Raw genomic sequence first — 59,720 nt, 5'->3', positions numbered from 1 at the left:
CTCCTTTCAGGACTAAATTTCATTTATTCATTTATTTATTAAATATTTATTAAATTTATTTAATTTAATAAATTAAATTTATTTAATATTTAATAATTAATAATTAAATTAAATTTATTTAATATTTATTAAATATTTATTCATGAGCTATTGGTTGTACAGATCTTCCTTGACTTATGATGGGGTTACATCCTGATATACCCAATGAATACTGAAAATATCATAAGTTAAAATGCATTTAATACACCTAACCTACCAAACATCATAGCTTAGCCTGGCTTACCTTAAACGTGCTCAGAACACTGACATCAACCTACAGTTGGGCAAAATCATCTAACACAAAGCCTATTTAATAATAAAGGGTTGAATAGCTCATGTAATTTATTGAATACTGTACTGAAAGTGAAAAAACAGAATGGTTATCTGGGTACAGAATGGCTGTAAGTGTCGGTTGTCTACCCTCACAGTCGTGTAGCTGACTGGGAGCTTCAGCTCACTGCCACTGCCCAGCAACACGGAAGAGTATCCTACTTCATATCACTAGCCTGGGAAAAGATCAAAATTCAAGATTTGAAGTATGATTTCTACAGAATGTGTATCACTTTTGCACCATTGTAAAGTAGAAAAATTGTAAGTCGAACCATTGTAAATCAGGGACCGTCTGTATTGTACAGTATTAAACATAAAGCATTGAGACAAGGAAGTAGGACAAAATAAACATAAAGCTTATAGTCTAGCTAGGAGTTTAGGCATTAAGCCAATAATCCCACCAGTAAATACGTAATTACACATTGTGATAGGTGTTGTGAAGGAAACTATAATGTTGGTGAATGATTACAACAACGGGACCTAGAAGGACTGATTGTATTGGAAAGTCAAGAAATATTTTTCTGAGGAAATGCTATTAGGCAATGGCCAGGTTAAACAAAAGGGGGGGGGGTAGGGTGGGGAGTAGAGAGCATTCCTGGAACAAGAAACAGCCGGCAGAAAAGAGCTTGGCCTGTTAAAGGAGGACAAAGGTGTCTGGCCAGGCTGGAACATAGTGAACAGTGGGGAGAATGATTCAAGGAGGATGGGTCGAGCCCCCTGCAGACAGGGACTGGACATCCATAGAGCCTTGCCTTGTCAGACTTTGGATTCTATCTCAATGCAATGGAAAATGACTGCAAAGTTTTTCCAAATTTCCGTGATTCTGAAATTTAGCCTTACTCTGTAGTCCTCTCTCTAAGATCTGTATTCTGCAGAGAAGAATCTGAGGAAACTCATTTGCAATGACTAATACATGAGGAGATCAATCTACAAACACTGAATTTTCTTTGGTGTAGGATTTAAGGCAATGTTTTCAGTGTTGGCTGCAGAGTGAAATCACCTGGGAAGTTTTGAAAACTCCTATTGCCTTGTTTCTCCTATGAAGAGATTTGATCTAACTAGCCTGGGGTACAGCAAGAGAGTTTCTAAAAGATTCTCTGTGATTCAAATGTGCAGCCCAAACTGAGAACAATTGAGATGGAAAGCTAGAAAGCTCAAAGTTTTAACGGTTTTTGTTCACCACATATGCAGCTATTTTCAGAAGGATTTTTTAAAAACAGCCCATATGCTTGCCAGGAACTGTTCTCAGTACTTCACAAAAGTAGACTCATGATTCTCACAATAAACCCATAAGAATACTCATAATTTTCCCCATTGGATAAATAAGGAAATTGAAACATAGAGTGTGAATAATTTGCCCAAGACCACATCACTAGTAAACAGCAGAGCTGGTATTTGAGCTGAGGCAGTCTGGCTTCAAAGTACACATTCTTATCTGCTTTGTTGTAAGACCTCTGTGGAGTAAGAGAGGTGACAACCTGCCTGCTTTCTACACTGCCAGTGTCAACTGAAATAAAAACACACAACTTAAAAGGCAGGTGACAACCTGCCTGCTTTCTACACTGCCAGTGTCAACTGAAATAAAAACACACAACTTAAAAGTTGTAGGTTAAGTTTTATTCAGGGCCTCACTGAGGACTATAGACTGGGAAATAGTCTCTCAGTAGTTCTGAGGAATTACTCTAAAGAGGTAGGGGAGTATATATATATATATATATATATACATACATATACATATATATATGTGTGTGTGTATGTATATATATATATATGAATTTTTTTGGCTGGGAAATATATGTGGTTACACATAATAAGATTACTGCTAATCACAAAAAACTCTCAAGTTCTAGATAGAGGAAAAGAAACACATTCAAGAGAGCAAAAAGACCTAATTTTGTAAATTAAAAAGGCTCCCAGAATTCCAGGGCAGGCTGAATTGATAGAAAAGACACATGCACAATCTGGTAAAATTCCTGAACTCTAAAGAACGAATATTATTTGCTACCATTTAGAAAGAACAAGCTGCTGAAAAAAAGAATCACCTTTGCATTGGACTCCTTATCTGTAACACTAGTAGCTTCGAGGCAGTAGATTAGCATCTTTAGAGAGAGAAAAAGCAAGATTCTTTACCTAGCTATGATACAATTAATCTGTCAAGTGAAAGAACGATCTTTGAGAATGTGCAATAACTCAGAAAGTAGATCATTCCCATGCCTCATCTAGAAAAATATTAAAGAAAAGACAACCAATTAATGTGCACAAATGCTTCAAAATAGTGAGAAACAGAAGAAACAGAGTGAGCAATACACATTGCTATGTATATGCACAGTTACATGTAAATAGATAAGGATAGATTGGGCATGTGTAAAGTAAATTTGTAATAGAAATAGAAAAACTTGAAAGGAAACTCTAAGAATCTAGAAGTAAAAATATGAAACCCAAAATCTAAGAGGGTTAGTGGAAGAAGAGAGGAATTAAAAGCTTCTAAGACCTCATGGACAGAGGGAAGAAGGAGGAGAGTGAAATTATTCTTAAGACCTTAACATATTGGTAAAGAGAAGTAGAGGAGAAACAGAGAACCAGTTTAGCTCCACTGCTAAGATGGAACCTCTGAGATCTCTACTGAATGACCCATTTATTCAGTGAGGTGTGTTCACTCTGTCTGATGGGCACTAGAACGATCCCAAGTCTTGTGTGAGCTCTAGGAATTTTCTGGCAACACAGCTGCTCTGTAAATATTCCCTCCTCAGCAGTTGTTCTTTGCCCCACCTCATGGAGTTTTACCTTTCGCACACAAGAGTGGAATTTAGTCTGAGAGAATCAAGGAGGGACATCTGTGAAAAAATTCTGGAGTTCTTTTTCTAGTACCTTTCTCTCCTATTCACTGTCCCACAAATTTTAGCTGTCTTGGCATCCCTGAACTTTAATCTCTATCTTCTCATCTTAATGAGACTTTCCTGCCCTGTGATGAAAATTGTCCTTAGGGAGAAAGCCAGGGCATTCCTAGTGCTCACCTACTTCGTTTCCCTTTGCTGAAACATCACAGTCCTGTGCCGCCTGTTATCCAGTTGTTTCATATTTCCCCCCCTACTTTTTTTATCCCTACTTTTCTAGTTGTTTACAGTTAGGGGAAGGGGAGTCCCAGAGCAGCAGAAAGCTAACCTTGACTTAATAATCAGACTCTTTGTAACAGTCCCTCTGTTCTTAAAACTTAACAGTTAGAACATCTGAAAATGGTTGATGAAATTTCCTTTGCTCCTAAATGTGGAAAAAGCACATGAGGATGGAAGCAGTAAAGACGCTATTCATGCTGTCAAGTCCATAGTTTACGGCAAGGTGTTTTCTAATGAAAACCACTCTGGGGGCTATTATAGGTATATATAGGTACATAAAGAAGACAAATCTTGTTAATTTCTTTTTCTACAGAGCATCCTAAGGGATCCCACTGGGGAAGAGAAGAATAGCTTCACCTCCTTCTTAATCAATCATAATAACTAATGTAGCTCATAAAAATCTGTGCCTTTGAGAGTTTTTTGTTTGCCTGTGTAGAGGTGACAACAAATAACATACTCGTTATCAGTAAATGGTTTTCAATTATTCATTGATTTAACAAAATATTTTAAAATGCCTACAGTATGCCAGGCACTATAGTAGACACTGGGCATACAAAGATAAATAAGAAACCATCTCTGATGTCAGGGGGCTTATGAGATAGTGTGTAGACAAACTCCTGAACATTTAATTATGGTTCATTATATAACCACAAAAATGAGAATGTATACAGGGCATCACAGGGGCACAGAGAAGAGATACCTAATCCAGTGTAGAGGGGAATGGTTAATAAAGTCAAACGCAGCAGAGAAGGCCAGACAGTTAATTGAGAAATGTCTATGGGATTTTGCAATATGGAGATCATTGTCAATTATACCCAAGGAGTGCTATAGAAGCAGCTGGAGTGGTTTGAGTACTGAAAAAGTGGAGACAATACATGAAGACATCTTACTGAAAACGTGGATTTGAAATAGAAAACTCGTTTAAAGAGAGAAAGGCAATATACTGTGAGATTAATATCTGGAGCCATACTGCTTGCATTTGGAAGCAGGCTCTAATTTTCTTTATGTAATCTTGGTCAAGTTACTTAACCTCTCTGTACCTTGGTTTTTCTTCTCTGTACATTGAGTATAATACTAAGAGTAGCCACCTCATAGCATTGTTATTGGGATTAAATTAGTTAATAAGTGTAAATAGAAGTCTGGTACATAGAAAGTACTGAATAATTTTAGCCATTCCCATTATTATTAAGTAGGAGTGTTGGAAGTTGAGGAAGAACATACCCATTGACCTAGTTTTTAGTGACCTAGAAGGCAAAGTCATTTACTGAGAGAACCTGTTGTAGGTTTCATTAGAACCAGTAATGCCAATTAAAAGACAGAGATTGTCAGACTAGATATTTCTTAAAAAGCAAGACTTAACTATTCACTCTATAAGAAACCCATAGACATAGATTAAAAGTAGAAGGATGGAAAAAGATATACCATGCAAACACTAATCAAAAGAATTTTATAAGAGCTATATTAATATCAGACACAGCAGACTTCAAAGCAAGGAATAATATCAAGAATAAAGAGGGATATTACATAATAACAAAGAGGTCAATTCTTCAAGAAGACATAACAGTCCTAAATGTATATGCACCTAACAACAGAGCTTCCAAATGCATGAAACAAAAACTGATAGAACTGAAAGGAGAATTAGACAAATCCACAACTGAAGTTGGAGATTTCAACATAGAAGTAGTAGACAGAAAATCAATAAAGATAGAGAAGATCAAAATAACCCTACCAATTCACTTGACCTAGTTGACATTTATTAAAAACTTGACCCAGCAATAGCAGAATACACATTCCTTTCAAATACACATAGAATGTTCACTGTAGACCAGATTCTTGGTCATGAGACAGACAAACAAATTTAAGGAATAAAATCATACAAAGTATGTTCTCAAACCATAATAGTTAAGTTTATAAATCAATAGCAGAAAGATATATGGCAAATCCTCAAATATTTGGAAATTAAATGACATTTATAAATAACTATCCATTTTCTATTGCTGCTATAACAAATTATCACAATTTTATTGGCTTAAAACGAAACAAATTCATTATCTTACAGTTCTACAGTTCTACCCAACATGGGTCTCACTGGGCTAAAATCAAGGTGCTGAAAGGGCTCTATCCCTTTTAGAGGATCTAGGGAAGAGTATGCTTCTTTGCTTTTTCTGGCTTCCAGAGGCCACCTGCATTCCCTAGTTCATGATTCCCTTCCTACATCTTCAGAGTTGGTAATGGTGGATCACATCACCCTGACCTTGTTTTTGTCATCACATCCTTTCTGTTTCCTGCTTGCACTTTTAAGGATTGTTGTGGTTACATTGGGCCCCCCTGGATAATCCAGGATAATCTCACTATTTTAAGGTCAGATGATTAGCAACCTTAATTCCATCGGCAACCTTGATTCCCCTTTGTCATGTAACCTAACATATTCACAGGTTCCTGGAATTAGGATATAGACATTTTGGGGTTGAAGAGAGGGAGAAGAGGGACATAATTGTGCCTTCCACAATGACCCATGGGTCAAAGAAGAAATCCCAAGGGAAACGAAAAAATACATATAGATATATATTTTTTAACAGAATGAAAATGAAAATATTCAGTGTTAAAATTTATGGATGCAGCTATTATAAACACTTAAATAGAAAAGAATAAATATCTCAAACCAGTAATCTAAGCTTCCACCATAAGAAGCTGGAGAAAAATAGAGCACATTAAACCCAAGCCAGCAAAAGGCAGGAAATAACAAAGATAAGAACTCAGTGAAGTTAAGAACTGAAAAATAATTGAGAAAATCAATGAAATCAAAACTGACTCTTAGAAAAATAAATAAATAAAATTGATAAATTTCTTGCCAGACTGACCAAGAAAAAAACACAGAGAATATATAATAACCAATATCAGGGATAAAAGAGGGGAAATCACTATTTATGCACAGAGACTAAAAGGATAATAAGGAGATACTATGAACAATTTAAATTAAGACCAGAAGTAGACTGAGGAAAGTTTGTAATAGTGATAAAACGGGGTGGGAGGAAGCTGAAGCCAGAAAAGTAACAGAACTGACAGGTAGCCCAAGAATGAAGTTGATGACTATGATTCTGTATTGATGCACATAATCTAGGTGGCTCAGAATAATTTTCCAGAAGTTTACTTGAAGGTTGGTGTTTTGTGATGATGCAGCAGAAATATAAGGATATAAGAGAATCAAGAATGCTGGTTAGAGAGAGTTTAGATGCTCAGTCAGGAGTCCAAACATAGTGATGGAGGAGAGTGTGGATATGAGGGAGCTAGAAGTAGGGGGGATAGAGAGACCAAGAGAAAGCTGATAGATGGACTGGGAAATGGGGGTGAATTTTCTGCATTACAGCTCCTCTGTAAATGTTCCTTCCTCAGCAGTTGTTCTTTGCCCTGCCTCATGGAATTCCACTCTTCACACACAAGACTGGAATTTCATCAAAAAGATTCAAGAGGGCTTCCCTGGTGGCGCAGTGGTTGAGAGTCTGCCTGCCAATGCAGGGGACACGGGTTCGAGCCCTGGTCTGGGAAGATCCCACATGCCGCGGAGCAACTAAGCCCGTGAGCCACAACTACTGAACCTGCATGTCTGGAGCCTGTGCTCCACAATAGGAGAGGCCGCGATAGTGAGAGGCCCGCGCACCGCGATGAAGAGTGGCCCCCGCTTGCCACAACTGGAGAAAGCCCTCGCACAGAGACGAAGACCCAACACAGCCAAAATAAATAAATAAATTAATTAATTAAAAAAAAAAAAAGATTCAAGAGAGAGACATCTATGCAAATGGAGGTTGGGAGTTGGTGACAGATGGAGGTTCAAGGAATTGGAGGTTTGTACAAAGGCAGAAAATCCTTACTGAAAATGAAGGCCTAAGAGAGCTGGTATTAGGGAGGTTTGGTCAATTTTTTTGTATCTCCCATGTTCCAGGCATTATTCTGGACACAGGGTATAATGGAGAGCAAGGCAGACAGATCTTTACTACCATAGAGCTTACAGCTTTAGTACTGATAAATAAATAGGTAATTGTAATATTCAATGATACATGCTATGAAGTATTTAGAAAGTGGTATAGAGGAGTAGTAAGATTTTAAATGAGACCCTACAAGGCAGGAATGAATAGCCAAGAGAAGAAAACACTCAAGCAAATGGTACTGAGTGCTATAATCCTCAGTATTTATGTGTACTACTTACAAATTTCCCATTAGACCATCCACAGCTATCAAAAAGCTCTCCATTCTCAGCATCACAAATCTCCCATTAGAACCCTCAGCCAAATTATTTCACCAGGGCAAAACAATTTTTCTAAGAGGCTTTTCCGTCTTTACACTAATTTATTTCTCAAGAAGATGGAAAAGGACAGTCATTCAGACCTACTTTAAGTGGACAAATCTCTTCAGAATTTCCAGTTCCATTTAACTACTGACATCTAGTTTTAAAAAATGAGACTGACTCAGACTGCTTGCTACCTTTCTGAACGGAACTTTTTAGTAGGGTACTTTGGTACACACTGCTGGTACACAATTCTGTTGCCAAGTATGTCAAACGTACACTTCCATCTGATACAACCTCATGCTCTGGTTATTTCAAAATACACGTACAATTTATAAACAGTAACATAAAATGCACATTACATTTAAACTCTTTGGCTTCTTTGTTTGCCTTCCCTTTTTAACTCTTGAGATTGTATATTTTTATTATAAATTGGTAAGTTCTGAGAATCTGCAAGTTTGGTTTAAATTCCTTCTTTGACAAGAATATGTAAAGTTTCTTGAGACACTTTTTTTTTTTTTTTTTACAGTAAGATACATGTTTAATAAAGATTAGGTACAGGGTATTAAAAGACATCTAACAAGTCTTGGGCTGGGAATAGGAGGGAAAGCTCCAGGTTGGTTTCTTTTCTTTTTTTTTTTAAACATCTTTATTGGAGTATAATTGTTTTACAATGGTGTGTTAGTTTCTGCTTTATAACAAAGTGAATCAGCTATACGTAGACATATATCCCCATATCCCCTCCTCTTGCGTCTCCCTCCCACTCTCCCTATCCCACCCCTCTAGGTGGTCACAAAGCACCAAGCTGATCTCCCTGTGCTATGCAGCTGCTTCCCACTAGCTATCTATTTTACATTTGGTAGTGTATATATGTCCATGCCACTCTCTCACTTCGTCCCAGCTTACCCTTCCCCCTCCTCGTGTCCTCAAGTCCGTTCTCTACATCGTATTTATTCCTGTCTTGAGACACTTTTAGTTAACATTGACGTCTTAAGGATAAATGGCTCCCCTCCCTAGCCTATGTGTCCCTTGGAATATTCTTGTTTTCTACAACTGAGAAGAAAATCTACTTCTAAGTCATAGTCTTTTTTTTTTTTTTTTTAAGTCATAGTCTTGAATGTACTCTGGCCAACCTGGTAAATTTCATCGAGCTGCTTGTGCCCCTTTGTGGCCAGTGCTTACAATTACAGCTCGGTTTTGTTTGCCAGGGAGAAGCATTTGAATTGCTGCTTCACATGCATGAACAGTTGCCTCTAAAAGCTAGAAAGAACCGCAGGAAGATGAGATCAGAACCAACCGGAAGCTAGGGGCACATGGGCTGCACAGGAGAGAGTAGTTGAGCAAGGACCAGATTCTGATTGAAAGGAGAAGGAATTGTGGATGCTGGGATGGCCACCACACCTTATTGTAATTGTTTCTGTGTTGCCTCCCACACTAGAATATGAGCTCCGTGAAGGCAGAAATATCTTGCCTGGCATTCAACAAAGGTTGCTGAACAACTGAGCAAATAAAGGAACGAATGGGTTTAGTTCACAGAAGTTTCACAGTAGATGATAGCTATTTTTCTTTCTATTGTTAATTATTCTTATTAGATGCTTAAGATGGAAAATGCTTTGATGATTTTATTTAACAAAGCCCCCTATGTCCAAGAGCATTTCTCAAACCTCAGTATTTTATAGGCTTAGCTTTATTTATTCACTTGTTTTTAATTAATAAATATGAATTGAGCACTACATTCCAGGATCTGGAGATACAAAAATGTGACAGACACAGTTCTAGCCCCCAGTGGAAAGTACATCAGACTATTATATTGAAAATCCCTGTCTTGCTGCCAAGCACCAAATTTCAGCTCTTTTGCTCTGGCAGCTGCAGGAATAATATCTTTAGTTTTGTTTCCTCTATTTCCTTTATCTCTCTTACTGTATCCCTGTTTTTTCCTCCACTTTATCTCCTAATACTCAATATATTCTTTTTCAAATGATTGCATATTATAGTATATTAACCCCAAACTTTTTTTTAAAGCTTTTTTTAAATAAATTTATTTAATTTATTTATTTTTGGCTGCGTTGGGTCTTCGTTGCTGTTCGCGGGCTTTCTCTAGTTGCGGCGAGCGGGGGTTACTCTTCGTTGCGGTGCACGGGCTTCTCATTGCGGTGGCCTCTCTTGTAGAGCACGGGCTCTAGGTGCACAGGCTTCAGTAGTTGTGGCACGTGGGCTCAGTAGATGTGGCTCACAGGCTCAGTAGATGTGGCTCACGGACTCTAGAGCGCAGGCTCAGTAGTTGTGGCGCACGGGATCAGCTGCTCTGCGGCGTGTGGGATCCTCCCGGACCAGGGCTCGAACCCATGTCTCCTGCACTGGCAGGCATATTCCCAACCACTGCACCACCAGGGAAGCCCAAACCCAAACTTTTTTTTTTTTTTTTTTTTTTTTAATTTTATTTATTTATTTATTTATTTTTGTCTGTGCTGGATCTTCGGTTCGTGCGAGGGCTTTCTCCAGTTGCGGCAAGTGGGGGCCACCGCTCATCGCGGTGCGGGGACCGCTCTTCATCGCGGTGCGCGGGCCTCTCACTATCGCGGCCCCTCCCGTTGCGGGGCACAGGCTCCAGACGCGCAGGCTCAGCAGCTGTGGCTCACGGGCCCAGCCGCTCCGTGGCATGCGGGATCCTCCCAGACCAGGGCTCGAACCCGTGTCTCCCGCATTAGCAGGCAGATTCTCAACCACTGCGCCACCAGGGAAGCCCCCAAACTTTTTGTATTTGTAGAAAAGCTGTACAGAAACAGTGCATCTATACTAGAATTTTCTATTGATATAAGTAGTTATAGCGGTATTTTTGAATTCCTTTTTTGTCCCTAAGGAGAAACCTAATTAGAATAAGAATGTATTCCCTGTAACAGTTGCTAAAGGAAGGAACGTTCATGGAGGATTATAAATGCCTTGGGGATACGAGATGATTCTACATGAAGAAATGGAGCTGAGAAAACACTTAAATGATTGTTTAAAAGATATACATAGATAATAGTGGCAAAGTTGGAAATAGTTTCCTGAGCTCTTGAGTTTCTCATTCTTTTACTACTTGTTCAGCCATGCTTTCTGTTGGCCTCAATAATATAATACACCTAGGGGATTTATAATTATGATGGGCTGCAAAAGTATACACACTTTATTAGGCTAAAGCAGGGTTTCTCAACCTTGGCATTTTGATATTTGGGGCAGGATAATTCTTCGTTGGGGCGGGGAGGGGAGTTGTCCTGTGCATTATTATAGAGTGTTTAGCCTCATTTCTAGCCTCTTCCCACTAAATGCCAGTAGCTAAAATGTCACCAGATGTTGCCAAATGTCCCCTGGAGAGCATAATTACCTCTGGTTGAGAACCACTGAACTAAGTCAACTATTTTCAGTTAGTTCCCAAGCATTACAAGTTTAATTCAACCCCTAGCTATTAAAACTGTTAAACCAAGGTCTCTAATTACTACATTGTAGCTAAACCAGTAGGCACTCACAGGTCCTTATTTAACTTGATTTCTCCAAAGCATTTCATGATTCCTTCTTTTTTAAGACATTCTCTTCTCCTTAACATTGACTTCTCCTAGTTTTCCCTTTACTTCTTTGGGTAGCCCTTGCAGTTCCTCTTTCTTTGCCCATCCCCTAAAAGTCAGTACTTTCAGGGTTCTGACCTAGGCCCTGGGGCTGCTTACTTTTACACACTTTCTCTGTGTGATCTCATCCACTCCTGTGGAGTCGACTTCCCTGTCTATATTGATGACTCTCTCATCCTTGCCTCAAGCCCAGATCTCTCTCCTATGCTGTCAGCCCATATAGCCAGGTATAAATACTAGGTATTTCTATTTGGGAATGTCTCAGGGCTTCAAAATAAAAATGCCCCAAACCAAAAGAACAGAACCAATTTTTTTTTCTTCTACTGTGTTTCTTATTTCAGTGAAAGGCATCACCATTTACCAGTTGCCTAAGCCAGAAATGCAGGGTTCCAATTCCTCTGTCTCTCTCGCTTTACTTAACCATGTCTCCTAAATCAGTGCTTTACAAACTTTAGTGTGAATAAGAATCACAAGGAGGTTTTGTTAAAACTCAGATTCCTGGATCCTGCCCCCATTCCGATTTAAGGGGGAGGGTGAGAGTGGGGACTGAAAACCTGCATTTCTAACAAGCTTCCAGCTGATGCTGGTGGTCTGCAGACCACACTTTGTGTCACACTGTCCTAATGGACTTCTCACTGTTTTTATGATAAAGCCCCAAATTTTTAGCATGACTTTCAAGGTTCTACATGATTTCATTTACTTCCTTACGTTCATTTCTCACCATGCTCATCTCATTCCTGGTGCTTGTTTAATGGCATGCTGTGTCCTGAAATCTGAATGTTTATCTCTTTGCTTGGCTGATTCCTACTCTTCCTCCAATGTTTAGATCATTTATTTATTCCATAGAAGGTACGTGATCTTTGTCCACAAACAAGAAATTTAATTTTTCTAAAACTGAACTTATTTGACTTCTACTAGATAATAGAAACTAAATCTCAATGTGGGTAATCTTAGTCAATTCAGAGTGTCCTTCACATCTTGCCCAGGTCATATCAGTATTTGACCTACTGTTACCAAATCGGTTGACTGTACCCACGCCAGGGTCCTAGCCCGGGCTGAGACCCATTGTCTCGGCTTCTTTTTCTGCTCAGATTTGTACAGCCAATAAAGAAATTGGTGCTGAGACTGGAACAGCACAAGCTTTATTCAATAGCCAGAGAATGGAGAAGCAGGAACTTCGTTCGCAAATCAACTTCTCTACCTGATTTGGGCGGAGACACCATATATATAGGAGGGTTGAGGTAAAAGGGAGGGAATTGGAAAGAGAGGGAGAAATATTCATAACTTATCCAAGAACAGGGGTGTGATTTGGACCCGAAACTGATGCAACATTCCTTTTCAGTCCTTGTATGGGCTTTTCCGGTTGCTGTCATGACAATTGTCAACTGTCATGGTGCTGGTGGGTGTGTCATTTAGCATGCTAATGTATTACAGTGAGCGTATAATGAGGCTCAAGGTCTACTGGAAGTCAAATCTTCTGATATCTTAGGCATACTTGGTTCTAACCAGTTCTTGATGTTCTCTTTGCAACTTCCTCCTGAAATTTAGATAAGAGTAATTGGTTTCCATTCAAGGGAGGGGCAGGGGTATGATTCTGGGGCAACAGACTTGGTAACAATATGAAATTTGGAGATGCTGGGCATCGGGGTCTCAGTTATCATCATCCAAACATGCTGGCATCTGTCATCTATTGCATTCTCATAGCCACTTGGCCCTCAAGTACTGCTGTGTCCTCCTTGTCTTAGCCACAAAATCTCTTCAAGTAGGGTGACCAAGAATTCTGGTTTGTCCAGGAATGAGGGGTTTCCCAGGATGTGGGACTCTCAGTGCTCAAACTGGGATGATAGATCACCCTATCGCCAAGTCCAACTCTATCAGTTTTCCTCTGTAGCTTGTAGAAACATTTGAAGACTCTCTTAATGCTGGCATTGAGGAAGCTCTGTAAGTTTATTCCAGGCTTTCTCTCTAGACACTCGATGCAGCCACCGCTGCTCTATAGCTCCATGTCCATCTTAGATACAGGTGAACTTTACAAAGCTTGTTACCTTCTCGGGCTTTGTTGAGGAAGAGAGAAATTTGTTTCCTTCGGTCATAGATTCCCCAAAACTATCTGGGATGCTATCATTATGAATATATTGGGCTGCAAATAACAGATAATCATACTACAGTGGATTATATAAACTAGGTATTTGTGGATTAGGATGTCTATTCAAGACTATTTCTAACTTACTGCTCTGCCATTTTTAGTACATGATTTTGATCCTCAGGGTTGTAATATAACTCATAACTCAAAGACTATTAATTCGAGTGTTTCCCTTCTTATCTCTGTAGTAGAGGAAGACAAGGCAGAAGGGGTTGGAATGTTGGAGAAACATCAGTATCTGCCGCAGGAATACTCACCAGTGTCTAACTCCCTTGCTTTTCCTCTAATTCTCTTTGACTAATACTTATTAATCAAGCATCAAGCAGTGACTCTGATTGTTTATACATTCTATTTAAAACAACAACAACAACAACTTTAAATACCAGTGGCCTGGGCTTCTAAAAATCAAAATGTAAAAATTAAAATCTTTGTTGTACTGTGTTCTGCTGTCCCTATCTTTCCTTGGTACATAGGAAGCCTCATGGCTTATGGAAATACTAGGGGGAAATTCCCATGGGTTAAAATATCAAGATATTATCCTACCTCAATCCATGCAACAAATGTTTATTGAGGGACCATTATATGCTGGGCACAGTGCTAGGCCCTGGAGACTTAATGGTATGCCAGTCATCAAGGTATCTGTTCTCATGGAGCTTATAAACATGGAAACAAATAAATGTTAGTAGTATGACAAAAGTATTGAAACTGAGCAGGACCCTGTGGGGCCCTCCTGGATACAAATCCTTTCCGTGCCCCCTGTTTCTTGTTTGCAGGAAAAAGGCTTCAGTCTCCTATACCTTCCTTGAGTTCCAAAGAGCATATTCAAACAGTTACTAATCACGGAAGTGAGGGAATGCAGAAGCAAGGGAGGAGCAGTCAAGAAAAAATAGTGCAGGATGGGGCAAGGTCCTGGTTCTTCCTCAAGGCATATATATTACAATATCTTTGAGTTCTTCTGCAGGAACTAAGGCTCCCATCCAGGTGGAGGATGGCAACTTCAGGCTGAGGACAAGATTCCTAGAGCACCACCCTGTTACCTCACCACCAACCAATCAGAAGAAACTCACACACCCTGCAGCCCTCACCCCAAATTTTGCCTATAAAAACTTCCCTGAAATTGGAGAGTTTGGGGGCTTTTGAGCATGAGCCACCCATTCTCCTTGCTTGGCCCTGCAATACACCTTCCTCTGCTCCAAACAAGAGCCGAGAGGCAGGTAAGGACTAGGCCTATGAGACGATCAGAAAGGAAGCATGTAAGACAGGAGCATAATGATAGGAAGAGAAGATGGTATGAGATGAAGGTGGAAAGTCAGGCAACATCCTGATTATGTAGGGACTTTATAGGTCATGGTAAGGAATGTGAGTTTGTTTGTTTATTTTTAAAATTACTCTGGCAGCTGTTTGAAGAATAGATTGCAGTGGGTAATAGGGCAAAAGTAGAGGCAGGGAGACATGTTAGAAGCCTATTGTAGTAGCCTAAGAAAAAGTTGATTGTGGGTTGGACTAGGGTGGTAGAGATGGAGAACTGATGGATTCAAGATCTGTTTTAGAGGTACAGTTGACTAGATATGGTAGTGGATTGGATGTGAAGAGTAAGAGAAAACAAAAAGATATCAGCTAGGTTTTAGCTCTAGCGAATAGATGTATAATAGAACTCTTTACCAAGACAGGAAAAACCAGGGGAGGAACAACTTTTGGAGAGAAATTGAGGGATCCATTTTAAACTATCGTGTTTGATATGTCTATTTGACATTTGAGTGATGATGTTAAATGTGTCTGGTGCACAGGGGAGTGATCAGGAGTGAAAGACGTACATTTAGGAGTAATGAATATGTAACAGATATTTCACGCCAAAGGACTGGGTGTGATCACTTAGAGAGAGAGTTTTATTGGAGACAACTGAGTCTGGAAGCCCACTAACATTTAGAGGTTGGGAACAGGTGGAGAAGCAAGCAAAGAGATGGAAAAGAAGCAGCCAATAAAGTAGGGGAAAACTGGAAGATTGTGATGACCCAGAAGCCAAGGGAGGCACACATGCCACAAAAGAGGGAGTGGCCAGCTGAGTCAAATCTGCCCAAATACTGAGAAAATTGAAGATAAAGGAATGTGTCCATTTGATCTGATTTATCTTGTGGAACAGCTGGGTTAGTTGCTATTCCTATCTGGTTCCATAGCTCCCTGTACCTGCCCTACAGACCATTTACCATACTTTATTGTAACTTTTAATTATTTGTGGTGCCCATTAGATTATAAATTCCATAAGGGCAGAAGTCATGTCTGACAGGATTACATTTGTAGTACCGTATCTGACACATAGTAAATGCTAAATAAATACTTGTTCAATGATGAATGAATGAACAAAGAATGAATGAAACAAGGATGTACAAAAGGCCATCGACAGTCACCCTCCCTCCCAAATGAACAAATAAGCATTACCTGACTCTTCAATACTGGATAGTTCATCAAAATTCAACAGTTGAGAGCCCCAGGTAGTCACACTAGAGACCATGAGGTTGGTCTTAATCCACAATATAGTATAAGAACAGGGAGAGAAAGAAGGGGCCATTAAAAAAACTAGGACTTACAGACTTTAAAAGTAGTCCATAAACCAAATCTGATAACCACCACAAAACTGGTGGGATGATTCTTCCCCTCTTACAGAAGCTATTAGAGCTACACATTACCTTTCTGTGGCAACTTTTCCCATGTGATACTGTGCTACACATTCATGGTTAAGTAGATTTCACCTGTATAATTATGCTTGGGGTTTGGGGGTTTTTTTGGGTGGGTGGGAGAGGGAGGCAGGAAGATGATTGTTTTTGGTGAAAAGGAGCTATATGCTTTGGAATTTGCACCCTACCATGCCTCAGCCCTCACCAATCAGGAATCTATTTTGAGTTATCTACTGACTGAGGAGTCCTCACATTTTTGTAGCTCCCATCTACGAAGGAATTAGAGTTCCAGTTTTTTGTGGCATCTTCCATCAAGTTTATACAGACCAATCACAGTTGACTCCAAAACTGATCTAAGTTCTTATGAGCACACAAGCTATCCCAGAATTAGCCTGAATTTCTTTCAATGCTTAGACTAATATAAGCCACTTGTGTAGCTCCAGTATACTTATGTATTAGTTTCCTATGGCTTCTGTAACAAATTATCACAAACTTAGTGGTGTAAAACAACATATATTTAGTCTCTTCCAGTTCTGGAGTTCAGGAGTCCAAAATCAGTTTCACTAGGTTGAAATGAATGTGTTGGCAGGGCTGTACTCCCTCCAGAGACTCTGGGGGGAAATCTATTCATCTCTTTTAGCTTCTGGTGGCTGTCAGCTTTCCTTGGCTTGTGGCTGCCTCACTCTAATCTCTGTCTCCATGGTCACATTGCCTTCTCTTTTGTGTGTGTAGCATCTCCTTCTGCTTTCCTCTTATAAGGATATTTGTGATTGCCTTTGGGCCCACCGAGATAATCCAAAAAAATTTCTCCATCTCAAGATCCTAAATTTAATCACATCTGAAAAGACCCATTTTCCAAATAAGGTAACATTTACGGGCACAAGGTATTCAAACCTGATGTCTTTGAGGGGCCATTACCAACCTGCCACAACTTACATCTATATTTACCCACTCTGTGCTCAAAGTTTTGCCAAACCGACTTATTATAATCTGTGAACATTTGCAACACATTCCTTAAATCCCAGTGTAAGCTAAACCTGGAAAATTATTTTAACTGGAAACTTATTTTATTTTACAATAAAAAAATTTGCATTGTTTTTCAGTGATAAATACAAAGTACTGCATGTAGATTCTAAGATGATCAAGCTATTAAATGATCTGGGATCCATATCATTTGAACAGTGGTTGAGAGCATTGGCTATATTGAAAAGAGAAGGGAAGAAAAAAGAAGGCTTAAAGGAAGATCATACAACTTTCTTCATATGTATAAAGATGTTTCACGGGCTTCCCTGGTGGCGCAGTGGTTGAGAATCTGCCTGCTAATGCAGGGGACACGGGTTCGAGCCCTGGTCTGGGAGGATCCCACATGCCGCGGAGCAGCTGGGCCCGTGAGCCACAATTGCTGAGCCTGCGCGTCTGGAGCCTGTGCCCCGCGACGGGAGGGGCCGCGATAGAGAAAGGCCCGCGCACCGCGATGAAGAGCGGTCCCCGCACCGCGATGAAGAGTGGCCCCCGCTTGCCGCAACTGGAGAAAGCCCTCGCACGAACCGAAGACCCAACACAGCCAAAAATAAATAAATAAATAAATAAATAAGAAAATCCTTTAAAAAAAAAAAAAAGAAAAAAGAAAAAAAAACCTTTCAGTCTTAGAGTTTAAAAAAAAAAAAAAAAAGATGTTTCACAAAGAATAGAGATTAGAAACATGTGTAGGTTGGATGAGGAACAATTAATTGCAGGCAGAGAGAGGCAAATTTCAATCCAATATTAAGAATTCAGAATGGATAATGGAAAGGGCCCCCTTCAAAATGAAGTTTCTTCCTTATTCTGGAAGAATTCATGAATATGCAAAGACCCTGAGAGGAGGAATGCAGAGAGAAGTAGAGGATATTTTTTTTAAAAACATAAGGTCTCTTTTTTTTTTTTTTTTTTTTTTTTTAAAGGATTTTCTTATTTATTTATTTTATTTATTTTTGGCTGTGTTGGGTCTTCGGTTCGTGCGAGGGCTTTCTCCAGTTGCGGCAAGCGGGGGCCACTCCTCATCGCGGTGCGGGGACCGCTCTTCATCGCGGTGCGCGGGCCCCTCTCCATCGCGGCCCCTCCCGTCGCGGGGCACAGGCTCCAGACGCGCAGGCTCAGCAACCGTGGCTCACGGGCCCAGCCGCTCCGCGGCATGTGGGATCTTCCCAGACCAGGGCTCGAACCCGTGTCCCCTGCATTAGCAGGCAGACTCTCAACCACTGCGCCACCAGGGAAGCCCCATAAGGTCTCTTTAATGGCTGATTCTAAATAAATTGAAGTGGTATTATCCTTCTCCAATCCATTTTTCAAATTACAGCCAGAGCGATCTTTTAAAAGTCAAATCTGATTATATCAGCCCCTTTAATTAAAACCCTTCATTTGCTGAAAGGTCCTTTCAGTATTGATTCCTGGTTTCCATGCCAGTCTCATCTGAAGCTCTCCGTGTTCTTCTCGCACTTATTTCTCATCTTCAGATGCTCCTTCCTACCTCAAGGCTGTAGGACATGCTATTCTCTCTGCTGGCAAAGCTCTCCTTCCTTCTTGCCTACGTTACTCCTACCCAAATGTAGCATTGGGTATATCAAAGGTAGCATACCAGGAGCTTTCCCTAGTATGCTAAACCAGTTGGGTCCCCATGTACATTTGCAAAATACCCTGAACTGCTTTATCAAGATGAAAGCATTCTATCATATAATGGCCGTGTCTGTCTTTCCTGCTAAAGAGTAAGTTCTTGATGACGAAGACATTGTATCTTTTTTTTTTAACGTCTTTATTGGAGTATAATTGCTTTACAATGTTGCGTTAGTTTCTGCTGTATAACAAAGTGAATCAGCTATACATATACATATATACCCATATCCCCTCCCTCTTGCGTCTCCCTCCCACCCTCTCTATCCCACCGCTCTAGGTGGTCACAAAGCACCGAGCTGATCTCCCTGTGCTATGCAGCTGCTTCCCACTAGCTAGCTATTTTACATTTGGTAGTGTATATATGTCCATGCCACTCTCTCACTTAGTCCCAGCTTCCCCTTCCCCTTCCCATGTCCTCAAGTCCATTCTCTATGTCTGCGTTTTTATTCCTGTCCTGCCCCTAGGTTCTTCAGAACTTTTTTTTTTTAGATTCCATATATATGTGTTATCATACGGTATTTGTTTTTCTCTTTCTGACTTACTTCACTCTGTATGACAGACTCTAGGTCCATCCATCTCACTACAAATAACTCAATTTCGTTTCATGTATGGCTGAGTAATATTCCATTGTATATAGGTGCCACATCTTCTTTATCCATTCATCTGTCAATGGACACTTAGGTTGCCTCCATGTCCTGGCTATTGTAAATAGTGCTGCAGTGAAAGACATTGTATCTTGTTCAGCACAGTGCTTGGCACGTGGTGGGCACCTTCAAATATTTGTTGAATGAATGAATGGACTATCTGGCTTGACATGGAAAAGGAGTCTCATGAGAAAGAATATGTTTACCTTACTGACACCATATTTCTAGTTGCAAACTTTTAGAAACACTAGTATGGTTTCTTGGAAGAGTGTATTTCATGAAAGAAAGGGGAGGCAGATGAGGAAATATAAGTGATCATCAAACAAGCCAGGTCTGTCAAGGTGGAGTCAATATGGAAGGTCAGAAGTTTAATGGTGGGGGAACGGGAAGCTTCATGGAAGACAGAAAAACTGGGAAACCAAGGCATAATGGCTTAAGATGTATTGTTTACTCATTCATTCCCAAATATTTATAGAATGCCTCTTATGTGCCTGGCACTTGGAGTCAGAAAGTCAAAGCACGTCTCACCTAGTTCTTGTCCTTAACAAATCTACAGCCTAATAAGGAAAGACAAATATTCAGCAAAGTAATTTCCACGAAGCGTGGTAAGCGCCGCTAGACAAGGTATACCAGTGTTATGAAATACCTAACTTGGGTGGGGAGAGTGATGGAAGGACAGAGGGAGAAGGATGGGTGGGTCAGGGAAGCCTTTCCTGTTTAAGCTGAGACCTGAAAGATGAGGAGGAGTCCAGGTGGTCTGGGGAACTGAAAGAAGTTCAATAGCTAGGATTTGGGATCCCCCAGAGAAACACTGTCAAGATACTGAAGGACACCTTGGCAGATTCGGTTTACGGGGACCCCAGATGGGGGAGGTCATTAGCCTTGTGGACATCCCCTGGGCAAGAACGAGAACATTCTGCACTTCAATATTCCACCTGAGCTGGGTTTGCCTCTAATTATTCATTCCTTATTCCCGCAGGTTCCCACCAACTGCAGCGTGGTGGTGGCCCGCAGACGGCCTAGCTCCGCGGGAGACGGCCCAGACAAGCTCCCCTCGAGTCCAGCTCGCCCCCGGGAGGAGGCGCAGAAGCCCCGCCCACGTCCAGGCACGTTCTCCTGGGCCGAGTCCCAGGGGCCGCGGCGGTCATGTGACCCGAAGTGTGACGTAGGAGGAAGGAGACGCCATTAGAGGGAGGCGGAGAGGGAACGCTGTTCGCCTTTCCTTGGGTGCCTGACGTGGTTGCTGGGGCCCTTCATTCTCGGACTTTCCCTCGGCCTTTCCAGGCCTCGCCCGGAGGCGGGAGTGGAGACGACGCCCGGGGTTAGCAGCTCCGGTGCGGGAGTGCTGCTCGGGCCGCGGCTGTGAAGGCGCTGCGGCGGCTGTGGAGAGCTCGGCGCGGCTCTAGGGCTCCGGCGGCGAGGACGCGACGGGATGGCTGCGGCCGGCGGCGGCGGGGCGGCGGCCGGGCGAGCCTACTCGTTCAAGGTGGTGCTGCTGGGGGAAGGCTGCGTGGGAAAGACGTCGCTGGTGCTGCGCTACTGCGAGAACAAGTTCAACGACAAGCACATCACCACTCTGCAGGTGCGGGCCCCGGGGAGCGGGAGGTGGCGCCTCGGGGCCCCTACTCCTCCGGGGCTCTGAGGACTTTGCTGCCACCGTCGTCTGGGTCTGGGCTCTCAGATCTCAGGCCTGTCACCTCCGCGTTCGGATTGCCTTTCCGAATTCGCCCTGGGAACACGCGTTGTCGGGGCAGCCTGGAGACGTAAGGACAGGCTGTTGGGAGGGGAGTGGAAGGGCCCTGAAAAGTCCCCAGTGTGGCTGCGCGTGTCATGGAATCTCCATCGGTGGGCTAGTGTTTCCCCTTTGATTTGCTTCCGCTTGGGCCCTAGGTGCCTTCACCCTCCAGTCAGTCAGTCCAGCGTCAGCCCTTTTTCTTTCTTTCGGAATTAGGAATTTAGCTGCGGGTTTGATTTTGCTAACTAGGTGATTTGTAACTTCAGCGCTTACTGATGACTAAGTGTTTGTGCAAGTTCCATTTTGTCCTGTCTTCGAGTAACGTGCTGATTGGCAAGACATCCCTCGCCGGAGGGTTTTTGAATTGACCGCTTGCCCGAGTGGGTTACGCAGTTCCATTGCTGCCTGCGTGGGTCTGACCTGTGGGTCACATATTCGGCGATGTGGGTCGACCCATATTCACATGGAAACGTCATGTGAATACTGGCCAACAGTTGGTCCTCAAACTAACAGCTTAGCTGCTGCTGCTATTTATTTTCTTTGCTTGTAATGTAGGGCCGGCTTTCATCTGCAGATAACGTGATTGTTAGTCAGAAAAGTGTTAAAATGTAATCATTAATTGGGCGTGAAGTCAGGCCTTTGAGGTCGTTGGAGTCTCCCCCGCTTCCAAAGAAATCAGTTTTCACGTATTAGAAGAAGAATATCCAGCGAATCTGCCTTGATCAATTCAGTCAGAGGCAGTCAAGTCTAATGAAATTTTGAGCCTGATTGTCTAGGTTCATATCACACCTCCATCCGTTTAAACTAGCTGTGTGATCTTGGACAAGTTAATTAACCTGTCTGTGCCTAAGTTTCTTCATCTGTTAAAATGGCCATAATAATAGTATCTAGTTCATTGGGTTGTCAGGACAAGTATACATAAAAGCACTTAGGAGCTGGTCCAGTGTAAGCTCTCCATCTTTATTATTATTACCCCAAATTGCACAATAGATCTTAATTAGTGATTGTGTAGTGTGTAAGTACATGGACACTATTTAATAGAATGCACAGTCTCCTAATTGTTGTGACATTTGATGTTTGATGCTATTATTAAACCACTGAGTCTAGAATTTACAAAGATGCTCTGGTTCTGATTCCATGTTCTATTTTTACACCTCTGTTTTTACTCCTATATAAAGCATACTATCTGAAAAAGTGAATGTCAGGAACCTGCATTTTTCCCCTACAGTCTTATACAAGGTCACAACACGATTTTGATAATTACAGTTGAGTGTTATTAGTGAGATCAAGGAAATTCTTAGGGTAAATACCTATGCTCAGTTGGAAATTTAGAAATTCATTTAGGTAAAGTAATAACAATAGCTAACATTTAGTGAGTTCTTACTGAGTATTTTACTTTTCGTCTATCTTTTAGTTCCTATGACAGTCTTTGAGGTGGATAGTTTTATTAGCCTCATTTTACAGGTGATGAAACAGGCATGGTTGAGTTGAGTAATTTCCTGGTTATCTTACTGCCACAAGTCTTGGTGCCCAAGCTGAAATTTGAATCTAGTTATGACTTCAGATTTTGAGCAATAGGTCACACTATCTCTGGATATTGGTAAACCACCCCTTAGTGATTTCTTTTGTGCTACAGACCTTAGAGGAAAGAGAAGACCATTGTAATTGAGCTCTTAATTTTTTTAAAGATAATTTAACCCTTCAACCTAAAAATTACACTTTCATTATACATTCCAAAAACATCCTCGAAGCTAAAAGCTGGCTAAAGATTTTAAATATCTGAGAGGAAACCACTGAAATCTACTGATACATAGGAGAGAATGAAGTTATGGTAGATCTCTAGTATCAAAAGCATAGCATGTAACTGTCATCACAAACGATATCTGGATTATGTTCCAGAATTGAGGATTTTGCTGCGTACCAATGTATGGAAACAGCATTATATTCAATCTCCTTCTCTTAGATATCAGTTCATTTCATCTTTTTAAATAATGTTTTCAGAGAAATTTGACTTCCATGAGACCTATAAGACACAGTCTTGTATGCCTTTCATTTCCAGATGGAGAGGAGCTAATGCATCATAAGATATGAGGGGAAGAGTTTCCCTTTTTTCTTGTCGACGGAACTACCTACTACCTATCTTTGTAAAATATTTTATGCTTTTCAAAGTACACTCTCATGCATTCCTATTTTAAAGACTGAGAGGAACCCAAGATAATTTATGGTTCACTAATTCAGTCTTTTGTTTAATATTTCAGTCAAGTGATTGTCTACTTTAGTCTGAACATCTTGGAGGTGAGATGAACTGTTATAGAAGGTGGAAAACTCTATGTCCTGAGGTGGCACATTTCATTTTTGGACAGGTCTACTTTCCAATTCATTTTTCTGTGTCTAGAGACAAAATCTCTTTCCCTGCTCTCTGAATCTTAGTCACACATGGCATCCCTTCTGATAGTTGAAAATGGCTATTAACGTTCCCTTGAGTCTTGTCTTCTTTTGGGTAAACAGCTCTGGTTCCTTTTAGTGGATCTCCTATAACATTGTTCTAAATCATATCACTATTTTGACATCTCTTCTAGACACTCACTAATCATTGTTCACTTTTCTTAAAATATGATGCCTTGAGCTGTAGAAATGATTCCAAGTGTGGTTTGAACTGTGCAAAGAAGTGCAGGCTATCACCTCCCCTGTGGAGAATCCTTTTCTAATACTGAAGTATTACAGAAAAGATTATTTGAGCTTTTGGGCAGCTGTCCCATTGATTAATATTGGGCCTGCTGTCTTAGACTTATTTGCTGAAAAAAAGAGACGGAGGGAGGGAGGGAGGGAGGAAAGAAGAAAGAGACTTTACATTTGTTCATTTTCCTTTGATTTTGTAGTTAAATCTTTTTTTCACTAATGAATTTGATCCATTAAAGTTGGCTTTGATAAACTTACTCCAGTGGTTAGTGTCTGTTAATATCCTTTTGAATTTTGATTTTGTAATTCAAGAAACATTGATGGAGCTCCTGTGGGTCAGCCACTAGGTTGGGTCCTGGACATGCAAAGAAAAATAAGGCATGGTCTCTACTGCTGCATTAGCTACTCATTTTAACTTTGTCACCTGAGGATTTGGTAAGAATGTCTTCAGTGTTCTCATCAGTCATTAACAGACTCTGAAAGAAAGGGGAGAGAGAGGGCCAAGTACAAAGCTCTTCACAAGTCTCACTATAGTCCAGTGACACGTGACCAGAGGTATATTTCTCTTTAAATATGCAGAATCTTAGTGTGGGGCTTTTTCCAGACCATGCACAGGCCACAGTCCTCTTTCCTCTTGACTGAGAAACAGTTATGAATGGAGTGTTACACATATTAATGGTAATGGAAACAGGAAACAAGACTGACTGCTGTGGGCTACTACCTAGTGGACAAGAAGCCTCTAATGAAAATGGCTACTCCAGCGTTAACAAATCTCCTAACTTTTTTTGCCCTAGCTACATCAGTCTTGCCCATAGGGGATATCATGAGATACTTTGTCAAACGCTTGCAGAAGAACAAGATACATTTTTTTTTCTGCATTAGGAGGCCATATGATGTAGTAAAAAGGGACAGGACTTTGAAGTTAGTTTGAATTTTTGGCTCCTGCTTTTTAGCCGTCATGATTTTGGCAGATTATTTTACTGTTTGTAGCTGGCTCTTTATCCATGAAATGGGAGACTCTCACTCATAGGATTTTTATGTGGATTAGAGAGCCATAGTATTTAAACCTCCTGGCACAGTGTTTGTTTAAGGAATGTCTGCTGTTGGATGAATAGTTGGTGCTTAATTTGTGTTGGTTTCTTTCATAGTAACCCAGTCAAAAAGGTAATGGGGTTAATTTGACATGAATTATTTTGAGAACGCATGTGGTCTGAGGGACTGCTACATTTTATATTTTTATGCATACATATGTATTTGTTTGTTATCCATGCTAGAGTTTTGTCTGGGATTGACATTTATGGAAAGTCACTTCTTTTTTGAAAATTGTGACATTTGCTATGCTTTGGTGTTTTAGTACTGCTCCCTTTTTGCAGACCTCCTCCTAGGTTACTGATAATTATGAAGTAATGTTGTAGGTGAGCTCTCCGAGAACTCAAGATCCTTTACCTTGCTTACAAAGAAAACTTGGTCTTGTATAGAGTCCTCAAAGCTTTCTTATGTGATTTTCTCATTGGTTTGGGGTTATGTTAAACTTGACAGAGACAAGAAAGACAGTTCGAGGGGCTTACTGCTTTTTCTCTGGAATTAGCTGCTGAACCTAAGCAGTCAAATTCAAGAATTTATTTCATACCTGTTACATGTCAAACATTGTGCCAACGGGGGAATATAAAGATGAGTAAGGTACTTTAACCAGCTGTTAGCTTTCTTCTTTATTCTTAAATGCTTTTGCCATTTTGATTGTCTTTGGTTTATCTCTCTATATTTGTGCTCCGGGGTGATCACTTCCTTTTCTTCAGCTGAATCCTCTTTTTCCCCTTATTGTAAGATTATGCACTCTAATTTAAATGTCTTCTATCACTTTCAACTAGTCTCCTGTGTAAAAGTAACATTCTTTATAATCAGAACCATAACTCATCTTCCCTTTTAGAATTCTAACTGGGGTTCCACCTATCTGCCTCCTGAAGTCTAGGGTAGGTGCCTGTCATTTGATTAGCAAAGCAGTGCTGTAAAGTTGGCTGGGAATACAGATAGTATGCTAACAGTTTGGCAAATGAGGAAACTGAGACTTGGATTAGATTTCTGAGGTCCCACATATAGTAATGGTGTACCGTTTTTTCTTAAGCTAGGTCAACTACTTTTTTTTTCTTCCATACACCTTAACCTCCTGAGAAACACTTGGCATTCAGGTTCTAGCAGTTGGTTTTATACTTGGTGTCACAGTCCCCTGGTCTAGGAATCTTAATTTCCTTATTTGTAAGATTAATGTTTTGAATGTCTGAAGTATCTTCTAAGTAGTTCTTGAAGCCACTTTATTGTTGATTCAGCCAGTTTGTTTACAATATCTTTATAAAATACAGTAGTTGAAATCTTTCCCTTTTCCCTTAGTACTTTACTTGAGTATGTGGGCTGTAGAAGGGTGGATGATTTTTTTTTTTTAAGAAGAGTTTTTCTGAATTATGGCTTTGAACTCCTAATATATAAATACTCCATATCTGACTGCTGTTTTCTGCTTTGTGTTTTGAGCTAGTCCTTAGAAGTGACTTTTTGACTCTCCTTTTCAAAGTATTTACTTGGACTCTAAACTGATTATAATATCTCTTTTTAGAAACAAAGGACAAGAAATGAAGTATTCAAGCACCCAGCTTAGTTTTCTTTCTTTCTTTTTTTTAATTAAAATGTATTTGAAGTATAACATTGTATAAACTTAAGGTGTACAATATGTTAATTTGTTACATTTATATATTGTAATGTGATTTTGCCATTGTAGCAATTCATCTTAGTTTTTTGTCAGCTAATTTTTATTGCCTTACTACAGAGGACTAATTTTATGAATTATCTTGCTGAATCCTTTCATGTCCATGTCTTAAGTTGAAAGTAGTTAATAGATGCTTTTTTTTTTTTTTCCTGCTTGAGGGATCTTAGTTCCCCAACCAGGGATTGAAGCCGGGCCACGGCAGGGAAAGCGCCGAGTTCGAACCACTGGACCGCCAGGGAACTCCCAATAGATACTTTAAATACTTAAGCCTGAAACAGAGTTAGTAACTGTAGCAAAAATAATATAACTGTTTAAGTATATACACACATATTATTTTATTTATTTATTTATTTAATACTGCAGGTTCTTATTAGTCATCAATTTTATACACATCAATGTATACATGTCAATCCCAATCACCCAATTCAGCACACCACCATCCCCACCCCACTGCGGTTTTCCCCCCTTGGTGTCCATACGTCTGTTCTCTACATCTGTGTCTCAACTTCTGTCCTGCAAACCGGCTCATCTGTACCACTTTTCTAGGTTCCACATACATGTGTTAATATACGATATTTGTTTTTCTTTTTCTGACTTACTTCACTCTGTATGACAGTCTCTAGATCCATCCACGTCTCAACAAATGACTCAATTTCATTCCTTTTTATGGCTGAGTAATATTCCATTGTATATATGTACCACATCTTCTTTATCCATTCGTCTGTCGATGGGCATTTAGGTTGCTTCCAGGACCTGCCTATTGTAAATAGTGCTGCAGTGAACATTGGGGTGCATGTGTCTTTTTGTATGGTTTTCTCAGGGTATATGCCCAGTAGTGGGATTGCTGGGTCGTATGGTAGTTCTATTTTTAGTTTTTTAAGGAACTTCCATACTGTTCTCCATAGTGGTTGTATCAGTTTACATTCCCACCAACAGTGCAAGAGGGTTCCCTTTTCTCCACACCCTCTCCAGCATTTGTTGTTTGTAGATTTTCTGATGATGCCCCTTCTAACTGGTGTGAGGTGATACCTCATTGTAGTTTTGATTTGCATTTCTCTGATAATTATTGATGTTGAGCAGCTTTTCATGTGCTTCTTGGCCATCTCAGTGTCTTCTTTGGAGAAATGTCTATTTAGGTCTTTTGCCCATTTTTGGATTGGGTTGTTTGTTTCTTTAATATTGAGCTGCATGAGCTGTTTATATATTTTGGAGATTAATCCTTTGTCCGTTGATTTCTTTGCAAATATTTTCTCCCGTTCTGAGGGTTGTCTTTTCGTCTTGTTTATGGTTTCCTTTGCTGGGCAAAAGCTTTGAAGTTTCATTAGGTCCCATTTGTTTATTTTTGTTTTTATTTCCATTACTCTAGGAGGTGGATCAGAAAAGATCTTGCTGTGATTTATGTCAAAGAGTGTTCTTCCTATGTTTTCCTCTAAGAGTTATACACATATATTATTAATGAAAGTCTATTGAACTTAGATAAAGACAGGAAAGTATTTGTCCACAGTCAGTTACTGTGCTGCATTAGGTATTTTGCTTTGCCAGTGATTAGCAAGAACAAGTGATCTGGCTAACAAAAACAGACAAAAAAACATTAAAACATTAATGAAACAAGTTATGAAAAGACTTTCATTTGGCAAATGTACTTTGTTCTTATTTTATCTCTCCTGTAATCTTATTTTTTTTAATAGAGATTTTAAAAATATCCACTATGATTTCAGATAAGATGTTGGGTAAATAAGCATCAGGTGCAGATGACAGATGTCTAATGAGATTGTTAAGTCTGTCAGTACCCCTAAAGTTTGGAAGATGAAATCATTGGAATTAAAAGAAATAGTGGTGCTGTAACTCCGGGTTTGGAGGAGTAAGGTGGGAAATGTACCATTACTTTGATCCTCATTACTTTGATCCTCATTACTTTGTGCCTACCCTGAGAATATTTTGGGAGATGAGTTGGTGTCCAGGAACACTTAGTGTCCAAGTGGAGGAGTGCCAAGTTACGAATGTGTGAATGTTCTGGAATAGGCAGCTTTGTGCAATGGAAAAAGCACTGTGGAGTCAGACAGACTTCCACCCACTGCAGTACCTGACTGAGTTGGCTGACCTTGGGTGAGTCACTGTATTTCTTTAAATCTCAGGTTCACAACTGTAAATAGGGCTAATTACCTACTTCACAGGGTTGTTACGAAGAATAAATGAGAAAGCCAAAGCATGGTGGCACACAGTATGTCCTATTTTTTTTTCCTTCCCGTATTCGTAGAACCTTTGAATTGATGTTTATGCCACTCTCCCGTGCTCTTTCTAGATGGGGTTCTTCATGGAGATATTGCCAGGGATTTAGAAATCCCTTGGGAAAGTGTGTGAAAAAAAATTTTATATGTGCATATGAGCAGTTTTCTTGAGGGTGAGTGGGTTCATAGCTTTCATCAGATTCTCAAAGAAGTCTATGATCATGCCTCCCTCCCACTCTTACTACCATGTAACAGAATTAAGAACCTCTGCCCCAGAGTAAGTATTATATAACCATGAATGGTATCTCAGTAGTCTCGCCAAATTAAGTATGCGTCGTAGAGGTAGTAGGAAAAAAAGACCAAAACAGATTTCAACCATTTGATCGTTTGCTGCTGTCTTGATGTTACATAAAATCTTTCAGCTTTATTCTCAAATATAATTGTTTTTGTTTTTAAAACAGGTGTTTGTTCTTTAAGAAAATATTTATAAAATATTAAAAACTTAGGGTGTATGTAAAATGAGATGATTTGTATTACAGAAGGACTCTTTTCATAGAGTGGGACTTAAGTTTTTTTATGAAGGAAAAAAAAGATACAGTGGGGACCCTGTGGTAATGTGCTTTACTAATGCATCAGATATTTGAGTTAAAGTAATTTGGTTTATAAGGAAACTTTTAGGAACACATCTTTTATGTAAATTGAGTTATACCAGTCACATCGTGGATATGTTTATCTACGGTAACATTTGCAAGTCCGCTGCGGGCAGCACTATGGTTCCCCCTGCCCCCTCTGTTAGAGGAGAAGTGTTAGCTCACGTCTCATTCTGGGAGGTACCATAGCATAGTGGTTATGAGTCATGTCTGGAGCCAGACTGCCTTCATTTCAAAACCTACTCTGTCCCTTGCTGTGTGACCTTGGACAATATACTTACCATTCCTTTGTCTCTGTTTCCACATCTGTAATATTTGGATAATAATTATATCTAATCACAGAGTGTTAGGAGAAGTAAATTAATATGGAACAGCTTTTAGAACACTGCCCATTTCATTATAAGCACTGTGAAAGTGTTAAATAAATAAAAATATGTACTCTAGTTAACAGAAGACTTATACCCATGAAAAGTTAACTTAAAATACAAGGTGGTATATGCTGTATATTACAAGATTAGGTTCCCTAAAGTTCTCCTGCATAGAGAAATTCACTGTGAGTTGTCTGGGTGGTATGAGAAAGCTTAAAAATTCAAGGAAGAAGAGTGTAGGTCATGAACTTGTCTTGATAGGTGAGATCCAGATAGAGAAAGAATAGGCCCAAATTAGAGAGGAATTTTATGAACAAACAGAATTGGAGGGAATGTATAATATAGACTATATGAGTTTCCAAGTAAGTAGAGAAATACTGGAAGCTTTCTTGGGAAGATAGATGTGGACAAATGGTGGAGGTCCTTGGATACAAAGATAGGCTTTGAGACTTTTATTTGTAGGTTAGGGCTCCCTGACTTTTATAAAGGAGAAGCTTATGAATGATTTTGTAAAAAGTGCATAGCACAGTACTTGGTGGAAGGTAAGCATTCAAATAACTGTTAGCTAGTATTAGCAATAGTGGTGGAAATGACTGTGTAGTGTCTCACTGTATGGATGGACTATATTTGTATATTTTTAAAAAATAGCCTATTGATGGACACTTAGGTTATTTCTTTTCTTTTTCTTCTTCTTTCCTTTTCTCTTTCTTTTTTTTTTTTTAATAATCGTCACTGTAATGAGCACTCTTTCCATAAAATTGTTTTATACATCCGTAGTTCCTTAGGAGAGACTTAACACTGTCTCTGAACTTACCATGGGAGAGTGATGGTAAGTTTCAGAGGGAATAGTAGAAAGGAAATGATGGAGCTTTATCAGCTATAATTCACTCCCGTCTGCTGAGAAATCCCCACAAAACTCATGACAAAAAGGCTATTATGGTATTAGCTGCCAGCAGGGATGTAGTGCAAGCATACTTATTAAAAATGGTAACTTATTAGAGAGCTCAGCTATGGATATGATAATGGTTTTTTGTTTGTTTTTAATCATGGAGGCTTTGGGAGGATAATTTAGCATGTAGACCAGAGAACCAGAGTGTGAGGTGAGACCAAAGGTATTTATATTATGACATAATATGAGACTGGTGGTCATAGAACTCCAGAGGAAATATAAAGACAAGGCTTGGTAGGTTTTTTTAAAATATGGGATGACAGGGGAGGAAGAATATTCAGTGATAATATTCCTAAGATTCTAAACCTCAGTGACTTGGAGAATGTGATCAAAATACTAATGTTGGAATGGAAAGCCGATTTTGGAGGGAAGATCAGTTTAACTTTAAATACGTTTGAAAGAAGAGAGGGAGGCATTTAAGTTTACTTACCTATTAAATATTAGGATAGGAGTCAGGTTTTGAGTTTCTTTATATAACATTGATATTGAAACAGAACAAATAGTTGAGTTCAAATAAATTATACAGCTAATAAGTGGCAAAGCCGAGATTCAAATCCAAAGTTCTGCTTCAAAGTTGATATTCTTCACCCTTATGCTATGAGTGGGAAATCGTCCTTTATTCATATTTATTGTCATAACATGTATTTGGTCTTCTCATATTCTAAGTTATTTCTTTGTCGTTTTGCCATTGAATTTATTTTATACCCTTTTCTATATAACCTGTGTTTTGTTTTTTTTTAAATAAATGTATTTATTCTATTTATTTTATTTATTTTTGGCTGCGTTGGGTCTTCCTTGTACGCGGGCTTTCTCTAATTGCCGTGAGCGGGGGCTACTCTTCGTTGCGGTGCGTGGCCTTCTCATTGGGTGGCTTCTCTTGTTGTGGAGCACGGGCTCTAAGCGCGCGGGCTTCAGTAGTTGTGGCTCGCGGGCCTAGAGCACAGGCTCAGTAGCTGTGGTGTACGGGCTTAGTTGCTCCGTGGCATGTGGGATCTTCCCGGACCGGGGCTCGAACCCGTGCCCCTGCATTAGCAGGCAGATTCTTAACCACTGCGCCACCAGGGAAAGCCCCTAACCTGTGTTTTATTTAATAAAATATTTTGAGTGTAGCTTGGGCTCTGAAGGCAGACATTCCTGGATTTGATCTCAGTTCTGCCATTTGTGTCTCTGTAGATTCCTTAGTTAATCACTAAATCTAGTGGCCTTTTCTTAGTTTTAATTTTCCTTGGTATACATACAGCAGAAAGTCCTTCCTGAAATCTAGGTTCCTTCTCCTTCAGTAATAATTTCACCATCCTAGCCTTTTATCTGTTTTACTTTCCATCTCTGCACTTTCTTCTATATATATACACTTAAATGTGGCTGTCTCTGCATAGCTTTGAAGTTGGCTCTTTGTTCCTTTTTTAAACATGTCAACTGACTCTGGTTTCTGATTATATTCCCTCTTCAATTACTTGATTCGGTTCTCTCTTTTCTATCCTCATGCACTTAGTTCAGGCCCTTTCTGTTTTTCTTTCCAACTTTAAAATAGACTCCTGTCTTCCAGGTCTAGTCCTGTTCTTTCTTCCTATCATAGTCATTCTCTTAAAAATAGATCTTGTATGTCCTCACTGCTTAGAAACCCTTCATTGATTATCCATTGTCAACAGTATTATTTCCTAACACTCCTTTGGATGAGTTAGGTGTTTCTTTAGGGAAAAAGAAGTCAAATGAGTTTGGGAAATGCTTGTATAAATGCAGTTAGTCAGCCTTCCTTTTGGCAGAATTTTAGTGTGCTAGTGGGTACTGTGAATGCACAAAGGGGATATAGAGCAATATACAGCAGTCCCCAAATATACCTGACTGTGGTATACATTAAAAAACAAAAAACTTGTCTAGTGTCTTGGAACACATTTTATTGAGACCCACAAGGTAAAGTCCATAGGCTTAGATATAGAGTCAGGACTTTTTTTTCGATTAATTCAACCTTTGCTTATCTTTGTAATCTCATCTCTAGCATCCACCAGACCAACTTGGAGTTTCCCATAGGGTGGGGAGTTATGTGTTTCAGGCTTCAGTGGCTTCACCCATCTGTCAGGAAAAACCCCTACTACTCCTAAAGGGGAGATCATTACTTTCTTTCTGAAGCCTTCTGTGACTTATCCAAGCAGGCTTTACACTTCCTTCCTCAGCATTTTCCTTATAGTATACTTGGCAAGACGGTCCATTTTAGCGATTATCACATGGTATTTTAATTCTCTTTATATTTTAATTTCTGCAGTGGACTACAAGCTCCTTGAAAGCTGGAACCATTTCCTTTCATTTCTGTGGCATCAGTACCTAGGGCAATTATTAGATATAGTTTAATTGAATTATGAAATAATTGCAGGAAAATTTCCAATAATAATGGTATTCATACAGTTAACTATCAGTAAACATTTCTGTTATTTCATCTTAGAAGTCTCTTACACGCTTTCTGTAATGAGTAGCTAGGTGGCATCAAGTTAAATGCGAAGAAAATGCTGTAATGAGGAAAAAACTAAGAAAACATATTTACCCATTTTTTTGTACTTTTCATAACTTGTATTCATAAATCAAAATATCTTTTTCTTAGATTAGAGTAAAAATAATGTTCTGTCTTCAGTGGAAATAATGTTTAATCATTAATAAAAACTCAGTGATTACTTTTTCTCCCAGATAACTTATTTCATATTGATATGATTCATTCATCTGTAGTTTTGAGAATAAAAAATGTTATTTTATGTGAAACATTGTTTAATGTATATCTCTCTTTTCTTAGGCATCATTCTTAACAAAGAAGTTAAATATTGGTGGGAAAAGAGTAAATCTTGCTATATGGGTAAGTTAACCTTTTCAACTGTATGAGTGAAGGCCTAGAGTACCTATTCCTGGTTCTCTCATAACTAATTGGCTCAAGAATTTCTGGATTTATTTTAGTTAACTGAAGTTTAGCCAAAACCTTTTTTAAATAAACATTTTTTTCTAAAATCTGGCTAAGAATTTTATCTTGCATACAATTGTATACATGAATAGTTCTATCATAACTTTTCAGCTGGAGAAGGGTCAACTCAGAGGGATTCCATGTCAGAGAAAGGGGTGGACAGCCTGCCTGGCCGTTTTCCCCCCATCTCCATATTCTAATCCTCCAAGGGAATGGCCAGTGGAGAGTATGGCAAGGATAATGCAGTAGTGTACCTGTTGGCAGGTGGTCCTGGTGCATGCTCTTTCTCCTTGTCTCCTCTCTCTGGGGAGAACCTAAATTTAGTGCAAGGCCTGTTCCTGGCTTATAATGCCATTGTGGCCCATTCTGACCCTTTGGCAACTGAAATGGTTTTTTAGTGAGGGTGGGAAGATTGCTGAGGAGGAGGAAAGTTGGGGAGGGGAGAAGTAATCTTTATATAACAGTAAAACATTAAATATTGATTATAACTTGACTTAAAAATTTTATTTGTAACCTGTTTTGTTTCTTTTAACAGTGTTTTGGGGTTATCTATAACTTTATACCCCACTTTCCAATTAAACAAAAGTTCACTGTAGTTATAATAACAGATGTATTTTTTCTTCTGATCTAATGAGAGTTTATTGCTTTATTTAGGATACAGCAGGTCAAGAGAGATTCCATGCATTGGGTCCAATTTACTACAGAGATTCAAATGGAGCTATTTTAGTTTATGATATAACAGATGAAGATTCTTTTCAGAAGGTATTCTGTTTACTTATGGGTAGATGACTTAATAGAACAACACTGTTTTTTTCAAGTCTGCATTAACATACTTTTGTTTACTAATGTGATTAGCCTTGGCTTTAAAGGTAAAGTATAGTTTGTGCATAAATGATGACCACTCATATTTTTTAATGGAGCATTTAATTCATGTTAACAATATGGATATCATTTATTAATAGTTTATTACATGGCTTTCTCAGATATTAGGAAAGGGAAATAATCTGAAGTAAAGCTTCAGAAAAATATAGAGGCTCTTTTTCTCCCTATTAAAGAAAAATCACATACGTTTTTTTGGTTACATACACACTGGCCACCTGAAAACTTGGTATGGCTGCATGGGCAGGTTCCATAACTGTGGGGAGGAAAACGAAGAACTAAATCAAGTTTAAGCTCTTTCTTCTCACTAAATTTCCTGGAGGATATAATGTAAATTTTAAAAGGACAATCTAGGTAGTGTTTGTTTTAAAGCTCCTCCATTTTTTTTTTAACCCCTCTTTAAACATTCACCAAAAATAAAGAATTTTTATAGTTGTTTGGGACCAAAAATGAGTGACCATTAAACTTACCTCTGAATTCTCATCACAATTAGGATTGTGACTAGTTACTTATTTGACCTTTTCTTTGAAAGCCCTTCTTGGAATAACTTTGTCAAGGATGTTTAACTAAAGGGGGTAATTTCCAAGGTAGAAACTTTTCTTGCCTTGAGTTACAGGTTTGTACTTGTTGAAATTACTTGCCTTTTTAGTGTTTTATTTTTATTTTATTTCCTAGTATTTAACTGATGAAGCAGATGTACAAGTTAGCCCTTGGATTATTTATGCCATGTGGAAAAACTTAGTCCAAGGAGTAGAAAAATGAAGCAATAGGTAGCTTTCAGATTTAATGATATTTTAAAAAGTTATACATTTGGGGTGCTGTTTGTTATCCCTTCCTGCCTTTTTGGCATAAAAAGAAATGGTTTAAGTATTTTATTGCTTAAAAGAAGGTGGAGTCTATTAGGTTGAAAAGTGACCAGTTATCTCTGGCTGTATAACAAAACCCGCAAAATTTGGTGACTTAAAACAATGATTTATTATTTCCTGTGGTTTTTTGAGGGTTGACTGGGCAAGTCCTCTGCTCCATGTGGTGTCAGTGGAGTCACTCATGCAGCTGCATTGAACTGGGGGTTTGGCTGGGTGGGAACCTGGATCCAGGAGGGCCTGGTTTTCCTCCACATGGCCTCTCACTCCATTTGGTGTCTCATTCTCCAGTACTCTCTCCACATGCTCTCATTATTCCATATTCCAGCCAAAGCTTCTTATGTGACAGCTGGATCCCAAGAGTGTAGCTGCCTGACCTTCTTAAGGCTTTCGTCTGGAATTGACATGGCTTTAGTTCTGCCACATTTTCTTGGTCAAAGCAAGTTACAAGGCTAGCCCAGAGTCAAAGAGAGAGGAAATAGACTCTTGGCAAAGAATTGGTGACCATCTTTAACTCATCACAGAGTGTATGGGGGTAATGAGTAGGATGCCTGTGGAGGGAGATCTGATTGCAGATGAATAACAAATTTTTAAAAAATTGGTTAGATTTAGTAGGTTGTGATACTATATGTACAGGGAGTAGGGTAATACATAATTGGATTCTGGCATGTTTCCTTTGAAGTGATGAGGATGTACATTTTATACCAGTACTGTCAGATTTTTCTTATATGAAATCAACTAAGGGTGGAAGTTAAATGCTTCTCTGAACATGGTATACATATATGTGAATGAAACAAAAAGATGGGACTGTACTGAGAAAAGTGTAGTTCAGTGCTATTATAAATTGTTGATTACCTTTGTTTTTATAAAGATTTTGTGTTTACTACAGTTCCTTTGCATTCTTGCAGAGAATAGGCGTGTGAAACTGTTACTTTGTGCATAGGAACATATGCACAGTAAATGCTTACCACACATATCTAATGTAATTTTTGTAATTTGTAGATGTGTGTGTATTTTTTTTAGGAAGGTATATAAGTTCTGTGTCATTTGATTACATACGTACTAAATTCCATTACACAAAAATGAAAGTAGGTATCCCAAGTTGGTTCTTTATCCTGTTTTATTATAATCAGTATATTTAAAATCATGAGTTCAAAGATTACTTAATTTCAGGGACTTCGCTGGTGGTCCAGTGGTTAAGAATCCACCTTTTAATGCAGGGGACGTGGGTTCAATCCCTGGTCAGGGAACTAAGATCCCACATGCCGCGGGGCAACTAAACCCGAGCGCTGCAACTACTGAGCCCGCGCACTCTGGAGCCCGCGCACCACAACTAGACAGCCCGCGCACTGCAACGAAGAGCCTGTGTGCCACAACTGAGACCCAACGCAGCAAAAGAGAGAGAGAGGGAAAGAAAGAAAGGAAGGAAGGAAGGAAGCCCAGCACTTAAAAAAAAAAAAAAATTACTTAATTTCAGTTTACTCCCAACCGTGCCAGCAGCTCTGCTCCATCCGTAGTGAAGAATCAGTTTGCCACTGGAGTCATTGTGCACCAGTGGCTCTCCACCAGGGGGCAGCAATGTCTAGAGACATCTTTGATTGTCACACCTGGAGGATGGAACTGGTATCTAGTGGGTAGGAAGCCAGGGATACTGCTAAGCATCATACATTGCACAGGACAGTCCCTCACAACAAAGAACTATCTGAGCCAAAATATCAGTAGCGCTGAACTTGAAGAAACCTATCCTACACCAAAGGATGAAATTTTATTTTACTCTTTTTGGTACCTATGTACATTTTGTTTTTCCTTTAAATGTGTGACACAGAAGCTCCTATGCCCTCTATTTGGGACCCAGTTGGGGTACAAAAGATTTTTAATTAAGCCCATGTTTTCTTAAGTCCAAAGTGATTCTCTATAAGCATCTATTATCAGAAGCTGGAACTGACATGCTTTTGCTTTGGTGAACAGCTTTGCTTGGATTTATGGGCAGTTATGAAAGTTTGTAATTAGAGATGCTTCTGTTTATTCTTATGTGTAGATATAGAGAGAAATCTTTCCATTGGATGTTTGTGTGTGTGGTTTGCGATATAAATGATCCTACAGTGAATCATTCCTAGTAATAACTAAATACATGGACTGTTAGACAAAATTTTGAGGTATTTTGACAGTGTTGAGTTTTGAGGTGTTGTAATGGTAGTCATTGTTACAGGATTTGTTTTAATATTTACTCTTTTGTGTACACAGGTTAAAAACTGGGTCAAAGAATTACGGAAAATGTTGGGAAATGAAATCTGTTTATGTATAGTTGGTAAGCATCATTACTTTTTAAAAATGTCCTTTGTTTCCTTAACACTTTATTAAAGAATAGTAAATAAGTAATTTTCATTTTAAAGTTACATGAGAAAAGAAGAGTGGTATTTTAGTATTTAATATTTTAGTATAATTAAGGATTTGGAAGTGATCTTTCAGGAGATTCAGACATCTATACTTCAAGGAATGCCTTTGGGGAGCAAGTGGGAAGCCCTAAACATGTAGGGCTTCAAGTCCCCCAGCCTTGCTTCAACTTGACCTTTGGTTTTTCATCTTAAGATTATTTTAGAAAAGAAGAGTTCATCAACTGCTTTACAGTATAATTAAAATCAATGACTTAAGCTGTGTTCTTGTTCTATATATTTAACTATACACATTTTTGAGTTAAGAACAAATTTGACTCCAAAGGTATAAGTAGATCATGATATACTAGACTGGAGAAATATCTTAAGAGGTAAAGTGAAACAACTCTAGAACTCACTGTTGGACTTATGGCATTTCTCTTTGGTTTCCTTTTTCTTTAAAGTATTATTTCTATGATATAACAGCTAATTATTGGGCAATAAAGTGTTCCAGACACTGTGCTGTGTACTCAGTGGACATTATCTCATGTAATCTTCACAACCCTATGAGGGCTTTGTAGAGGAAGCTGAGCCCTGGAGATAACGTACTTAATAACTTGCTCAATATCATGCAGCTATCAGAGATGGGATTCAAATTGAAGTCATTCAGACTCCTCTGCTTAAGATATTAATCCTTATGAATAGCCTCAGGCTGTTTTCTCTCTTCATTTTTATATAACTGATAAACGGCTTGGGAGAAACCAGGGTAGTTTTAGTGGAGGACATAGAATGGAGTAGTCACCGTGGGCAAATTCTGCTTTTAGCCTTAAGAATTTTTTTGTTTTAACCTGAGTTTACATTTCTTACATTTTGTCACCATTAGATTGGTAAACTTTACAGGTCCAGATCAGGGTGCAAGTTTTGGGAGAGGAACAGGAGCTAATCTGGCCTGCTTTTTAGTCTAGATGCTAGATGTTAGGCTACATGGTGGGAATATTTCAAACAAGAACACTGGAGTCGTAGACCACATAGGAGTTTGGGACCAAAGCTGCAGCTAGTCATTAGTGAGTTTGGCCTGCTTTTGTCTGTCTGGTATATCGGACTTACTGGGAGTGGAAGTGGTCACAGTAGGTGAATGACTAAAGATTTGATGATTTGGGATTCTGGTTATCTCTCAGAAGAGAGGAAGGAACTAACACATTCTAAGAAACATAGCTAACATATTCTTAAGAAAGTCAAAGAAGGGGTTTCCCTGGCAGTCCAGTGGTTAAGACTTCGCCTTCCAATGCAGCGGGTTTGGGTTCCATCCCTGGTTGGGGAGCTAAGATCCCACATGCCTTGGGGCCAAAAAACCAAAACATAAAACAGAGGCAATATTGTAACAAATTCAATAAAGGCTTTAAAAATGGTCCACATCTAAAAAATCTCAAAAAAAAAAAAAAAGAAAGAAAAAAGGAAAGTCAAAGAAGCCTCAAGAACTTGTTACTTGGCCAAGGTTACAAAGTAACATTTAAAAAATTAGCTGGGTGGGAATTCCCTGGTGGTCCAATGGTTAGTGCTATGCACTTCCACTGCAGGGGGGCACGGGTTCAGTCTCTGCTACGGGGACCTAAGATCCCACAAGCCTCGCAGCACGGCCAAAAAAAAAAAAAAATTAGCTGGGTGAATAAACTTAGGATAATTAACTTAAACTTTGTATTCTTCATGTTCATATTCTAAGAAGGTTTAGTAATATTGAATCTGGTAGCTTACTGCCCCCAAGTAGGGTTAGATACGTCTCACTTCATGTTATATAATGTTTATTAATGTTTGGTATAAAGTATAAAAAGCTCTCACTCTCCCTTTTCCATTGGCAAGTGTGACATGGAATTCTGTTTGTAATTCAGAGTTGGACGAATTTTGAGAGCCCATTTACCACAAAAGGAAAATTTCATGAAGTTACCATATCTGTGTAACCAGTACATTAGAAGCCCCACCAGTACATTAGAAGCCCTTTTCTATTCTTTTTTTTTTTTTTGTGCTCCTTTCTCATCCCAACACTACCCCAGTTGCCTTCCCCTCACCATCCCCTACCCCCAGACATAATCCTGACTTTTTACTGCATGGATTGGTTTTGTTCTGAATTTCAAATAAATAGGATCATATAGTATGGGAGCTTTTCTGTCTGTTTTTTTGGCTTTACATTATGTTTACAAGATTCCTCTATGTTCTTGTATATAGTTGTAGTTCATTTTACTCTCTTTGCTATCTAATACTTAATTCTATGCATATTACACAGTTTCTCCTTTTGCTGTTGATGGACATCTGCATTATTTTTTCCATGTCTTGATTTTCATTTCATTCTGTATACGTTCAGTGTTTATTTTCTCTCCTGTTTTAAAACTAACTTCAAAATAATACTACCTCATAGGATTGTGATGAAGACTAAATAATGATTTGGAAAACACTTGGCATAGAGTAGGCATATGACAAATATTTGTTCCTTTCCCTTTACACAAGAGAGTCCTTCAAACATTTGAAGCCTACTTGGATGGTTCACCTAAAATCTTCCCTAGGTTTTCAACTGTTTGGGCTAACTTTCAGACATCCTCATCATCCTGATTATTTTTTCCTAGGTTTATTTCAGTGTATCAGTGTGTCTCCTACACTTGAAATGAATACTAGAATCCAAACATTGTCGAGTCAATGTATACCATAGCTCTCTCTTTTTTTAAATCTTCTTACTGTCCTTCTACCAGCATTGCCCAAGATTGCATATACTTTTTAGCAGTCATGTCAACTCAGTTTCTCTTTTACATAGATTATGGTTAACAAAAATCAGAATTCCTTTTTTTTTTTTTATATATATTTTATTTATTTATTTATTTTTATATTTATTTTTGGCTGTGTTGGGTCTTCGCCTCTGTGAGGGCTTTCTCCAGTTGCGGCAAGCGGAAACCACTCTTCATCGCGGTGCACGGGCCTCTCACTATCGCGGCCTCTCCTGTTGCAGAGCACAGGCTCCAGACGCGTAGGCTCAGTAATTGTGGCTCACGGGCCCAGTTGCTCTGTGGTATGTGGGATCCTCCCAGACCAGGGCTCGAACCCGTGTCCCCTGCATTGGCAGGCAGATTCTCAACCACTGCGCCACCAGGGAAGCCCAGAATTCCTTTTTTATAAGTATTGCTCTTCTGTCAGGCTTTCCCCATCTTCCTACATAACTAAATTATTTAAACCTAAGTGTAGGAATTTCAACTTGTCTTATGTTTCTGAATGTTTATGTTTGATATATAATCTACTAGCTTTTTCATGTGTAAATTAGATGCCGAACCTTCTAGGTCCTTATCTAAATCACTGATAATGTGTAAAGCAGGAAGAGAGAACTCCATACTTCGCTAGCAGAGACTTTTCCCTCTAGTTTTAGTTAATCCATTGATCAGCACTCTTGGCTGTGGTTGCTCTGTTTAATAGAGTATTTTGTTTCTAGTCTGTCCTTAACATTTGTATGTTTGTTAAACAAATATTTATTATTAATAATAGTTACCATTTATTGAGTGCCAGGTACTATTCTAAGAATACACACTTATTTCATTTAAGCCTCCTGACAACACAGCAAGAAAACATTGTTGCCATTTCCATTTTACACATGAGAAAATGGACTTAGAGAGCTTGATACTTCCCAAACTACATAGTATATAGAGATAGACCTGGGATTTTAATTCAGGTCTGTCTGCTACTTCAAGCCCGTATACTTAAGCAATAATATATATTGCTGGCTATGTACCAGGCTTTGAGAATAATGTAGTGAATAAGTTAAAAAATAGATATGGTCCTTGTCTCCCCAGAGCTTATCATGTAGGGTGAGAGAGAAAAACAGGCTTTTATTGTACATTATGATACATGGTATCAAGGGGTTGGGGGTGTGCTGTGATAGCACAGAAGCAAACCGAACTAAATTGGGGGAGGGGTGGTTAAGGGATTTCCGAAGCCAACCAGGGTTGTGGTAGGAAGTGTGTTAATTATCATGGGTTTAATTCTCTCATAACAGTATTGATTTTCCATTTGACCATTCACTGTGATCATTTTCCATTTGATCATTCACTGCGATCATTCACTGTGATGGCTGAAAAATACTCTATTGAACACGTCCTGTGTGCTAGGCTTTTTACATATATCTTATTTTCACATCAACCTTGCAAAGTTTATTAGCTACATTTGTACAAAGTGAGACTAAGGGGTTAAGTAATTTGCCCCAAATCTTATAGTTTTGAAATGAGCCAGGACTTAAAAACAAGTTTTATCAGATTTAAAAATTTCTTTCCACTAGGCCACACACCATCCAGTCTAAGCAAAATAAAGTTCTAGCTCTTTATTGCTATTAGGCCGTCTGCCCTTAGCAATGGGTGTATCCCTTCCTTGTTCTTAATTCAAATAGGTATTTTTAAAGAAGATAAAATTTTTAGTATTCTTAGCAGGATAGCCTTTTCCTCTCCAATAGCTTCAGTCAGTTTTCCCCCCTAGCCTTTATTGTACTATACTTTCAAGTAAGTGCTTACTTTGGTGGTTATTCTTATTTTCAGGTGTTGTAAGCCTATTAGAAAGTTCCCAGTGTGGCTGCACAGTAGTATTGAAACAGATATGAGCCTCAACCGCAAGCTTTAGCTCTCTTGCTTTTAAAAGAACATAGCTAAAAAGGTCTTGAACTTTGGAAAGGTGTCAGTCACTGACAGGCAGTTTTGTGACTTGGTCTGTGCTGTTAATCCATTATGAGCACTTATTGTTCAAAGAAATAGTAGTTATTTAGTAGAGGGATTTTTTTTTGTTTAAAATATTAATTATGTTATTAAAATAGTTAGCCATTTTAATAATAACTGGTTTTAGGGAACGCCCTGGCAGTCCATTGTTTAGGACTTGGCGCTTTCATTGCCGTGGCCCGGGTTTCAATCCCTGGCTGGGGAACTAAGATCCCACAAGCCGTGTGGCGTGGCCAAAAGATAAAAAAAAAAAAAAAAAAATACTGGCTTTATTAAAGTTTAGTTAAGTTCAAAATGCTGTTAAATAATAAAGCAGTATCTGAATAATTTTCCCCAAATATTCATTTGAGGCAACAAGGTGATTGTCTACTTTCCCTATCCTCAGTTTTTAAAAATAGATGTTGGTAATTATGGTGGATTTTGAAAAAAGAGACCTTAAGCTCTAACAAACCTACTCATAGGGTTTTAGTTAATTGAAACAAAAGTCTCCTTTGATCTATAGGAGGCTGTTTTACCTTTTTACAGTGGCAGAATCTTGTGCCTCTGTGGTGGAGCTGCCTGCCACTAGGTGGCGCTCTTTGCGTTGTTCATAGCACAAGACAAGTTACTCCACTCGTGACTGCTGGATATATTGGTTGTAATATTTAGCAAATTAAGAATTTTATTGATAAAATATAATGCGGGAAATCAGAACTGATATGTGTCTTCTTGCTGAGGTAGGCTGATAACTGTTCAAAGAAGGAAGAGTTTATTACTGAATTTGTTAGTACCTGCTGAGCTTTAGTATGTCTGCTTCCCTTCCTCAACCTTAGGCTATGGTGTCAGATCATTGCTTAAAGCTGCGCATAATTAGGTGCTCAGATTATTTGAGGTCTTCATATACAGAACCTCTGGGCTTGTACCTCTCAGTTCTAAGCATCGCGTCTTTCATTGGGTGCTTACTTCAATGCTTTATCTGAAATTGTCTTCTAGACTCTCTAAGGTCCTGAGAAAAAATGACCTTATTTACAAGGTTTCCTTTTTTACCCCTATAGGTCATAATAGAAGAAATGAAAATATTTGTTTGACGTGTCCTTTCGTAGGGTATTTCCCCCCCTTTCCTGTATGTTATTTCCATTGCCTTTAGCACTCTGTCCAGCCTACTTACCTTAATCTCTACCCTGTATATAATAAGGAATCTGCATTTTGCAGTTTCTGCACTTTTGTTCTGGTGGCTTTATGGCATAATCTCAGTTTGGTTCCATTGTTTAAGGAGAGCTAAACTTATTTTCAGTAATTTAAAATCTGCATGATGTTCATATACTAAGTTGTCTCATGTTTTTAAAACAAACAGTAGCTTCTTCCCCTGCAGTGGTGAAGTACTTCAAAAGCCATATATTTTAATGCTTTCTTTAACCAGTTCATATCATCCAGAAAACCAAAATATTCTTAGGATCCAAGAGGCTAGCCTAATATATTTTCATGAACCATAATTATTGATTGGGGACCATTTACACTTGGCTAAGACTCGTAGGTTTATCCTTAGAATTCCCTAGTGAATCTTAGTCCCATTTATACCCTAAATCAAAAATAGTGCTTATCTCTTTGGAAAAGTTATTTTCTCTGACAGAGGCTGCAGCTTCAGGAGGGATGTGCATTGAGCCATTTGAGGGAGGTTGAGGCATTCACCTTGACAGTCATGATCAACCCTCATATCCAAATGTCCTGAAACCTTACAGTTTCAGGACATTTAGAAGTCTGGTGGGGATTTGTATTATTTTTCCAGATGATTAAAATGGCAATTGTATATTTAGAAGTGGCTTAATTTCATTATAAAAATGAATCAATATTAAAGACTGGCATTTACATTTTCAAATTAGGTAATAAAATAGACTTGGAGAAGGACAGACATGTTTCCATTCAAGAAGCAGAATCGTAAGTGTTATCCCTCCTCCTCTTCCTTCCTTCAGTCACTCTCTGTAAGAAGTCTTCCTCTTTGCACAATGTACTTTACCATTTAGTTATTACTCAAACCTCTTAATATAGATTGAGCTAGTGGATTCAATGAAGCATGTTTATACTGGCAATTTCTGGCTTTTAGTGACATTTAAAGTTATTCCACTTTCACTTCTCTTTCTGGTTTCAGTAAAAAGTATAAGAATGATGCAAAAGAAAACTGTCATGGCCCAATAGTGAGTCACAAAAACTAAAGTATTTGGGTTGCAAATTAACTTAGAATAAAAGTCTTGTTTTATTCTTATTTAAAAGTTGATTCAATATATAGAGACATCAAATGGTATATAATCTTAATTTCACTAAACCTGGGTTAATTAGTAATAAGTCACTAAAATTGCTATTGTAAAAAAAGTTCAAATAGCAGTCATGACAAAAACATAAAACATTTTTTTACATCAATTACTGATGTTACTTTTTTTTTTAAGGTATGCAGAATCTGTGGGAGCAAAACATTATCATACTTCAGCCAAACAGAACAAAGGAATTGAGGAACTCTTTCTTGACCTTTGTAAAAGTAGGTATATGGCTTTTTAAAAAATATTGGTAATATTTCTGGAGTGATTTTTTGTTTGTTTTTTGTTTTTAATTTATTTATTTATTTTTGGCTGCGTTGGGTCTTCGTTGCTGCGCGTGGGCTGTCTCTAGTTGCGTCGAGTGGGGGCTACTCTTCATTGCAGTGCACGGGCTTCTCATTGCGGTGGCTTCTCTTGTTGCGGAGCACGGGCTCTAGGCCCGCGGGCTTCAGTAGTTGTGGCTCGCGGGCTCTAGAGCACAGGCTCAGTAGTTGTGGCACACAGGCTTAGTTGCTCCGCGGCATGTGGGATCTTCTGGGACCAGGGCTCAAACCTGTATCCGCTGCATTGGCAGGTGGAGTCTTAACCACTGCGCCACCAGGGAAGCCCCTGGGGTGATGTTTTACAGTTTCCATTTTGACCATATTGATGATTTGTCGCATCGACCAGTATTATTATTTACTTAATATCTTTAACTCATTTTTTGAAGCTTAAATACCTTCTTTAGCCCTATTTCAAGTAGTAATCAATGGCTATGAAATCTTATGTGTAGTATTTGCTAAATACATATTAAAAAATATGCATTACTATTAAAAATAAAAATGGAAGAGGAATGGACAGAATAAAACAGATTTAAGAGTTGTAACAACCTGTTGCAGTGGATGGACCTTATTTGGATCCTAATTTGACAAACTAGTGAAAAAGAACATTTGTGAAACAATTGGGACTATACGAACACTCACTGGATATTGATGATATTAAGAAATTATTGTAAATTTTTTTAGGCGTGGTTATTGTGTAGTGGTTATGCTTAAAAAAAGAATTATTTTTAAAAATGTTTTTATCTTTTAGAAATCATATTGAAATAATTTATGAATAAAATTACGTATCTGGAATTTGATTTAAAATAATGGTAGGGATGATCGCCAAGAATGGATGAAATTGTGTGATGGACATACAGATTTTCATTATGCTCTTCTTTCTACTTTTATATATGTTTGAGCTTTTCCATATTAAAAAAAGAGAAAGGAAAATGTTTATTATATACAATCTGAAAGTCATTTCTCATATCACCAATAGAACACACTATACTTAGGAAAACCCTAGTCTGTAGAATAATGGATTGAAATGATTTTGTCAGATTATATTCCTTGTAGTTATAGACCTCAGAATGATGGTTTTTTGCTCTAAAAAAATGTACATATACACGAACTTTGAAGTAAATTTCAGTTTTATGTAAGCCTGAAAATCATTCATAATTCTTCTAGAGCATTAATTCTCTAAATGTGGTCCCGTAATCAGCAACATTAACATCACTTGAGAGTATGTTAGAAGTGCAGATTCTTGGGCCTTACCCCAAACCTACTGAATCAGAATCTCTGGAGGTGGTGCCCAGAATCTGTGTTTTCATCCCTCGTTATGATTCTGATGCATACTAAAATTTGAGAACCACTGCTGTACATATCAGTCACTAGGAGATCTTGTTAAAATGCATGATTTGATAATGTGGGTCTGATGTGGGCCTGAGCTTCTCTCTCTCTTTTTTTTTAAATTTATTCATTTATTTATTTATTTATGGCTGTGTTGGGTCTTCGTTTCTGTGTGAGGGCTTTCTCTAGTTGCGGCAAGTGGGGGCCACTCTTCATCACGGTGCGCGGGCCTCTCACTATCGTGGCCTCTCCCCTTGCGGAGCACAGACTCCAGACGCGCAGGCTCAGCAATTGTGGCTCACGGGCCTAGTCGCTCCACGGCATGTGGGATCTTCCCAGACCAGGGCTTGAACCCGTGTCCCCTGCATTGGCAGGCAGATTCTCAACCACTGCGCCACCAGGGAAGCCCTGAGCTTCTCTTTACTAACAGACACCCAAGCGGTAATGACACTAGTCCTCAGACCATACTTTGAGTACTAAGGTTCTAGATCAGTGGCTTATAAATGTTATATATCATATCTTTATATAAAAGAATTGAATATTCTCTATACGTTTATTTTAAAAATTATAGAACATGTACAAGTACTTATGATTTTCCATATTGTAAAATATACATTAAAAAAATAGAAATTTTGAAAGGTTAAGGAAAAATAAATTGAACGTTTTCTAATTTTACCTCAATGGATTATCCCGTATACCTCAATTTGTAAACCATTGTTCAAGAGCAATCTCTGGACCCAAGTTTAAGAAACCTTATTCTGTTTTAAGGACTCTCTTTTCTTTCCTCATCTTTTCAGATATGTATTTTGCAACTATTTACTCCTAGTCTGTGTCTTATATTCTCATTTTTCTTAACTGTCTCTCAAAGAGCTGAAGTTCTAAATTTTAACGAGGTCTGATTTATCAGGTTATCTGTATGAGTCATGTTTTTTTGTCTTACATGAGACACCTTTGCTAACTCAAAGTCATAAAGATTTTCTTCTACAGAGATTTCCTCCTTTGTTTTCTTCTAGAAATTTTGTTTTACATTGAAGTCTATAATTAATTTTTTGTTAATTTTCACATATGGTGGGCGGTATAGATTGAACTTTTATTTTTTACATGTAAATGTCCAGTTCCAGTACTGTCTCTTGAAAAGATTATGCTGTTTTCATTGAATGAACTTGGCACATATATTAAAAATCAAGTGACCATATGTATGAGGGTCTATTTCTGGACTCTGTTCCATTGATTTCTCCTTTCACCAGTGTCTCACTGTCATCATTCGAGCAACTTCTACTGTATCTTTAAACCAGATAGTGTGAGTCCTCCAGCTTTGTTCTTCCTCTTTCATCTTAAACTCTTTTGTTCTTTCAAATGTTATTTGGTTAAAAGTTTACATGACTTATTGAAGAATAAATCTTGTACCCTAAATATTGCTTGTACTTGGAACAATTTGACCTTCTTTGATGTATTTCTAAGTATACTCGGAAAATCATAAGGATGACACTTGTATACAGTCATTTGTTTAAATCAAAAACTTTTTTTCTCTGGTGATGTCACTGTGGCTGTTATACAACTGGACAAGTACCCTTGCTATTAATTTTATCTAGTTTCCTTGTTGGTTGAAAGTCAGAAATAGCTATCATGGTGGTAAACTGAAATTATAGAAACAGAAAACGCCGATTGTGGTCCTAAATAATTTCTGCTTTCTCCCTCTCTTAGGGATGATAGAAACGGCACAAGTGGATGAAAGAGCAAAAGGCAATGGCTCCAGTCAACCAGGAGCTGCAAGGCGAGGTGTACAAATTATTGATGATGAACCTCAAGCCCAGAGCGGTGGCGGAGGGTGCTGTTCTTCTGGATAACTGTTCACCCCTAAGGAATAAAAAAACAAATAAACTGTGGATCCTTGCCCTCAACACGAAGACTGCCATATTCCAAGTCACATTATTTTACCAATGGAATTAGAGAGTTAACAGTATTTTAAATTACGTTTATAACACTGCAGAGACCTTAAGTGCTAAACTTAGTGGGGTTCGTGACCAGAGAATTGGCATTTTCTACACATGTTAACAAAGCAATTACCAATGGCCTTTTTACATATTTTTTTTCTTTAACAAGGAGTAATATGCATGTAGAAAAGACCTACTTAAAGGCTTCATTTATATTCTTTTAAATCAGATCTTTATTTAATAACTTATATATGTTGTTGGAATGGTATACATTTTTGCAGTCCTTTGTATTTTGTGGTAGTTTGAATTGTATCCCTTCTAAACAGCAAGCTGTTTTTGTTTTCTTTTTTTTTTAAATTAGCAGATACCTGAAGTACTATTTTTGCAGGGTTTGCACAGGCCCCTAACTGTCTACTACACTTTGATATAATCTATATTCATCCTGTATGCTGAGCTGATAAAATACATTGTAAATTACGTATTAAATATTTTATCTGCTTTTACAAGCGCAAGGTGCAAAAATATATACAGTAGTCTCATTGATGACTGTAAAGTGAATTAACATTTGGTGATAATGTCTAAGCTTTTTGACTCTGATCATAGCTCCCCTTCACTTTTGTCTTAACTTGAAAAGTGGCGTGTTTAAATTTTCTCATATACTTTACTTGAATTATTGCTGTTGTCACATTTTTTGCCTCTAAATCCATCTAATAATTGAGCAACAGCATTTGCCTTTTGGTTTGGGGGGGTTTTTTTTTTGTTCTTTTGCGCGGTTTTTTTTTTTGTTTATTTTTTGTTTTCTGTTTTTTTTGTTTGGATAAAAGAGATGACTTCTGCTGATTTTGCTTTAGAATGGTTACCTTAGAAGTATTTGAGTGGAGCATGCTGAGTTTCACTGCTGCAAGGCTTTAGTTTTCTCTTAGGCTTTATGTGAGATGGACTCGTTGGTATGAGAAGAGAGGAAGAAGTCCCAGATAGTAGCCACTCACCAAGACTCATTCATACAGCATGTTAGTGGTAGTTTCTCCTCCACAGGCAGCACTTTTAGATCCATTGTGAGCAAGCTGTTTCTGGTCACTGCTTGCCAGAGATGAACACAGAAAGCTTTGTTTCATTTTATAAGAGCTATCCTTCTGAGTTTCTTTGAAGGGAAACATTTCATGTAATGAAGTTATAGCGAACACTGGAAAGATTTATTATAAAATTATATTCTTGTATACTTTGTAAATTAGTCTCTCACTAAGTTTTTTTTTTTTTTTCTTTAAGCATAGGGCTGATAGAATAGAATCAGGCACTGCTCATAGGAGGAACACAAATTGTGGAAATTAACAAATTGTTCTTGTTCTAATATATATATTTTTCCATTTCTGTCATGCTTGGAAAACTAGTAAATGTTATGTCTAAGATAAAATGGAATGGTCCCTGGATTTACTTCTTATAAGATGCAATAGTATACAATAAAGTTGTTAGCATGAGCAATTAAAAGAATATAATGAGGTTATAGTTACTAAAGAAGTAACTTTCCCAGATGGGTTGAAGTTGAATAAATTGACACCTTGATGTTATGATATTAGAATTTTAACTTAGTATTAAGTATTCTATAAGGCCTCATTTTACCTTCCTTAATTATTGTCCTTGTCAGACTCAACACACTGCTTCTCCACTGTGTGTGTTTAGGGAGGGCGGGGTGGAAAGAGTCTTCAGGAAGATAAGCTAAAATTGTCTGTGTAGTCTCTTGGTTTCCTGTGAAGTTACTGTTTATGCAGGAGGTGGAGGGAGGCAGGGGAAATCATGAGTACAGATAAAAGAAAAAATTGTTTTTGGCTTCCTGGTTCTTTCAGTGGTAGTAAAGAAAGCCTTGCCATTTCTACTGTTGTAGATGTAGATGGGAAAGAAGCTCTTCTCCACTGGAGTGAAGTATTTTTTTAAAACTAATTAGAGATGAAATTGAGCTTTATTCCAAAAAATAAAATCATAAAGCCTGATAATTGGAGAGTTGTACTCTCGATTTTTGACCCTATATTAATGATATAAAGTCCAGATAGAAACCTCTGCTCCAGAGTTGCCAGATAATTATTGGTATGGTACAACCACTCGATGTTTTTTTGTTTGTTTTTTTCTTTACTCTTCTTTGGTTTCTATGTACCTTTCTTAACCTCAAGCATTTCATTCTTCTATTTTTAACCTGTAATTTAAACTAATTCAGTAGCAACAATAGATAATATGGTATACCTGACCTTGCTCTGAAGCCTAGAAGGTCTTTAGATAGGAATAGGATGAAAGGGTAATGAAAGAGGACCAATCAGTTGCAGCATGTATACAAAGGAAAGATAAAAAAATGATAAACCAAGGCTGAGGAAGTTTTTCTGATACTTTCTTCACCTTTCTAATACCTATCTTTTGTGTTCCTGTCCTTATAATTGTGCTGTTAGGAAGAAGACACAAGTTATCGTGTTGTGTATTAAAAGTAGTAGGTAGGTAGAACCAATATATTTTTCAACTAGTAAGTGTATACTCTTCGTATATATAATTAAAAATTGGTTTAAGATAGTCATTAAAAAGGTATCTGAATATTTAAAGTATACAGTCACTGTTTCTGTAATGATGATGGGTATTCTGCTTCTTGTTTTGCATTGTGACTATAGAGGAAGATTATTGCTTTTAAAAATGTGTATTGCAACAATTTGGGGGTAAACAGTAATCTGAAAAGAAACAAGCATCACGTTATCATATGAAATATGAGTGTTTGAATTTCTTTTGTTCTGGGGTTATCTCCTGAAAATAGTCTAAAGCTATGGCTGTTACAGCTAAATTGAAATCTTTTAAAAAATATTAGCCATATATTATTAGTGATTACTTTTTATTTGGCATTAAAATAACAGAAGAATGATATTTCATTTTTAGATTTTCAGTAAGCAAAAGTAAAATTTGAGAAATAGAGAAGGAGGGTAGTAAGAAGTAGAATGAAAGGTAGATAGGAAATTCTACAACCTGACAATTTTTAAAATCATTTTAAAAACTACATTACTTTTATCAGATGGTTTCTAAATAAGGCAAGTTATGCATTGTGCCAAATATTTAGAACATTAAAAAAATGAATTGTTATACTGTTTCTTTTAATACATAATTTGCAATTTTCTATATTATAAATGCTACCGGGGTCTAGATAATTGATCTTATATTATTTTCAGATAATATAACTTGCATTTATAATTACCACTTATGTCTAGAAGGGTTTGACTTGTGCCTTTGACTTTGGAAATTTATCTTTTGACTTCTGTTTGCCATTATAGTTTTCACAGTCTTTTTTTTTTTATATAGATACAGTGTGACAAAGAGGGAATACATAATTTGTGACCATTTAAAATGTTGAGATCTTCTAGAAAAGGGTGTAGATAGTAATGACCAGCAAGAGCCTTACAGTAATTTCTAAAGATATAGAGACTAAGTAGATCCTTAAGTATTCTTTTCTAAATTATAAAATGCATTACCTAGACTTTAATAATTAAAATAATTCATTGAACATAACACATTTATTTGATTTCATAATAGGCATTGATTCTAGTAAATTGCTGTTCTGTAGTTTTTTATCAACCAAACAGTAATATATTTGGTGTTGTGGACTAAAATTCATGCTACACATACGTCTGACTTTGATGGCTTTTCCCTTTTCAAGAAAACAAATTAATTACAATTCTGAGCAAACTTTCCTAAATGTAAGTATTTTAGTATTAATCATATGTAATGAAAAAAATTTAGAAATACTCTTAAGAGTTTCCAATTTTAAGCAAAAATACTTTGCTTCTAAACAAATATCACTTTGATAGATCTTTAGCACTGCTTGGGCTATCTGGGATTTATATATCATCTCTTTTCTAAGGAAGCTGAGTGTGCTTTTGAGTGTTAACCTTTCTGCAGAAGATAATGAACATGGCATGTTACATGGCCCACCCAGAAAGAATCTTAAAGCATCTTGTCCTCTCCAGAATACTGCACATATTTCCAAGTACATTGCATTAAAGCCAGAGGATGAGCCTGCCTACTTAAACGAACTTTATTCCCACTGTATCAGTTCTCATTTTGATTTTGATACTTCCTGGCAACTGAATCATTTCTTTATTATCAAATACTCAAGAAAAAGCTAATATGATTTCCTTAAATTTGAACTTATGTAGAGCAATGAGACAAAGGTGAGGGACAGCAGGGATAGAGTATGATGATGTTGAAAAGCAGAACAGTGGTATTTGCTAAACTGTATCTTCAGTGGTAGCAAGCTCTTTTAAGGAAACCATCATATGTAGTACTTCCTAGAAGTATAAATTGCCTCAGTTTGTGTTTAATTACCTAAGTAAGACTATATTCTAGGAAAAAATTAAAAATACAGATTATTATAGAGGTGCCCCTGGTGTACACCCTCCCAAATGGTAACTATTGCTCTATAGTGTATACTCTTCAATCACCTTTTCTTTATGCACTTATATACATATATATTTACCTATAGAAATACATAATTTTGTGCATTTAAAATTTTTACATAAATTGTGTCTTACTATGCATATGTTTTGCAACTTGCTTTTTTTCTTACCAATATGTCTAGGAGCTCTTATGTGAATATATACACTTTCATTTCTCCCAAATCTCTTTGGGTGTATTTTGCCTTTTTATATAACTTCTGATTCTCCATAAAACCTTCCCCAGGGACTTCCCTGGCTGTCCAGTGGTTAGGACTCCATGCTCCCAAGGCAGGGGGCATGGGTTCGATCCTTGGTGGGGGAACTGGGGTCCCACATGCCACGTGGCCTAAAAGGAAAAAAAAAAAAAAAAAAAGCTTCCCCAAAGGAATCTGGTCAATTAGGTGGAGTTCACTGGAATCATAGAATTTAAATGCCAGCCGGTGCTTACCTTAGACAGAGCCAGGGTCTCTTTTAAGCATGTGGATCAGGAAATAAGAAAGGCATCTGCCTACAATTCATTTGAAGTATTTTACTTTTGGCCCCCTGTTGACTGATTAATATATAAAATTCAGGAATTTAGCATATTTTTCTTTATTCAGAATAGGTTTTTACTTGAGGGAAGAAGGAAAAAGAGGGAAGGTATAGTTGATAGGAAAAGAAGACAGGGCAAACTAAAACGAGTCTTTATACAACTTCTAGCAGTTACATAACACAAGATTTCATGCTACCAAAAATTAAGACTTGTTTGATCTGTGCCTTTAATATATAATAAAAAGTGAAAGTCCCTCTTCAGATGTCTCCCCACCATCTCACATCCCTCTTTAGAGGGATTATTAACAATTTGGTATGTGTTTGTATCTCTTATATATAAATGTTTTAATTTATATTTGGCCTTTATAAAATTTCAATTCCCTGAAAGCAATTTCTACCCTATGTCAAATTCTGTCCTCAGTCAACTGACCAACTTGCCAAGAACAAACCTGAATCATACCTTTTTTTAAATTTAATTAATTTAATTAATTTATTTATTTTTGGCTGTGTTGGGTCTTCGTTGCTGCACGCGGGCTTTCTCTAGTTGTGGCGAGCGGGAGCTACTCTTCATTGAGGTGCGCAGGCTTCTCGTTGTGGTGGCTTCTCTTGTTGTGGAGCATGGGCTCTAGGCGCATGGGCTTCAGTAGTTGTGGCTTGTGGGCCCTAGGGCGCAGGCTCAGTAGTTAGGGCGCACGGGCTTAGTTGCTCCGGGGCATGTGGGATCTTCCCGGACCAGGGCCAGAACCCGTGTCCCCTGCATTGGCAGGCAGATTCTTAACCACTGCACCACCAGGGAAGCCCAGAATCATACCTTTTTAAAGAAAGTTAAATCAGTGGTGACATTTCTTGAACTAGAAGTTAACTACCTGACTCTTAAGATGTTTTATGTTTATCGTAAATTAAGCTTAAGGAGTAACTGTAGCATTCTGGGGAAGTCAAATCAAAATTTCGGTTTCTGCCCCCTGTGGAAATGGTGCTGGGAAAAAGGGGTGAGCAAGTCCAAAGTCCTTGATACCCATGTAATTCTGGGTTGGCTCATTCTCTTGGCATATTTTCCTGCTTGGGGAGCATTGCAGTGTCCTCAGCAATTACTTTGTGAGTACTTCTCTGCACTGTCAAGGCTATAGCTTAGCATGTGAGTGCTGTGACACAAAGTTAAATGTATGTGCTCCAGAACAACAAATTTATTCATATTTGACTTTTAATGAAAATAATTCAGAAAGCAAGTTAAGCACAGGTTTACATGATTTTGTTAATTGTTTCCATATGGTATTTTTTAAAATTTAAAAGATGTTCTGCTAATTATGACTGTTCTGTCAATTTCATTCATTAATTGAGTGCCCAGAGCATACACGGGGGAACCAGACTTCCTTTACAGTGAGAGCTTGGAGATGGGGAACTGATTACCATTGCCCACAGTCTAGGATGTAGATGGTTTATCTGTGGATATGAGGTCAGCCAAACACACATGTTCACATTCTACCATTGCTCATAGTCTAGGATGTAGATAGTTTATCTGTGGGTATGAGGTCAGCCAAACACACATGTTCACATTCTGTATTTGATCACATAGATATGTACCAGTCAAACTTTTCAGGTGCAGTAATTAGAATGACAGTAGTTGAAGTTGATAGTGAATTTGACGTAAGGCTGACCAGACTGATTTTGAGTATTGCAAAATAATACATTTTCAAGCCAGATTAAAATAGAATAACTTGTTTTCTAGCCTCAAGTGGCAATTAAATGATCCTCAAGTCCAAATTGCTTTTCCAAATTTTGTTGTAGCACTGAAGAAACAGATGCCTTTTGCTTGTTTACATGGCTGCTTTTTTTTTTTAATCTGGAAAAAAATGCATTTAAAAAAGCAACTGTATTTTTTTCTTTGCCTTTGACAGATGTTGCCTTGTTGCCAGATAGTAACCCAGGACACAGTCCATTTCTGAGTCATAGTAGGCTCATTTGGGGAGTGTAACATGATAAAACATGTATTTCTAAAGGCACTTTCCAATTTGAGAGTATGGGTCGCCTTTTTCCTACCTGAAATTGAAGATATAGGCCAGAAAGATAGCTTAATGAATATCAGGATTTCCTAATAATCTTTCCAGTGCCTTTTTTTTTTTTTTTTTTATAAAGTGATTGCTCTAGTTTTGTTTTTTTTTTTAATTTATTTGTTTATTTATTTATTTATGGCTGTGTTGGGTCTTCGTTTCTGTGCGAGGGCTCTCTCCAGTTGTGGCAAGCGGGGGCCACTCTTCATCGCGGTGCGCAGGCCTCTCACTGTCGCGGCCTCTCCTGTTGCGGAGCACAGGCTCCAGACGCGCAGGCTCAGCAGCCGTGGCTCACGGGTTTAGCTGCTCCGCGGCATGTGGGATCCTCCCAGACCAGGGCTCGAACCCGTGTCCCCCGCATTAGCAGGCGGATTCTCAACCACTGCGCCACCAGGGAAGCCCTCCAGTGCCTTTTAAGAATATTTTTGATATTACAGTGTATTTTTTTTTAAAATATTTTATTTATTTATTTATTTATGGCTGTGTTGGGTCTTCGTTTCTGTGTGAGGGCTTTCTCCAGTTGCGGCAAGTGGGGGCCATTCTTCATCGTGGCGCGCAGGCCTCTCACTATCGCGGCCTCTCTTGTTGTGGGGCACAGGCTCCAGACGCGCAGGCTCAGTAATTGTGGCTCACGGGCCCAGTCGCTCCGCGGCATGTGGGATCTTCCCAGACCAGGGCTCGAACCCGTGTCCCCTGCATTGGCAGGCAGATTCTCAACCACTGCGCCACCAGGGAAGCCCTACAGTGTATTTTTAAAGTTAAATTATCCAGGTCCCTTCTTGGTCCTTTTGGGAAGAAAATAGAGGGAAATAATTGTTTTTTTAAAAAAAACTATTCCATGAACCAGTTATCAAGAAGTAACTTCTATTCATCTGCATTAATTCATCTGCACTAATTCACAAAAGGTGAATACTTTTAATGATCTAGTGACAGCTCTTCAAAATGTAAAAAGCCTGTAAAGGAAAAACTATATAGTAAGAACAAGATGCTTTGAGGACTTTTGGCTGTCTCCTGGGTGACAAAGTTATTCCTCTTGTCCAAAAACTATACAATGTAAGCTCCCCCCTCCCCATATTGAATCCCATATTGCTGTTTTTAAACCTGGAAATGTTCTTTAGCTGAAGAAGTGGCATTTAGTAGTTCCTCCCTGTCAAAGATCTTAAGGCCAACAGTAGTGGCACAAGAAATTTATTTATTAAGGACATAATCCTGGATGAACTTTATTGAAGATTGTCAGGTATGGCATTGTTAATTTAGTGAGAACCTATCTTTCGTATGTTGCCTTGAGGTTGACATTTGACAGTCCTAATTCCTCAACATTTGGTTCACTGCTTTGCCACAATTACAGCTGTGCTGCTGCCTCTTCCAATCAAAAATTTTAAAAAATTAACGATGTAGAATTATTTACAAAATAATCACCATATATAAGCAGTTCTCATCTATGGAATGTTTAACAAGGTTATAATTCTAAAATAAGGGGGTGGGGGAGGGGGAATTTCCTTAAATGCAGAAGAACTAAGAGCTAAAGTTCAAGATTTTGTGGTGTTGATTGAGAGCTTCATTCAATCTGGTAAGTGATTTTTATTTGTCTTTTTCTATAAACAGTGAATGCTAGGAATATGGGTGAGTTTAATTAGAGAAATAAAATTTGGCAAGGTTTGTGATTCAGAATATTAAAAACCAAGAATGCAAAAATAGCCATTTGAAAACATACTATCAAAGAATCACAGTATTTGTAGCAGTGCTTAAAAAAGGGGGGGGGGAGAAAAAGCAGCTCTAAGCCAAGTTCTTTTTTTTTTTTTTTTAAAGCTTGTATTTAATAATAATACCGACATGTGGGGATGTTCTTAGCCTAATAATGACTTATGCTGACAATATTTAAAGTCAGTTTTAACATTATTAGGGAAGACTGAGATTGGTTCTACGACCTTAAGTTACCAAGACTAACTAATATCTTTTTTCAGAGTCAGGTCTTCCCTGCACCCCAATTACTGTCTTTCTCTGTGATCATTAAATTACACAGAAGCTTCCAGCTGCTTGGCATTTCTGTGATGAATTCTCAATTCTTCATATGCCACAAGTTTTGCTAATGCTGTCCTTGAATTTTCTTACCATCTTTGCCCTCCTTTTTTTTTTTTTTTTTTTGTTATAGCTACTTTATTTATTTATTTATTTATTTTATTTTTTGGACTGTGTTGGGTCTTCGGTTCGTGCGAGGGCTTTCTCTAGTTGCGGCAAGTGGGGGCCACTCTTCATCGCGGTGCGGGGACCGCTCTTCATCGCGGTGCGCGGGCCTTTCACTATCGCGGCCCCTCCCGTTGCAGGGCACAGGCTCCAGACGCGCAGGCTCAGTAGCTGTGGCTCACGGGCCCAGTTGCTCCGCGGCATGTGGGATCTTCCCAGACCAGGGCTCGAACCCGTGTCCCCTGCATTAGCAGGCAGATTCTCAACCACTGCGCCACCAGGGAAGCCCTGCCCTCCTTTTTTGTTGTTGTTGGTGTTTGTGGTGGTGGTAGGTTTTTTTTGAAGCTGATCATGGCACTGCCTGTTATCTTTCGGAAACACTTGAACTAGAGAACTTTAGCTATGTACCACCATTTTTGCCCTAATGTTGAAAACTGGGTAGAAGTTAGTGTCCCCAAATTCTTAATTTCTGTTAGAAAATTTTTTAATGTTTTCAGCTTCTTCAGTATTTCAAGGTAATTTAGCTGTTTTTGTTTTCTGGTTACTTTGCAATTAAAACTTGCACATGCCGGTTATTTATAATTAATTCAGTACATTTAATGGGATATTTAAAGCAAACCACTACACTTACTATATTAAGTCAAGTGAATTTTTATGCTATTTTAATGTACATACCAAGAAATGCTAAAAGGAAACTTTGCATGTGCCTGATGGGGCACCCCAACTCAGAATTAAACAGCGAATGGATAGGAAAAGAGGCAAAAGGTAAAATAAACTTGAGTCATAACCTCAGGTTGTCACTTACACTGATTAGCTTTGTAGATGGACATTTATGTACAGGCATACCTTGTTTCAGTGAGTTTTTGCTTTACTGCACTTCGAAGATTTTTTTTTTTTACAAATTGGAGTTTGTGGCAACCCTGTGACAAGCAAGTCTATCAGCGCCATTTTTCCAACAGCATTTGCTCACTTCGTGTCTGTGTGTCACATTTTGGTGATTCTCATGATACTTCAAGCTTTTTCATTATTATTGTATTTGTTATGGTGATCTAGGATCAGTGATGTTTGATTTTACTATTGACATTTTTTGGTGTCTTTTATTTTTGAATTTTATTTTATTTATTTTTATACAGCAGGTTCTTATTAGTTATCCATTTAATACATATTAGTGAATATATGTCAATCCCAATCTCCCAATTCATTCCATCATCACCACCCCACCCCACTTCCCCGATTAGTGTCCACATGTTTGTTCTCTACATCTGTGTCTCTATTTCTGCCTTGCAAACCGGTTCATCTGTACCATTTTTCTAGATTCCACATATATGTGTTTCGTGTATTTTAAAATTAAGGTGTGTACTTTTTTTTTTAGACATAATGCTATTGCTCACTTCATAGACTACAGTATGGCATAAACATAACTTTTATATACACTGGGAAACCAAAAAATTTGTGCGACTTGCTTTATTGCCATATTTGCTTTATTTTGGTGGTCTGGAATGGAACCTGCAATATCTCCAAGGTATGCCTGTATTTAGGCAAATAAGAAATAATTAAAACTAATTGCACTTATTTTATTTGAGTGATGTGGTCAGAATTCATATCCTGGTCTTATGAACTCATTGGTTAGACCTCCAGATCTCAGTTACCTGTCTTTAATGGTCTTTGATGGTAATCTTAAAATACTAGCACGTTTGAAAACGTATGCCTTTTTTTTTTTTTTTGACATTTTGAAAAATTAATTTATTTTTTGGTTGCATTGGGTCTTCGTTGCTGCGCGTGGGCTTTCTCTAGTTGTGTTGAGTGGGGGCTACTCTTCGTTGCAGTGCACGGGCTTCTCATTGCGGTGGCTTCTCTTGTTGCGGAGCACGGACTTCTAGGCACGCGGGCTCAGTAGTTGTGGCTCGTGGGCTCTAGAGCTCAGGCTCAGTAGTTGTGGCGCATGGGCTTAGCTGCTCCGAAGCATGTGGGATCTTCCCAGACCAGGGATCGAACCTGTCTACCCT

At 38.4% G+C, this 59,720-nt stretch overlaps 1 protein-coding gene across 1 annotated transcript; it reads left to right on the top strand.

Annotated features, from left to right (window-relative positions):
* The first annotated feature begins 20,632 nt into the window (after positions 1 to 20,632).
* On the top strand, positions 20,633 to 52,025 carry RAB21 (RAB21, member RAS oncogene family). Its single transcript, XM_007195010.2, has 7 exons — positions 20,633 to 21,056; positions 33,618 to 33,677; positions 34,434 to 34,541; positions 37,766 to 37,829; positions 44,486 to 44,540; positions 45,047 to 45,135; positions 48,268 to 52,025. The coding sequence occupies exons 1-7, from the start codon at positions 20,907 to 20,909 to the stop codon at positions 48,408 to 48,410; spliced, it is 669 nt and encodes a 222-aa protein (XP_007195072.1). The 5' UTR covers positions 20,633 to 20,906; the 3' UTR covers positions 48,411 to 52,025.
* The last annotated feature ends 7,695 nt before the right edge of the window (positions 52,026 to 59,720 follow it).

Source organism: Balaenoptera acutorostrata, chromosome 11 (genome assembly GCF_949987535.1).
Source record: "Balaenoptera acutorostrata chromosome 11, mBalAcu1.1, whole genome shotgun sequence".
NCBI classification, from domain to species: Eukaryota; Metazoa; Chordata; class Mammalia; order Artiodactyla; family Balaenopteridae; genus Balaenoptera; species Balaenoptera acutorostrata.
The sequence above is the reverse complement of the archived record's forward strand: the minus strand, read 5'-3'. Positions and strand labels throughout refer to the sequence as shown.

Coding starts and splice junctions, on each gene's coding strand:
- RAB21 (XM_007195010.2), top strand. CDS start 20,907: ATGGCTGCGGCCGGCGGCGGCGGGGCGGCGGCCGGGCGAGCCTACTCG. Junction 34,542..37,765: donor ATGAAGATTCTTTTCAGAAG/GTATTCTGTTTA, acceptor TTGTGTACACAG/GTTAAAAACTGGGTCAAAGA. Junction 45,136..48,267: donor CTTTCTTGACCTTTGTAAAA/GTAGGTATATGG, acceptor TCCCTCTCTTAG/GGATGATAGAAACGGCACAA.